General features: G+C 47.3%; 1 protein-coding gene and 1 pseudogene across 1 annotated transcript; both read left to right on the top strand.

Moving 5' to 3' along the window:
* Positions 1–27,897: 27,897 nt before the first annotated feature.
* LOC120836648 lies at positions 27,898–28,632 on the top strand (annotated as a pseudogene).
* Positions 28,633–51,677: 23,045 nt separating this feature from the next.
* LOC120836615 (peptidyl-tRNA hydrolase ICT1, mitochondrial-like) lies at positions 51,678–52,283 on the top strand. The gene has a single exon (XM_040205615.2). The coding sequence runs from the start codon at positions 51,678–51,680 to the stop codon at positions 52,224–52,226; it is 549 nt and encodes a 182-aa protein (XP_040061549.1). The 3' UTR covers positions 52,227–52,283.
* Positions 52,284–72,089: the final 19,806 nt, after the last annotated feature.

The following is a 72,089-nucleotide window of genomic DNA, read 5'->3' as shown; positions in this document are numbered from 1 at the left end:
GAGACGGTCACATAGAGCGTGCCGAAGTGTTCCGTAAGCTGGAATCTCTCTGACCATTTGCTCCGTAGCGGCCTATTCGTTGGTCTATCTCAAATACTAAGGACCTCCGCACTGATTTGCGGAGGCCCGTTTTTAATACACTTCTTACTCGGTGTATTTTGGTGATTATAACTGTTATTGCGACGACATGTTTCAAGCACAACTGTGCTTCAAAAGATCAGGACAATCACTAAAAAAGAGCAGCGATTCCCGATATGCACCACTTGATATAAAACAACTTTTTTTCGGAAGCAGCCTTTATTTATCTTTTTTTTCATACCAACGCGAAAACATTACATAATGCAATTTAGAAGTGCAACACGTACTTGCCGCCAAAAATGTAACAAACGAACCTCATCCATTTTGTGGTGGTCTATTAGACTGGTGTTACTAATCCATTCTACACTAGCACCAGTCGAGACCGCAGAAAAAGCTTCCCCCGTCGGGCGACTGTTAGCGTTCGGATCTTGCGCAAACAAAATAAAACTGAATAGAAACTGTGCACGAAAAATCATCTTCACCCCAAGCTTTCAGGTATCTGGCATGGTTGCTTCTTTTTGATAGATGCCAATTATAACGGCGCGTCAGGCATGGCCTTTTTGTAGATCAGTTCTTTGTGTGCAGGGTTCTCCCGCAGTTCATCTGCACCCTGTCGCACAGGCTGTCAACCAGAATGAAACAACTTTTAGAAAACTATCGCTGACCGAGAAAGTCTATTTAGCTCCTCTTACTTGATGGCTGATTAAACGTTATGCACAAGACTGAGCACCACAGTTTTTCATCACATTTGATGCTGTTCCGTGGTGCTACACCGAGCCGATGGTCCCTGGAATTTTTTTGTTCTAGATGTTCACTTGTTTGCAAGGTAATTCAAGACGTCCAAGGGGTCCGAATGCTCGAGTAGTGGCGCCGTTGTTTCTTTTTGTTTTATTTTTTTCGCGGCCGCAGTGGGATTACCTCGTGAACGGCAGTGGGCTCACGCGTTGACGAAGACGAAGAAGCAGACGACGACGAAGCAGACGACAAAGCGATTCTAAAGCGATAAGACGACTGAAACTGCTTTTCTGCACTTGGTGAGGAAAGTAAGGCATCACAAACAACACAATCTTATGAAATAAAAACATGCAAGAGAATCAAGGTGATACTGGGGCGTGCCAAATGATAATCTCTGATGATGTACGTACGCGCAGCCGTATGTAGCCGGGAAGCCGGGAAGGGATGACTACAAGTAGCATGGCGGCGGCACCACTTCCGGAATGCGCGCGCCTGCGCAGTTCGCTTGGTGACATCGGTCTATTGCATGGTTTTCAATTTATGATGGTGTTTTATAAAGTTCTTACATGCTGACCAACCATGCTGCAGCCGTACCGCCCGTCTTTCACTGTTCACTTCTTTCTCATCGTTTTTAAGACTGCACTTGGTCGTACTCTTTCGAACTTGGAAGGATATTTCAACGAGGCTGTCTTCACTTCAGACAGCCAAACATTTAGAAATTTCCCAAAGGGTTAATTTAGCTTTACTTTACCCAATATCTGTACCAGCAGCCAGTGGCGTAGCTAGACCATCTGGCACCCGGGGCCCTTAGGTCTTTTGTCACCCCCCCCCCCCCCCCCCCCCCCTCCGCTCCTCGAGACCGCAAAGCTAAAAGCCATAACCGCGACGCGAGGTCACGCAGCGATAATGAAATAATAAATACAGGGTTAGCCAGCAAACAGTGTTTTTTTTTATTTAACTATGTGCACATAATGAGGACACATTAAGTTTTTTTTTTATTTTTATATTGAGCATTTGTGTCACGAAAGGTGAACATTCAATTTCTTCATAAGTTCTTTCGCCGACACTTGGCTTCTGCAAAGTTATTGATTACTGTTGTAAAATTTTTTTTTGACACGTTCTTTTTCTATGGACAGTATCGGCAGAATTGAGAGCCTTTCATCGCTCATGGTGGAGCGCAGAGACGTTTTGATTAGCTTTAGCTTGGAAAAGTTCCTTTCGCATGAGGCAACTGAAACACAAATGGTGAGGAACAAGCGAAATATAACAGTCCGGTTTGGAAGGGTCTCGAAAAAGCTCCATTTGGCAATAAATTCTAGAAACTGCTTTGCATTCCAAGTTTTTGTCTCATTAAGATGCTTCCCAGCGGCTTTCAGGTGCCTTCGCAGTCGGATGATCTCCATAACAATTTCGTCATCATGACCCTTCAGTGAGGGTTGGTGTCAATGTCCGAAGCGTTTTCTTGGTCTCAAGTACTATAGAAGCAGGCTCAATGACGCAGAAAACCGACGTCACTTTCTCCATAGCCTTTGAGCGGGTGTCCAGCTCTTCGTGAAAACGGTCGAGACATTCAAACATTCCCCTTTTGGTTTGCTCTGTTAACGTCAGGCCAGCGTCCGCTGCTCTTTCACCAGGCATCTTCCTGCGATATCTGATTCTTGCTAGTGTCTCTATACCCATTTCCTCGCATTTTGCTGTGGCTTGGGCAATTTCCCTTTCTACCACCTTGACGCGCTGCTCTTGCAGGAATATCTTTAAAGATCTGAGCTTCAGGGTGCAGTGCTGAAGGCTGATTCCTGCTGTCTGCAAGTATTTCTGTGTTTGGTTGACTTCTTGCAAGACTTCAGAGTGGTGACCTCATGCGTCTACACATTCTTTGCCAATTACGAACCAGCCAAGCCGGGGGGGATTGCCGCCATAAGTGGCACCCCCCTCGTGACTGAGACTCCTGGTACCCGGGGCCCACGGCCCCCCGCCCCCCCCCCCCCCTCCCCCCCTTCCCCGTTACCATGCCACTGCCAGCAGCAACCTGGTAGCGCTAAAGCCCCTTCACGTTTTAAAACTAGAGCAAGGTGCGTCAATCACGAGGCACGAGCAACATGCAGCCCTTAGGACGATCATGGTGGCGCAGCGCAGCATTGGGTTAGATTTCAGACGCCATGTTCTTCCCAGAAGTGGCGCGCGGCACGCGTTTCGAGCATTCGCACAACAATGGATGGCGCGACTTCTCCCGGGATAAAGGGGCTTTGGGTAGCGATCGTTCTTGGGTCCCCCCTTTCCGGGAACTTTTCTACGAAAGCCACTTATATTCGCTACAACCAGTAGGTGGGACCAGCTACCACCCCCTAATAAAACACGGAGCTATCGCTCATCCAGTCCTCGTCAAACTTGGCTAGGTACTTGTAGGTATTTAGTAGGGAGGGGCGGTTAACTTTGGTACCGCGGTTAAAGCAAACCGGCTTCGAGCTAACGGGCCCAGGGGGTGGGGGATATCAGCAGGATGACCTTTGGGAAATCGACAAAGAAACTACAAACTCCACCCCTTCCGGCAAAAAGCACGAGCTAAAGCGAATGTCGCTGTCGTCGCAGCGACCCAACTCCCGGCTGACGAAGTTTCCGTGGAATGACAAGCTCGAGACCGACCTGCAGCGAACAGGCGTCTGTCACGTTAACCACCGTTGTTGTGATAGCGCCGGGGTCACGGCTGGAGACAGCAGGACACTTGTATGACGTCATCAGGCGGAAATCGGGGGTCCAGTTTTTCGGACGCGATAAACACGCCAGTCGGAGACATGTCTCAGGCATCATGCTATGTCGTTCTCAGCGATTTTCAGAGCCTTTTATACTGAGAGAGTTTGGCCAACGGACGGAGCTTGTTGCCCGCTAGAACCAGCGGAGTTTGGGAGTACACAAAATGGCGTTACTTCTTTGTCCTGTTTATTCCTGAGAAATCGCATAGAGTTCCAATGAGTCAGAGTCACACGCGGACGGGATAAGTCATCCCCCGGTTGGGAAACCACGCTGCTGTGGTTGCCAGGCTTTCAAAATCTTCTTAAGAAAGCCAAACTTTCTCAGTATAAACGGCTCTGAGTGATTTTGCGTTCACCACGCCACATAGGAGAGAGCTTGGAAACCAGCATGTAGACAAAGGGCAAACATGGGGAATGCACGGCCCCCACTTTTGCTCTTTCTTTTTTTAAGTTCGCGAGTTTCGAGTTGAGCTCTTAAAAACAGACAAAACGTTTTACGCAATGACGTTTACGTGCCCGGTTTCAGGTATGAACTTTTGGAATTGGAGTATTCCGATACTCCGTTTCACACCTAGCGTGCAACGCTGTCAAAGCTACTGGCGCGAGCGCGTGGCTTCATCTATGGTTTTGTTTGCGCGAGAGCGCGTGCAAATGATCAACGAGATCAAGCCCCATGCTCGCGCCAAAAGCTTTGACAGCGTTGCACGCTAAGTATGAAACAGAGTATAGGCACGTCATATGTTCTTAAAGATGATGCAAGCACAACGGACCTAAAGGACGCCGCGAGCCATCCGGGAGCCAATCCAATGCCGCGTCAGTGTCACGTGACCTTGGAAAGAACCGCGGCGACGCGCGCGCGCGGAGTGGATGTTCACGTGGTACCTTCGCAGCGCTGGCTGGAATGGCTCGCAGCGTCCACAGCGGTCCATCGTCGGATGAAACCAACTACAGACTGAGAACGTGACTTACTTGAATCTGAGCGCCTCCTTGAGCAGGCTGAACGTGTATCCCGATATCATGGTGAATTTCAGCGATCCGTTGGCGTCCCTCTCGATCGCCGACATGGGAGGCATCTGAGATTTGAGAATTCGTGTCAATGCGTTCATTCGGTAATGTCGGCGCGTTTCGTTTTTTTTTTTTTTTTTTTTCTTTCCCATGAAATTGCGGCATGATTCGGTAAGAAGGCCGGCTCTCAAATCACGAGGCAAAAAGGGCGAACATTACGAGCCTTACGTTTATCAGGCTGTCCCAGGCTGCGTTTACAAGGACGCGACGATACAGCGCATCGAATAGACCGCTCTCACTATACTTTGTTTCACCTAGGGTGCCTTCATGTGCGCTTTGCTTAGGGTGGTGGCATCTCGCCATTTTGTCACACACGTTTATTTTTATTTTTTGTTGAGAACCGCGTGAAAGAGCGTGTCCCTGCACGCGCTTGTGGCGCTGACAGTGCTATGGCGACATGTTGTTTTCGTCGATTTCTTTGTATTTTGCCCGTGAGCGCGTGCTGTCGGCATCTGGTACTACAAAGGGTGGCATCACCCTAAACAGAAGGATATTGAGGCACCCTAGTTTCACCTTATCGCAGACAAGGCTAGAAGCGCGAGCTGATAGCGTTGGGAGCTACTCTTAACGCACGAGAGCTTGTGCCACCGAGATGTGCCCTAGAGCATGGAGCTCGCGCTTGTAGCCTTTCCTGCGGTACATTATAAGGTGAAACAGAGTATAAGCGTTCAGCGCAAAAATATTCGGAGCAAGCGTAACGCCGCTAAAACTTTAGTTCCTAAGATGCAGACGGCCGTGCACGCGAGGGCTCGTGTCCTCACGTGCTCTACACGCGCAGAGCTTCGCGTCGGGGTGGTCGCACGTGCAGGAGGACTAAACTTCCCTCGATGCATTGCGGCAGCGGTGGCGTATAGCCAAACTGGCTGGTGAGATCGGTCTATTGAGAGGGAACTAATCATACGGCGGCCAGTCCCTCTGCTTCTTGCTCTTCTGCCAAACCAATATCGTCGTATCTCGATGCGATGTGCTACGGTCGCGTCCATGTATCTGCGGCGCTACAGACTACATTCAGCGAAAGCTTAAAGGGATGCTGAACCGAAATTCGGATTTCAATAAATAAGCTGGCAGATGTGCTCAAGAGTGCGCCATAAACCACGAAACATCACTCATATAGCCATATCTCGAGCAGATGGCCGTATTTCTGGAAAATAAAGGAGACAATGGAGGAGGAATGTTGACGTCACCTTATCGCAGAAGAGTTCAGAAGGAGGAAAATGGCCTCGCTCCCTTTCCTTTCCGCGCCCTCGCGGAGTCAAGGTGAAAAGAAGGGGAAATGAGAATCGCGCGGTCACGCGTGTTTTCGGCCTTGTGCAGGCGAGCTGCTCTTCTTACAAAACTACGACGATCCGTTGGAGACACCGCTTTATGAGTGACGCTTTGGGATTTCTAGCATCCCCCCTATCGATTCTGCGTTGTTTTGTGAAATTCGATTTTCGGATCAGCATCATATTAAAGCGTTCAGAAATTAGTCGGACAGAATCGATGATACCCGTAAATGATAATCGCACTTTCGTATTTTGAGGCGTTCATTGGTTCCAAAATCAGCCATCGGAGAGCGCGATGCGTCGCGGAATATCTATCGCGCCAGGTTTCGCGCTTGACGTCACTGACTCCATCAGGGGCAAGTCTGCCGTTTTATTAGCATTGCCATCTGGTGGCGCCAACGTGTTACAACCTCGATTTGCCAATGTATCCGAGAATTTACCACAGCATGACCTCACCATCTCCACTGCCCCCACCGCGTTAGCGGAGCGCTCGCGCTACAGGACTTGCGTGCGGTTGTGTCTGTCGAATTATTGACTGAAATACCACGTCAACATGAAGATTAATACTATACGATGGCATCAGTCAGCTGCGCCGGCTCGCTTGCAGCAAGATCGCAGTCAAGCTATGCGTTTATTCGGTGAATCCATACTATTGTTAGGTCCACGTACTATCTTAGTGCCTTTGCGCTCTTTTCGTAGTAAAGTACTTACTACAAAAATGTTCGCCGCATATGTGTGGGGTAGGACGGACGGGCGGGACGGAGAGCTTCGGTAGCTCCTTCTCGCTCACGAACTGGAACGCCAGCGCTTCGGTGTCTATGGTACTGGATATACCAAGCTGCCGCCTGAGCCTTCTGACGCACAATAGCACCGCGTCTGACTGTAAACGCACAGAGTGATCCCGAACATGTCATCCGTCCAACGAAGCAAACAATCTATTCTGAAGGGGACCGCCGCCCGGCCGTCAACTTCGTCAACGCGGGAAATCTATTCTAAACTTGCCCACGCGCGCTCAGCGTGGCCTACTCAGAGGTGGCATCCTACGCCCATTTTTCGAATTCGTGGGCATGCTTTATTCGTATGGACTGCTTTACTAAAAGACGGCACGAGAAAAAGTGGAAAGGGCTGTTGACGCATTCCTCCTTGTTAAGTAGTCGAGCATGATCCGGATGAACATTTGAAACGCCTGTCTTGCTCCAAGTTCGCTTGTTTTCTTCGCGGTTTTATTATTATTTTTTTTAACCGCGATATTACAGCGAGAGTTGTTACTGCGACACTTCGCGGTTTTCGCGACGTCGACCGCGCTTTATATCAATGCGGGTTATTTTCGGCACTCCGCCAAAACATTCCACGGGCAGCTGATAATAAGATAACAAGAGAGCAAGATAACTTGCACGTTCAGTAAAACAGTCCCCGCCGGGAAATCTGGCAATGCACTGAGTCAGGTGCTCATGTGACCCGGAATAGCCTTATTCCAAAAGTCGAACCGCCTCATCGTGGCGTAATGCCACGTGATGCATTGTGGGAATCAGTACGTACGCGCTGCGCTCCTGGCCCCCAGATTCCCAGAATGCAACGCGCCCCGTGACGGATTTACTGAAATAGTCTATTAGCACAAACAATTGTCGAGAGATGCGTATATAAAGCTGCCTTAAAATTTTACGATACATTCTGTATCAGAAAGCAAGAGGAAAGCAAGTGCCTTAGTGCCCCGTCAATGCAACCAACAGATAAAAAGTTTTATTTTCTAAGCGAATAGCCAGAAAGATGCTATTAATAATGTATCTGTTTCAATCAACCTTCATTTGAGAGTGACTTTCGACTTGTCTACTTCCTTGTCCGCGTTTATTCGACGCTTTTCTTTTAGCAAGTGTGACTATTTATACCAAAGTGAGCTCGCGCTGCAGGACCCAGGATCCTGGGTTCAATCCCACCCCTGCCCGTTTCGATCTGGATGAGCATCGTACCGGCGTGCGGTCGTGTATCACTACTGCGTGGTGCACGTTAAAGACCCCAGGCTAGCGGTTGTACTGCACTGGCTAAATTTCTCATCTACAGCTGGGAGACTCGCCGACCGTTGAGGCAGACCAAGTTCTAGGCTGCATAAACGTACACGCAACTCTTGTTTTTTTTTTCAGACTTCAAAGATTTGATTACTGCTTCAGAACTACCATTACCCTTTACGAGTGGTGAAAGTTAAGTAGGACAGACTGATCGGTGTGTCAACGACCACCCTCCGAGAACACTACTACTCCCTTCATGCCACCATAGGAGGTTCTCTTTCACTGCACTGTCAGGCCTGCCGATGCACACTAAAGTTTAAATACGCGACAATTTAAAGAAAATTTCCAGATCGGACCGCCAGAGAAACCCTGGAAGCGTATCACATAGCAAAATGAAGAGAGTGTTGTGTCAGCAAGGCCATCTATAACGCTGAATGAGAAGGAAGTGCTCTTTCTAGCCAGTCCCCTTAACGACTAAGTGTTACCTAAGCTTGTGATCTGTCCTGCATGTGTGCCCCTGTAAATGCTTACTTTTCTTAGTTTCTTAATTTTTCTAAATATTCATGGCGTGAATGTATTGTGCTTCGTCCTTTCCTTTTTTATGTATACGAACGTCGTTTCCTTCTTCCTCTCATAATTATCAGTTGCGAGTCAGCGGTTGTGTGTTCTCTCTGTTTCTCTTCCTTGCCCTGTCCTTTACATGGTGTTTTTCATCATGCCCCTTAACGATTCTTCGCTCTGCCATGAGACGACGTTGTCGTAATGAACAGTGAGCAAGGGAGGCGAAATGTTTTGATGTTCTTATTTGACGAAGTACATCGCAGATAGTCCATTTGAGTGTCTATGACCTATCACCACCTCGCGTTTTATTTTGCCCCTGCGACTTCCTTGTGAAAAGGGAAGGGGAACAGGGAGGATCGGCACGTCAAGCTACTCGATTAAGTTTTTTTCCTCGCCCTATCTTCTATTTTCATAATGAAATGGGAAAAAGAATGAATTTGAGTTTGAATTTGAAATACGAATCACCGGAGGCAAAGCCCATATGCGTAGAAAGCAATGTTCCCGTCAGAACCGCTTTGAGCAATCCCTTTGTGACCGATGAAACGTTCAGCTGAGAGCTCTTTGTGCCGAATTCTTGTTACACTTTCGTTACCGCACTCTGCAATGATTCAGGAAGTATTTCTTTTGCCGAGAATAGACTCACGTGATGCCCGGTGACACGAAGGGTCGTGTTCTCGAACTCGTAGATGCGCCGGCTCATTTTTCCTTGCCGATATGTCCCAGAAGGTTCTTTAACTGCCTAGAAAACCAATGGACGAGTGTAAATCGATAAGTTTGGCCATAACCAGGCAGGGCTGGCAACCGAGTCCGATAATTGGTGGAGAGTAGGTGGGGCTTAGACGGCTGGTGGAAATTACCTAGGAAGAATTGAATGACGTACAACTAACTGACACAGCTGGGAACAAGGGCAAAAGAAACTTAAGACTCCCACTCGGGTGACTCCGGCCCAAAGTCTCCACCCAGTCTCCCAGTGGGCCCGGTGCCGCGGTAACGCCGAATAGGTTTGACCAGAGGAAATTGGCGACTCTCTCGCCCGGATGAAGAGGCGAGGGGGGGGGGGGGGATGGTTTTAGTTCCCCCCCCCCCCCCCCCCCCCCCAATAGGTCATCCTTGTGGTATCCCACACCACCCGGTGATATTTACAAAATTACAGAGGGTAAGAAAATTGGCGAAGGAAAGAAATCATACTTTTAGTTCTTAATTTCTAGGCTAAGTGGAGCAAGCTATTACCTTTATCGAGGGTACAGCCGTTAGCATCCATCTATCCATCCATCCATCCGAGACATTTGCCCTTGAGTGCGACCCACTGCCTTACGACTACTAGTGTTCCACTGCGACATGTTGCAAGGACCTCGGTTGCCATAGCCACCAGCTCATTATGAAAACTCGCAAGCGGTCGCATCGCGGTCGGTAATACTTAACCGAAAATATCTAAAACGGCCTGAAGGAGAGAAACTTCCCAGTCTACAAAGATAACCCTAACAAATTTTCTCTGGCTTTGTTTCCTCTAAACAAGTTGATGAAGCCACAACTGGCATGTCGGGAGGGCGGTGAAACTCGATTTACAATTAATGAGGCTGAGATTCACTCATCTTTAGATTCTAAACTGCGTGCTCACATGGAGCAGAGTGCTAACTGAGCGCTGGATTACTGCTGGAAACGAATCTGACGTAGCGCTCAGGCGGTTTGGATGCAACACGGGTCTTGAAGCACTTTTGATGGAAGAAGGAAAAGGAAATCTTAGCTTAGGGCAAAAAGCAACACCGAGAACAGGAGTCAGAGCGTTCGAAAAACGAACGCGCTCCTGACGTGAATCGAATATTTCAAGCAAAATGTAAACAAAGGTCAATTAAAGCTGAACAGCTCCAAATTAAAAGACCTAAGCGAAGTTGAACTTATACTAGAACTCAAAATAAAGTATAATCTAAACGTTAAACTGAATTTAAAAGCACAGGCGAACTGAACCTCCTAGACAATCAGGTGTTTCAGCCGAATTGATATTCTAGCCGAATCGAGATGGCACAGTGAAAACCCTATCACGTCGTAGAACAACAACGCTTTTTCTTAAGATATTCGGACATCCAAAACCTCATACCAAACGAGTTCTTTTTCTTTTTAAGATCGCACGCACGAGTTTTTTTTAATATTACCTGTATTTTGAATTATATATGTATAATTTATCGCGTCATGAATATTTCAAAGCCCGCTGACAACCGCAGACTTGTTCTTCACTTTCGCCTGAAAAACACAGAATGTCAAGCGAGCGACGATTAACGTCGTTTAAATATCAGTTATTTCATTTGGATGCATGTCATTTGTTTTCACTCGAAACATCGCTTTTGCTTTTGAAATTAGGCGTTCAAAGAAAGGTCGTCTTCCACGCAAAACCCTTCAAGCGCAGTCTGAACGCAAACCATGTATCCCTAGCAGGAGGACAGAGCCAAGGAAGCGTGGATTTCTGAAGATATTCGTAACTATGACCTTGGCCGCCGTCCCACGGCTAATACACCGTACAAAAGGCAGTCTGCAATCACAGTTTGAGGCCTGTTTCTTTCTCGTATGACGGTCCTGTCAGACTGGTCATAGAAAAACTGCCTGCAGACATCTCCGAGACATACAAATCTATGCAGACAGCGTCTGCTTCCTGCGCAGGGGCTGCGGTGACGTCAGAACGACGCCGAGTTCTGATTGGCTGCGATTGGAAGTATAGTGGGTAGACCACAATGCTAGATACCTCGAGGTCAGGGTGTTGAACCGGAACCGAACCGAACCGAAAACCGGAACCGAACCGGTATTTTTTCCGGAACTGAACTCGAACCCGAACCGTTATATTGTTATCGCGATGAACCCGAACCGGAACTCAACGGGAAAAAAAATAACGGTTACCGGCTCATGTCAAAACGGTTCGGCCACGCGCTGTTGACAATGAATGTGCTATCAATGCCATTTGTTTTTTAAGTGCCGTCAACTGACGCACACCTCGCTTACATATTTTTCTTCTCCACTCAGTCTTAGGAATATAAACGCTGCATCCATGAATCTTGACAAACGCTGCATCCATGAATCTTGACATAGGAACCAGTATTGCGCTGGTTGCGGCTTGCACGGAAGAAAGAAAATTAAAAAGCTCTGCAAAAAAAAAATAAAAAAAATCGCGTCACAGGATTTTATTTTCCTACAATCTCGTAAATCCTAAATGCTGCTGTGTGCTCATGTCATAACACGTTTCTAGAACGCGCGAGTTCTTGAAGCTTGCTTCCATCGGAATGAGAAAAGAAAAGGCTGTGGAGTTTGATAATAATGCATCCAGTTTCGTATAGGCACTTAGAAGCTAACATATTTGTGAGACAGCGAACTCTTCTATTTTAATATTTATCTTATTACGTCCTTCTTGCGTTGCGTTCGGTGAAGTGTTTTTTCATATTCCGTATCTTGTTTATTGAAAACTTCTTTAAGGGCCTGATTTGAGTTACCGAAGGCTAGTTCAAATAAAGAAAGCTGTATTTTCTCCCCACTGTTCCTTCAATTGCTTACACGCCGAGGTGGCGGGATAGTTAGCGACTTCTACTTGTAAGTGGGTTTGTAAGGAGGTCGCGGATTTTACAGCTACTGTGTCGGACCCAATTAGATGAAGTCCGAATGCGTAAACCTCGGTGAGGTAACCTTTGAGTGCACATAAAGAAACCATTCCTGGTAGAAATCCCTGAGCCTTACACTACGATGTATCCCGTTTCGTATGTGCTGATTTCAGATGTTTTATTTGTAATTTATTTTGATGTTGCAATTTGTCATTTATAATTTCCGAACCGGTTCGCGAACCGGTTCAGCGCCCCGAACCGGTTCGCGAACCGGTTCGCGGATCGAATTAATCGAACCGGAACTGAACCGGAACAAAATAAATTTACCTGAACCTGAACCGTAACCGAACCCGTATTTTTTTCGGTTCGACACACTGCTCGAGGTGTACCCACCATTTTGTTCAATCAGCCAATAAGAGTTCGGTGTTCTGACATCACGGCAACCCCTGGAAGCAGACCAACTTGCGTGTCTTTTATAGGATGTATGGAAAGTTCGACTGCGGCTGAAGACTACCCCCAAGGTTTACCTGCAAGGCAAAGCCCGGTAGACTGTCGAAACTTTGCTCCGATGAGTTCTTGTCCTGCTGTCCCTTTCTCGGCTTTCTGACCCGTTGTATGCCAAGAAAGCTCTGATGTGCGTTCATACGCTCCCATTAAATGAGAACTTGGAGACACAAAAAAACGATAAAGGAAACCCGGTACACGTATCTGCCCGACCCAGGCTTCGTAAGATCCGCACCGACAAGCCAAGCGCATCTTCAAATAGCTTCATTTGATTTCCTCACTGGTGCCTACCGCGTTGCCATGCCACGCACTAATGGCAGTAGCTCTTGACTGCATCCGTTAGACGCTCCACGACCGCCCTAGTGTGTACCGAACGTATCATTAGAGTTATGAAATCGAAGCTTAAATGTTAATTACACAAAAAAAAATATATATATATATAAAGTATTTATTTTAGGTGCCTAGATGCGTTTCAACCTTTAAGTAAGGATCAGTTTGGGCGTCGTCAGGGGTAAGATACATGGTCTGAGTACACAAAAACCGAAGTGCAAACTCTGGTAGTGCGCGCGCGGGCTCTATTTTGCCTCTTGGAGAGTTGCGGGCTAGCGAATTGTTTACCAACCGCGACACCGTTCAGGTAGATATCTTTCTCGAATGTCTCTTAAGTTCATCCGTAGCATTCATCAATAACCTCATCAGTGTCAGTCGGTATTATATCGTATCGCTCTCAATTTCCTCGCCGGTGGTATACTGTCTTTAATGCTATTTACGAACCATATTTTATTTTTACGTTCCTCGATAAACCGGAATATCGACCAAATGCGATGTTCTAAGTTCGATCGCAACCGGCGCGACAATCTGACGGAGTCCATCGATTAACTTCAAAAGCGCATCGTCATGGCGCCCGTATAGCGTTCGTACGTCTGCTATCACCGATTTGACCAATCACGCACAGTGAAAGCACCGCAATCCTGTGACTCCACAAGGTCGTCGGGCGGGATAGGGCTTAACGTAAAACGCAGTAGAAAGCCTCACGCTCCTCGTAAACAATAGGGAGTCTTCGTAGATCGTTTTCACCGTCCCGCAAGGCTCTCCGCTACCCGCTACAATAGCGGGAACTTCACAGTCAAGGCTATCGGCGCGCAGGCGCAGTAGCAACTTCTTCGTTGCGGATCGCTTAGCGGAGGGGGCAGCGCGGTCTACGAAAACTCCCTATTAACTCAATCCGTTCGCCCCGCAAAAATAAAGAAGTGTACTCTCTTTTTTGCTTCGAACACTTCTGCTTCCGTTTCCAAAATTTGACCAGAGAGGGGATTTCATATTTGCCTGGAATCTGTACGAGTGTATCGTATCTCTTGGCATTTTTAAGTAACACCGGTTTATTTAACGTTTATTTATTATATTCTAGTGTGTTCGGAGACGCGCGCCGGCATGGTGAAAAGTTTCCGAAGATGATGCGCTAAGCTGGGCGCCGGCGCGCTCGACGCTTTCGACGACTGGCGGCTGCAGATTGAACTGGGCGAGCCAGGTCATGACGTCGTCTGCGAATGCCGCAGCAGATAGCCCCAAACAGCGTTTTCTTTTTTTTTTACATCTATAGCTGTTTTGGTGGGACACTTCACGGTTTTGCACCGTAAACCGCGCTCCATATCGGCGCTGGCCGTTTTTGGCACACAGCTAAAAAAAAAAAAATAAATAAAAAAAAAAAAACATTCCACGGGCCGCTGTTAAAAGGGGGGGGGGGTGCAACTATATTTGGACTTCGGTTAAAAATTTGTAGAAGTTGCCCTCTGACAGTTGTGAAGTAAAGAACAGAAAACCGATTTCGGCTGCGTGACCTAATTGCTGTGAAAAAAAAAAAGAAAAAAAAAACGATAACTGTTGGCATTTCTGGCCCCACCCCACCAACCCACTCCCAGTCTTCCGGGCCACACCTGGTCGCACTCCTAGTGACGTAATACGGGGTGCCGCGTAGGTTCCCGTGTGCTCTTTCGGAGGACGCTTCCTCTCCCTCTCTTCGCTGACTTTAGCGGGCGTTATGCTGCAGCTTTTAGAGCCGACCGAGGACACGTAAGCTGCTCGCCGTAGTTCCTTTGGCTGCCACTCGCGGGTGCAGGTGGGGGAAAAAGCTCGACTTTTGCCTTGCGAATATGCAGCGGAATCGCGACATTTTTCTAATGAAGGAGATGTTTTCTTTATCCTCCGGGACGCTATAAACAACGTAAAAATGACGAGATGCAAGTGCTTTTAATTTATAACGGTCAAAAACGAAGTGGAAGCTCCTCCCACCTCTTTTCACTTTGGCAGAGGAAACGCTGTAGAGGCGGTCGCCTCTTCTCCAGCATTCGCTCTGCTAAAGGGGAAAGAGGTAGGAAGGGCTTCCACTTTGTTCTTGTCCTGTCATCGACTATAGATAACAAGCAAGCAAGATAACGTGCATGGTTATGCGTGGTGGCAAGGTAACACGCACTGTCAGTAAAACAGTCCCCACCGGGCAATCTGGCAGTTCGCTGGGATAGGTGCCCATGTGGCCCAGAATTAGCACAAACAACAATTCTCGGGAGATACGCAGATAAAACTGCCTTAAAATTTTACGATCCATTCTTTACCAGAAAGCAAGGGAAAGCGAGTGTGTTAGTGTGTGTCAATGCACCTGACAAAGGCAACACTTTTAAAAGGCCACTAAATTTTTTTTTAACGGTCTGGTTGAGACACGCATGTCACAAAATAAATTTTACGAAAAAATTGTTTAACAATATTTACGGCGCGAGACGCGATTTAGTCGGTAGTGACATAGCCTCCTCTATACGGAGAAAGCCTGGCGCGTCGCGTGAAAAGACGGCCGCCGTAAATGGGAAAGGAGGGGCGGAGAAACGGGAGCGGAGAGAACCTTTGCTGCTAGCGCCAGAAAAGAGCGAGCGGCCAAACGCAGAAACAATCTTTTCTTTTTCTCTCTCTTTTCTTGTCGCTATCGTGGAGAGGAGAAACTCAACGTCCACCCTTTCCCGTTTCTCCCTGCGCCCTTTCGAATCGCCGCGCCCGTTTCTCCCGGAGTACGAAAACGACGGTGACGAAAACACAAAAACAAGCGTGGTTCGGGGAGCGGCCGCTCATGACCCAAGCGCTCGCTGTCTAGGTCTGCCCTTTCTGCTCTGCGCTACCATATTGGTCACCGTTCGGCGCGCTCCTCCTCTCCTTTTTCCTGCGGCCGCGCGCCCTATTGCTCCGTCGTCGATGTGCCAGGCTTTAGTGACCCCCTTCCCACTTGTTTTCTCTTTCGGCATTTCTGGCGCGTGGAGGAAAGGTGGATCGGCTTAGCCATCAGATTAAGGGGGAGAAAGTGTATGACCATCTCGTTGAGGTGGAAAGAGTGCATGACCATTCCGTGACGTCATATACTTTGCGCACGCATAATTTAAAATAAACCTGGTGCCGTAATACTGCTGAATTTTTGTTTTGCGTAAAATTCATTTTTTAACACGCGTGTCCCAACCAGATTGTTGAAACATTTTTCTTTTTAGTGGCCCTTTAAGGCAAAAGCCTTACTTGTCTCAATGAGTGACAAATCGGACTAAATGGCCATAAAAATGCGATTGAGTGGTACGCCCCGCTCAATCGAATGCTCAAAAACGACCGTTGTTTTTTCGGTCGTCCTAGACCTCTAAGACGACCTCGCTTGTCACAGTACGTAAGAAACAAGCGGCGTCCGTCGGGGTTGTGACCGAAATATGGCCATAAAAATACGTCATCACGAGAATGATCCATGACTTATGTATTGTTTTGCATTTCGCTGATGTTAGCAGCTTATAGTAAATACGTGTATGTTGCGCTGAAAAAAACTTTTTTTTTTGTGATTGCGCATTGTATTGTTTGTAGCAGATGTCACCATGCAAGGATATTTTTTGTATTTCCATTTGTGTATTTGTTGTGTTTACGTGTAAGTAACTTCCTACAATAATGACCCCAGGGCGAAATGTAGGTAACGAATAAATAAAATGAAATAAATAAGCGTCATCATGCGTCATCAGCGTGATGTCACCGTCGGAGCTATACTCCGTTCCACCTTCAGTCCGAGCGCAGTGGACGCCACGAGCTATCCCAGCCAATCCAGCGCCAGGAGAAAATTGCGTGACCTGCCGGTTGGGCAGAGCGCCGCAGGGAGCTCAAGGTCACATGACACTCTCTCCACGCTGGATTGGCTGGGATGGCTCCTAGCGTCCGCTGCGCTCGGACTGAAAGTGAAACGGAGTATAGGTGTGCAAAAGGCGAGATTCGGACTTGACCTTTTCTCGTTGCGTGCTTCGTGCGACAAAAAAAAAAAAAAAAAAAAAAAAGAATTGGGTTGTGTGTATGTTTATACAGCCTAGAACTTAGTCTGCCTCACAGGGGCGACGAGTCTCCCAGCTGTAGATGAGAAATTTAGCCAGTGCAGTACAACCGCTAGCCTGGGGTCTTTAACGTGCACCACGCAGTAGTGATACACGACCGCACGCCTGTGCGATGCTCATCCAGATCGAAACGGGCAGGGGCGGGTATTGAACCCAGTATCCTGGATCCTGCAGCGCGAGCTTTCGCTCCACGTGCTCCAAGCTGGTGTGCGCTAGACCACTCGACCACCGATCCTTTTTTTTTTTAAATTTAATACATGGGATTTGGTCAGAAAATACAAGGCACTTGAAATCACAATAAACGAAGGTTGGCGTTAGGTGTCATGTACAGGCGTCGACATACATTTCGTTCATCTAAAGTCACACCATCGTGGGGCTTTAGTTCCCCTCATAGGTTCGCGCGCGGTTTCACAACTCAACAAAGTATTCTGTATTGAATAATAGGTCTAAAAATCCGGAAGATGAATGCATCGATTTAAGAGAGTATACCAGTCTGGGCGTTCACCGAGATGGTCAAATACATTTCGTACATGTGATACAGTTTCTATAAAATTCGACTTTGTTGTCCGGGGAACATCAGCATTTCTGTCAATCATTCTCGTTTTCCAGAGACTATGCAAACCCATCAGTGTCAACAGATCATAAGGAAAGCTGTCATTCGAGTTTAAAGGTAGAAAACGGATTGTGTAGGCACTTATATTTAAATCTTTTTTCACAGTTCTTTGTAACACATCCCAGAAGAGGTAAGCATCAGTGCAGAAAATAAAACAATGTTCTATAGTTTCCGGTTGGATACAAAGGCGGCAGTTCACTGACCACGGAACGAAAATGCCTTTTTCTTGAAGCCAAGGTTTGACAGGTAGCGTGGAAGTGTGAAGTTTAAAAAAAAAAGGTTTTTGCAGAAGGTGACACTCGCATTTTCTTCACACATTTAAAAACATCTTCTTCCGAACCGTTACCAAATACACTTCGATACAAAGGTACAGAAAAAACAACGTCTATCAGATCAGCATAAATTGTTTCTCGGGGAACTTTAAATAAATACTCCAGAGAAAACCGGGTTTTCAAAAACTCAATCGCGCTAACTACCTCTCCAAGGAAACCGAAAGGACGCAATGTGCCTACAGGCACAGATGAGACTACCAAGTATGGTAAAGCTTCTGAAAGTTCTGTCTGCACGTAAGTGCGCAGGAAATGATGGGATACAGTTCGGAAGAACATAAAACGAACAACCACCTGTTTTAAAGAATAGGTGAATCAGCCCAAGACCCCCTGTATCAATGGAGCGAAAAAGGTTGTCTAGTTGCATGGGTTCCCAAGTGGAATCCCAGACAAAAGTCGCGAAAACTCTATGGATTTTTTTTAATTTGGCCTCTCGCACAGCAAATCACCTGGAGCACGTACCAGAGTTTCGCTACAAGGAAAATGTTACAGGCTTTTGCGCGTCCAAAGATTGACCACCGATTTGATTTCATTATATTGGCTTGGCGTGTGATCTTTGCCGCACGCTCAGACCAGTAATGGCCACTGTTTCGAATGCAGTTCAACGGTACTCCTAAATACTGAGGAGCTACACAGCTCCACGAAATACCAGCATACCTCGAAGGTGTTGTGGCCCACTGGCCGCACCAGAAGCCAACGCATTTTGAGTTATTTACCAACGCTCCCGATGCTTCACAAAATGTCTGGGTTAAGGTAAAGACATTATCGACACTTTTCTTATCAGCACAGAAAAACGCAATATCGTCAGCATAGGCCAACACTTTTACTTCCGCGGAGTAAAAGTGATAACCGTCCACTGTAAGGTTGGAAAGTACACTCAAGCAAAGAGGTTCCAAGTAAAGAGCAAACAAAAGAGGGGATAAAGGACACCCTTGTTTAACAGACGATTCTAAATTTATAGGAGTCGAGAGTGAACCATTAACGATGAGACGGGTAGCACAGCTTCGGTAGCATAGTTCAATTCCTTTCAACAACGTTGGTCCCGGGTTTATGTGTCTAAGAATGGCGAAATGGAAGTCATGAGATACGCGGTCGAAGGCTTTCCCCAAGTCTACTTGGACTATGGCGACCTGGTTGTTATGCCGAGTACAGCCCTCTATGACCGAACGTGCGACGTGTATATTGGTCTGTATGCTTCGCCCCTTAATTCCACATGTCTGATGGTCGCCAACAACACTAGAAGCGACGAACTGAAGCCGTTTTGTCAGAATCTTAGCGAATATCTTATAGTCCACATTGCAGAGAGTAATAGGGCGGTATCCTTCTACGCGTATAAGTTTATCTGCATCCTTACTTTTGGGGATTAATACTGTATGGCTGCTATAAAAAGATGGTGGTAAGCGTTCACTATCGTAAGCTTCAAGAAATACTTTGTGTAAGAAAGGGCACAGTAGTTCCTTATACTCCTTGTAAAACTCAGCTGGGAGTCCATCCGGTCCTGGCGTTTTAGAGTTAGGCAACTCATCTATCGCACTCCGAATGTCCTCCAGCGTTACTGGTCCACTAAGTAGTTCGCGTTGAATCTCACTTACTTTAGGCAACATGGAAACTAAAGTGTCTGCCATTTGACTGTTGGAAGATGGCGTTTTCTGGAATAGGTTTTTGTAGCGGGATTCGAATGTGCGCATTATATCAACATCGTTGGTTGAGAGGGTTCCGTTGCAGTCCAAAAGTTTGATTTTTTTTTGGAAAACCCATGGCGTCTTTCATCATCAATGGCACGCCGCGAGGCTGTCTCAGATGACAAGAAACGCCTACACCTAGAACGTACCAGTGCACCATTATAGCGATTTTGCTCATAGCGCTGCAGCTGACTTTTGATAAGAATGATTTCTTCCTGAAACTCACCAGATCTTTCACATTCCAATTCGTGAAGGATATTTAGGTTTTGCAAAAGGGCAGTTTCGTCTTTCTTTGCGTGAAAGGACGCAATGCAAGCAAATTCAACCGCTTCATTTTGGACTTCCTGTTTAAATGAGTCCCATTGGGCGAAAATGCGGAATTTTTCATTCGTTGACATATTGTTAAAACATTCACGAACACGTTTTGAAAATCATCACTGCCAAGAAGCCTTGTGTTCAATTTCCATAATTCCCATTTTGGACGTGACTTATTACGTACGTCTGCCCCAATACGAACCTTTACAAGGCAATGATCAGAAAAGGACATGGGTTTTACTTCATAAGTAGCCACATGTGAAAAAAGTTGGCTTGAAACGTAAACTCGGTCAAGCCTCGCGTTACATGAAGCATCAATGTGAGTGAATCGACTAGCAGTAACCTGAGAAGCACCGACATCAAATAGGTGGAAGTCGTATGTGAGGTTGTTTAGTATGTCAGCACTGCTGTCAGGTCTTGTAGGAGGCACTGATCTATCACTGATATTACAGACACAATTGAAATCACCAAACAGAACAACTTGCCTGTCGGTGTCAAGAAAAGGGGCGAGATTTTCAAGAAACAAACGTCTTTGTCGAACATCATTGTAGGCATAAATGCAAATTAAACGCCAGGAGATATTATTTAAGAAAAAATCACAGCATATGAACCTGCCCTTATCACCCACAGCATGTGAAAATGACGAGTATTCTAGTCTCTTCTTTAAGAATAAAAGGCACCCTCCCGACAAGCCATTCGCGTGGCTCACACATACCTCATAACTTGAGAGGAGGGTCCAATGCACGAGCTGTGTCCTCGTCGGACGATATTTTTGTCTCCTGGACGGCAACAAAGTCAATCTGTTCCTTTGAGAGGACCCTATACAATTGGGACTGACGTGCACGTGAACATAGTCCTCTGACGTTGATGGTAGCGAAGTTGAGGGGAGGAAATGCCAGGAGGTGTTAGCTAAGGAGGTAGTTCATCACCGTCCTTCACTACGTCAGCAGGCCGTGTGGCCTTACTCTAATGGTGCTCACACACCTCAGCTGGCCTGCGTTTTGCGTCGCCTCTCTCGTCGCTGTTGTGGCCGATAGCGACATCCGTGGTAGACGACTGAGACGATTTTTCCGATGTTGGGGCGGGTCGTTTGACAGATGCTCCACTGGACGTGGTCGAGCGCTCACGTCGATTTAATGAATCCTGTGAAGCAACCGTTGACGTCGTACTTAAAGGAGGGAATTCGCTGTCTTGCAAAAACGGTTCAGGCTTTTCAGATTCAGCAGTGATCGTCGCCGACTCAGGGTTGACGTCAGATGGTGGGTGCAGTGGGGCTGTCAGCTGTACCCCTGAAGTGGTGCTGGAAGAGATGACTTCTACTGTTGCATCGACCACTTCGCTTATGTCCATTAGGTGTTCTAAAATGACATCTTCAGCTGGGCTTCTTGCTTGTCGGAGCTTGTCCGCATAGGTGGTTACGCACTCACTTGTTGCATGACCATAACGTCGGCATTCACCGCCATCTTGGGGTCCTACATGCGCGACGAATGTGACCGATTCGGTAGCATCGTAGACACAGTGGAGGGCGGCCAGGCACGAGCACCAAGCTTCGACAGCCGAACACTGTGAGCTGGTGCGGTATCTAGCTCGCGTTCATTCCCTCGTGAAGGGTCAAAGTCACTTCTTTGTTTAGCGTCTCCATCTGCTCCATTCCGGCGCAGCGCCATTTTTCTCTGACAATCGAACGCACCGTGCCAAAAGGCGCCAGTGCTTCTTCGATACGCTGGTTGTCCATGTGAACTGGTAGCCAAAGAAGTTTCAGTTTGACGTCTCTGGTGTCCGGGTCGATGATTAGGCATCGACGCCCCTTTACACGGAGCTCTGCTTTGGTCACAAGCTTGGCCAAAGTCACCATCCAGACGTGACTCATCTGGAATTGGCCGATTCCGATGATATCCTGGCTGTCAACCACGTCCCGCAAAGCGTCTCGGAAGTCTGTTGCTCGGTATGGCCGCGCGGCGAGATCTCCGTGTAGAAAGACAGAATTAAGACTCAAATTACCTGTCGGTAGACGGGGAAGTACAGTCCGGTACTCTTCAGTCGTCATTTCGGTGGTACTGGCCGAAGCCTCAGCAGTTCCCCGGCCTGTGGCCGGTGCGTTTTCACTGGAGAGCATTGAAAACACGACCGTTTCGAACGGCGTCTCCTTCTTTCTCCCCCCGACCACCGATCCCCCCTTCGTGCGATAGACTGTGAGGGGACCGCGTCCACATCTACGGCCTTGACATCGGCAGCAGCGTCTACATCTACGACGGCTTCCGCAGGCAAACGTGACCGCCCACGCAAATACGCCGCAGCCTCTTTATGTGTCCTTCGCCAGGAGTCGTTCTCGACGTCGACCTAGACGTCGAGAGCGACGTCCTCTTTGTCGTCGAGAGCGACGTCGTCCTAGACGCCGTACTTGGCGTCGATCTTTAGGAAACCGTCCCATACGTCGTCCTGAGCTTTAATACCGGTAGAAACCTTACTCAAAAGCATTTCTCCCACGGGACTATAATGCCCTTTCGCCTTCCGACACGTAAACATTCTTAAAGGACAACTCCGCTTCATCTTTAATGTTGAGAAAACTATGCAGCCCTCTTAAGTATCATCTAGGAAAACCACATGTCAGATATTACGATCTGATTCCGTCTATACATTTAATAAACTGGCCAGCAAAGTTTCAAATTAGCCAAGTCGACGAAATCTGCTAACTCTAGCGTGCGACGTGAGGCGCAATCAACAGCGCAGTCAATACTACGGTGCATTACGTCATAAGTTTCTCCTCCCGGTGTGGGCTCAACAGTGTCCACGTGATCACCGCAACCCGGATGCCCTATACTTCGATTCACTCTACGATGGACCAAATCCCAAAGCTAAAGGTCCGCAAGGTCCAATCACGAGCCACTTAGAAACCATCCGCTATTTTATACCGACGCATGTATCAGCTAATCGCGTCTTAAATCACAGATAGGGGCGTGCGAGTGGTGGTACGAATCAGTAAATCAGGGTATCGCGATACAAGTGTATCGCGCTAGTATTTCAAAAATACATTTCGTATCTGTATTTGTGTATCACGATACACTTTTTTCACCGGTGTCTGTGTTCCTGTATCGAAATACATTTGGAATGCTTATTTGTATCGCTATACAATCAAGATGAAATGTATTTCGTTACATTGCTTGAAAAATACCCAGCCCCCTCCTTTTTCCCCCCGAAAAACAAACAAACAAACAAAAAAACAAGTCCGAACGCCTTTTTTTTTCACTTTAGGGGGCTCCAGGGTCAAGGGAATGCTGAGGCATTGTTACTATGCTGACCAAGGTTCCTTCCGATTCTCCAAACGATTTTTTTATCCGTTCTCTTCTCTCTTCTGAGAAGTGTTCCGTGGTCGGGGACTCGAACCAGGTGGCGTGCCAGGAGCGCAGTCAGAGCATCTTCTGGCGCAGGTCCCTAGGTAGGGATTTCATGAGTCATTGCTTGCTGCCATCCAATGTTCGCCGCTAACCTTTAGTGCACCCAGCTGGCAAAGCTGAGTCACAGTCCGTTGCAGCACCAGCCTGGCGGTGGTTGACTTGAAATAGTAGGATAACTCACGCAATGAAGTTCAACCCATATCCGAATGCGTCTGCGGCTGTGCCCGTAATATTGCACGGCTCAAGAACGTCATCAGTCGACGTGAACGTGACCCGCTGCTCTATTGATCCAAAACCCAGGAAGGAGGCCAGACGTGGCCTCGCTGTGCACACCAGACTTCGCAATCTGCGACTCGTCTCGAGTGCGCTGTTTCTCGGAGAGCTCGCACTTCGGCTGGCAATATCAGGTCGCAATATCCTCGAGGTCTCCGTTTGGATGATGCTTGGCAAAACTGGAGGACTGCAATCCATGCGTCAGTGGCAGAGGGTTGGCGGGAAGGACCGTCACAACAGGAATGCCACCGTATCGTTTTTTCAACCGTAACAGAAAATGAGACACGTGTTCCAGGATGCTTCAGGTGGTCCACTATTGTCGAAAATTCCAAATGACACTGCCTGCACGATCTTCAACGAGGTGTATTGCCCTTTCACACAGCAGCGCGCGTAAAGTTTCTTGTTCAACGCCACACCTACAGATAAAGAATACCAATTCATTCCACCGTGACGTCATGTGACCAGTGTTGACAGGGGCGTGGTGACGTCGTCTCGTCAGACAAGATGTCAGGGAAGGGATCGCGGTCAATCCTTGATGGAACGTTTTTTGAGCCCATTAAAGACACCTCTTCGTCCGAAACCACTACCTTTAAGTCAAAGTGCAAGCCTACGGCAAAGTAATGTCGGGATCAAAAACTTCCACTTCAAACTTTGAGCTTCATATCAGTTGGCGTCTAAAACAAATTTGAAAAAAAAATGTATTGCAGTATCAGTATTTCTGCCCTCCTTAAGATCTATTCCTGTATTTGTATTTTCAAAGAGTTTTTGCCTCTACTCAAAATGTATTTCCGATACGTATCGCAATACGTTTTTACAGATATATTTTAGTACCAGTATTTTAGCTACTATTTTTATGTTTCCCAGTATTTGTATTCAAATACATTTTTGAGTATTTCTGTCCAACCCTGGTGCGAATCCGATAGCGCTGCGTCATTCATAGATTACACAGTGTAAAGAAAGACACGATATACCGATTTTCTTTGCAGTGTCGAAGCTATAAATGACAGCTCTACTGGATTCGAAGCATTATTCGCCCATCCGTAATCACTGATACGCACAAAAAAAAAAAGCAAATTGGGTTATGGGGATATTAATACAGCGTGTAGTTGGTCAGCCATTAAAGTTGCGACGAGTCACACGCTGTAGATGAGCAATTTAGCCAGTGCAGTACAACCGCTAGCCTGGGGTCTTTAACGTGCACCATGCGCAGTAGTGATCCAAGACCGCACGCCGGTACGATGCTCATCCAGATCGAAACGGGCAGGGTGGGGCTCGAACCCAGGATCCCTGGGTTCTGCAGCGTGAGCTTTCGATTCAAGCGCGTCGAGCTGGGTGTGCGCTTTAGCCCACTCGGCCACCGATCCTTTTTTTGTTTTTTCCAAGAAAACGTTTTTTTATTAAAAGTATGTCTATTTGCAAAGTTTTAAAATGATCACATTGGTTGCCATACACTTATCATGTCAGTGAGCACTGTTTGCCAGGCGAGGACCGAGATTCACACACAAATTCAAAATGTATCTCGCTCAATCATTTCTCTGTAGCGTCACATGCACCCCATGCAGCCACTCGCCAAGTGGCCCGGGAATTCTTATTTACCGCTGAGCCTTCAGAGCGCGGTTATGCATGCGTGTTCCAAATAGCGACCAACATTCAAGCCCTTGTTGTTCCGTCGCCTCAAGAAGGCTGCTCACGTACAGAAAGCCGTCGCAGAAGTGTTGCCAGGCGGGCTTGGATCCCTCTCGGACCTCCAAGTGATCCGTCCTCGACCGCCAGAGCGCGTATAGACCGAGGAGTGCCAGCAGCTCCCATGCCCTACTCCGTGCACTGTCGCCGAAAAGCAGAAACTTCGCGCTCTTCCACTCTACATAAAGATCTATCTGCAGCACTGCTCGAAGCTCTGCCCAAAAAAGCTCCGCATTCGTACAGTACAAAAACACATGTTCAAGTGTTTCGGGAAACGGACACAACGCACAATTTGTTGACCACGGTTCGAAAAAAAACTTTTTTCACCAGCCACGTCTTGATCGGCAGTACTTCGAAATGGAATCGTAGGAAAACATTCTTGACTGCCGTTCGGACAGGGTATCTACGTAAGCGCCAAAATACATCCGATTTATCCGCACTTTCCGGAAAGCTGCGATAGTGTGGGGGCGGTATGAGCACATCAACTGTGTCCCAGTATAGAGATTTCTTTTTAACTTTCTGCAGGTACTCGTCGGAAAAGCGGGCTCGGAAATATTCCTTCGCCACTGCTATTTCCTGGTAGAACTTCAGAACACGTTTTACACGGGGTGACGCATCCATTGCGACAGACAACGCCGTTCATTTCAATCATCTGGCATGCTTGGTTTTAGAAAAATAGATTCCCGAAGGAGCGAGGAAGGGCGACGGGTTTTTGACAATTGTCATTTGCGCCATATTTAAAGCGCGCTACAGCCGAAGCTATTTATGGTAGAGGTGTTAAACTTTTTAAGAATGATCTATATATTGCCGCGCACCAAGTAGGCAGCGCGGCCGTAGCCTAACGGTTATCGCGCTTACCTCCCACGCGAAGGGCCAGGGTTCGATTCCTGGCCGCTGCTACGCATTTTTGTTTACACTCTAATGTGATGTTCTGGTGAATTCGAGAACCGTCTAGCTGATTCGAGGTTAGAATGTTCTCCGCGTCGAACCTTCTACATCGAATGCTCCAGAAGCCAACGCGTGTACAAAAGTGGCTCCGCCTGGCAAGCAGGATTCAGTTTCGCCCCAGCGTTCGACTCTGCAGCTACGCCGACTTCGACGCCCGCGACGCTCTGTTATTATCTCTTGTACCCCTTTTATTTTTGGCACAAGTTCGCCGCATTAAACGTTTATTTATTCCTGTTTATTTCTTGTTTATTAGTCGCCACCCGTGACAATATAGCCTAAGTGAGTGTCGTCTTAAGATATGATTATTGTTTTTCAAGACGAGTTTCGAATATATATCCAAACATGTACGTACCTACGGACAATTATGCCCTAAACTTGGTAATTTTTTTCGCCAACATTGTTTGGGTATCGCATTTAAATTAACACCAGAGACAGTACATATCATTACCATCTGCAGAATACAAAATAATGTATTTATTGTGTTTTTTTTCACGTTGAGGAATAAATTAACTCATGGGGGAAGATTTCTAAAAATGTTCAAATTCAAGGCGTCATAAAAAATATATATTTTTTTTTCTCATTTCACGCTCTTGGGACGTGTTCCTTTTGGTCTGTACACATTTTTGGTAGGAGAAACTTGTTTCATAGTTCTGGGCCTCTTAATATGCAAGAATACAACACTTCCGGCGGGTTCTTAATAGTTTTTCTCTCTCCAGCTTTTTATTTTTGCATTTATTGTTATGTTTATTTATTGATTATTTTTTACCAATGACACAGTTATTTAGGTCGAAAAGACATAGCTTTGAACTTTCGAGCCACCGAGCATGTGACGAGTAGTGCCTCCTGACAACGAGTTTCTAAAGGCCTGGGCCGGTTTGCTGATCTTGCGGCCGCGGCTGCGGCTGCGGCCAAGAGGAATTTTTCTGTCACGTGACCAGCTCCATGGGGACAAGGAAGTACCTAGCGTCCCTGCCTAATGACGGAGACATCCGTATCGCTTCAAGCACAAAAGCCTAATTTCGCTCGCAGAAACTGACTGCAGGGACTTTCAACTGGAGTCCAATTGACCGCCCCCTTATACTGCAGGAGCGGCAGATAAAGTTACGGCCAGGATGGGTAAAAATGATCCAAAATAAAGGAAAAGCCACTCGAGATGAAAGCGGTGGCAGAATATCTATATATCTCCGCCAGCGCCGGCGTCCTGCGCTTTCTATTGTGGTGAGAAGCGCGTGACGCCGTTCAAAACGGTCGCAAAAAAAAAAAAAAATTTAAAAAAATGAGCTCCCGTGGAGCGTCTGCAACGGCTTTCACCGGCCGTGGTTCATCTGCTGAAATGTCCCAGGATACCTACCGAGTGGTTCTGCCGTCACTGCCTACAGGTACTGAAGTTTTGAACTCTGTATCCGCTCATTGTGACATTACCGGACGCCCATACAAGATTGACGATTTTCGAAGAGAAATGGAACGCCACGCCGTTCTAAACAACCTCATTGGAGCCGGCGCGTACCAGATAAATCATGTTTGGCTCTTCACCTTCAACTCCCTGACAGCGAAGCGAAACATTCTGGAAGCCGAGGAACTTGTGGTGAAGGAAAAAAGGTGCCTGCTCATCGATCCCGATAAGTGTGAGGTACGAATACGGCTGCACTGGATACCTATTCACAAGAGCGACGACACAGTGCGGAGGGCCCTAGAGCCTTATGGAAAAATCAACAAAGTATCCCACGACACATGGAGGGCGAAAGGCTTCCAGAATGTTCAGACGACGACAAGGCTGGTGGTGAGAATCAACCTAAAGGAAGGCGTCACCAAGGAAAACCTTCCGCACCAGCTGCGTCTGTTCGGCAGCAACGTTCTCGTTCTTGTCCCCGGAAGAGCGCCTCTCTGCCTTCGATGTAAGAGAACAGGCCACATCCGCCGAGAATGTCGCGTCCCTCGCTGTGACAAGTGCCATCGCTTTGATCATGAGCAAGAGGATTGCATCCGGACGTACGCCACTGTAATGCGACGGGCTCCCGAGGAAGACAACTCTGAATTTTTCATAGATGAAGAAGAAGCTTCGAAAGTCGAAGACGGAACGGGGCACCCAACCACCACCCATACCCAAACACCTTCAGGGGCTGACAAACGAGACGCATCGCAAGACGAAGACAGCACCGCATCGATTCTCGAAGCTGACAAGACAGCTGCCTGCGTCGGAAACGGCACAGACATCGACAAGGTCGCTCCAGGCTCCTCTAAAAGCCAGCGACAGAAGACAGTCGACGGGAACGACCTCTCCTTAGACGATGCCACCGAAGTTGACTCGGAAATGGGCGACAGCTCGGATCCCTTCAAGCGACCGCTAGATCGCGTCGAAGAGGAAGACCCCGACCTTGAAGGGCCTGACTGGACCAAGCAACAAGGAAGAAAGAAACGCAAGCCCCGAGCTCCACCGTATGGCCAATGAGAGCAAACCTCGCAGTAGGTGGTTGTGTTCACATAGAGAACAGTTACCGACAGTTCTTTACTTTATTTGAATATTTACTCGTGTTTGCCGCCACAGCTATGAATTATGTAAGTTTTGCGTGAATTTGTTGTAAATCGCTCTTTATTACAAACCTCCTCCTCCGCCTCAATAATGTTTGCATCCAAATTTCCCATTTTTTTCTACTATTTGCTTAACGCTGGGTACACTCAATATTAGAGGTTTAAATTCTACTTGTAAACAGTATCAGCTATTACGTTTGCTTCACGAAGAGCAAGTAGACTTTTTAGCCGTATACAAGAAAAAAAAATGTCGGAGGAAGAGCAAGTTACGAAGGCGCTACAACCCTTTCTTACTTCGTACGAAGTATGTGTAACGCATGCAGTTGGCACGGCAGGAGGCTGTTTTTTGTTCCTTAAGAAATCGGTCCCCCTCTCTGATGTAAGTCTCATCACCGATGCTCATGGACGTTTTATAATATGTGACTTTAATTTGTGCACAGTGGCAAATTATTTGTGTCTATGCCCCGTGTAAAGTCAGTGAGCGAACCCTGTTCTTCCACGATATGTCACACTACATCAAATCAAATCGGACCACTGTATTACTGGGTGACTATAATTGTGTATGCGATGCAGGTGATAGATTTCGAATAACGCGTAATAACGATGTTAGTGCAAATCGTCTGAGTGAAATAATAGCAGAAAACAATATGGAAGATGTTTTCCACATATTGAGGGGAACTAAAAAATTTCAATTTACGCACTTTCAAGAGTCTTCGCACGCACGCCTTGATCGTGTTTATGCTTCTGCTGACATTGTACATAACATTAGCTCTTATTGTGTAAAACCGGTGTTTTTTAGTGACCACTGCCTCGTAAAGGTCGCAATTGGAGAAAACAAAATTCCCAAGGCAAAGTTTAATTGGCGGTTGTGGAAGCTGAACACCAGTCTGCTTAAAGACGAAACATTTGTAGCTACAGTAGATGACCTGTTAAGGAAAATAACAGAGCAGAATGAGACATGTCCAATGGGACGATGGGAGCGGTTCAAGGAGCAAGTAAAAATGTCAGCAATCGAGAGATCGAGCACGCTGAAGTGTACGCTCGGGCAGAAGAACGAAAACTGCAGAAGGATTTACGCACTTTGTGCGAAGCTGAATGTGAATGCCCTGGTTGGGGGAGCAAAGGATATCGCGAATGTCAAATCACGTCTCGAGAAATTCCAGAAAGAGCGATACGAAGGCGCTGTGATACGCTCGAGGACACAGCGGTTTCTCTGTGGTGAGCAACCCACCAAACATGCCTTAAACGGGTACGGAAACCAAATTCTAGAGCCCATCTCTTTGCTTGAACATAAAGAGGGTTAAAATAGGACTTCACCGATATCAATATTCCGTAGGATAACGCGAGAAAACGAATTTTAAAATGAATAAAACGATAACCAAAAACCACCTCGTGGATGTCTGTGAAGCTTCGATGGAATGTCGTGACGACAACATGCCCGTAAGAGCAGCGCCACAACGGGAAGTACGGTCACTCATAGGCATTACTTAGGCCTGGACGTAGTACCGAGGAGCGTCGGTGAAGAAAGCAACAGCAGAGTTGGCCACCGTTCGTTTTAGTATCGGGTGGTCTTTCCGGCAACGCTTCTTTGGGGTGGTTTGGAGATTGTGTACGTGCGATGCGATATTCACGCTACGAAATGTCTGTTTAAACGGGCCCGCATGCCCACCTTTCCTGATCACGAGATAGCCGCCTTCGTCGACCGCATCTGATAACGAACTCGATCACAACTACCGTCGTTGCTGAAAGGCGACGGCCCGTATACGGCTCTGCAAAGCGGCGCGCGTAAACAAATCCCTGCGGCGCTTTTCGGGGATGCGGGAGGGAGCCAACGTCCAGGAAGATACGTTTGAAGTAAAAGAGTGTCAGCTAGCAAGATCCACGTAAATACCTGTTCGCGCTGAGCAGAACCGCACTGGCATTGCGTTCTTGGTAACCGCTTCGGGAACGGTCTTTTACAACCGATTTTATGAACCGTTGGGCCTTTAGACAATCGCAACTCGATGCTGACGAGACGCTCGGCTGAGAAAGATTGGACCAGCATTGAGTCGCTCCCAAAAACTGCTCTCACTCGACATGTTTTGGCGTATCATGTCGAAATAAAATGGACATCTAAAAAACGTGTACGTACCCAAGTTGCGAAGGCAATCCATATGGCTTTTATTTGAGCTCTATAACACACACACACAAAAAAAAGGAGATCGAATCGAGGAGAGTGTCCCTTCTCGACGAGATCGTTCGTCACCGCTGCATCTGAAAACAAGCTAGGTACGACGAGGGGAAAGACTGGCCTTCTTACCCCAAATTATAGGTCAGGGTTCAAACTATTCATTCGAGGAGGGTCCACAGAGGTCGCGTGGGCGTATTCAATTCATCAAGCCAGCCGATCGTGTGCAGATGGTCTTGCCCCGGATCGTCGAAGTGTTTTGATAAGCCTAGCGTCTGTGGTGGTCGCTTGGTCGGTGGGTCCTTGTCGTTGTAGCTTTTTCAGGTATCCGTGGTTCTAGCGTTTGTCTCCGCCGCGGCGTTCAGTTTCAATTACTTTTTTTTCTTCTTTTCTCTCGTTGGGACGCGCACAGAGAGCACATAGAAATGCACGTTGGTCGTTGCGACGACGTAAGCGAGCGATGTAGCCGGCGATGTAAATTTGATCATAAAAAGTGCGTAAAGCTTTGTGGCTGTCGTAGGCGTGGTCGTAGGATCTCATCGTGCGAAAAACTTGCGATAATTTTGCTTCGTGAATACGGCACTTTTCTTAGGTTTTGCTGTAAGATCGTTTTGCGAATAAGCTCTGTTACCTGTTGCGGACAACGAAGACAAGAGAGACGGGTCGCACAAATACGACTCTAGGCAGAATCGCTTCTCGGCCATCATGGCCTGGTGATGTAGCGGCGTGGCGGCATCTTCGTCCTTATTAATGTCATCTAACCACCGCTCTCGTCGCGTTGGTCGGCTACCATTTCACTCGAAGCCGCTCCGCCGGCTCCGCAATATGCTACTACAGCCGTCGGGCACTTCGACTATGCGAGATTGTAACACGCTGACGCCACCAAGTGGCAAGACTCGTAACTACGGTACGCTTGGCCCTCCGAGGCATGATGACGTCAAGACCGCGCCGGATCTCCCGAGATGCATCGCGCTCTCCGACGGCTGATTTTGAAGCGCTCGCCGAAATCCAGGTATCTAGAACGAAAAATATAGCCATCCGCTTGAAATATGACTATGCGATTACCAATTACAGGTTAATCTGATTCCATTTGACTTATCTCTAGGTGTTTCCTGTATATTTTAAGTTTCGATTCAGTATCTCTTTATACTACAATAAAATTTCGGCGCTCATTTTTTTGGTCTATATGTGTTCAAAAGAGCAGTATCACATAGAACATACCAATATCTTGTTCAAAAATTCTCGAAAAGGAATTTTAAAACGAATTAAACAATTATCAAAGAGCACTTGGTGGATGTCGCGAACGCCTCGTTTGTAATGCTCGTCTAGGAACCTTGACAGCTAGTGACGGAGGTTGTCTCATCTCCGGCCACGACGAGAGAAGATGGGAAGGAGGAACTCCCCTCTTCCTGAGAATGCCTTTTGTGTGTCGCAGAAGTCGCTATTGTCCCCCTAGAAGGTTATAGAAGATTAACCCGTCACTCAAAATTCGTACAAAAGCAGCCGCTTCGGTGGCTGGAACGACTAGGCCGTCCTCTCGACGTCAGCCTCGCCGTAGCTTTGCTCGTCTTGAGACGACCTACGTCACGATTGCGTTGGATGTCACGTGCTCTAAGCTGGGCCTTCTCCGAGCGCTTGCCAGAGTGGGCCGTTTATAACAAAAAATACAGCCACCAGGCTCAAAATACAAACGTGCGATTGTCATTTACGGATATTGTGGATCATATTCAACCTATTTTTGAACACGACGGGAATATTTCAAATTTCGTTGAAATATGCTTTGTCCAAAGAAATCCTCGAAATAGACAGAAATGGTACCATAGCTACAGACAGAGCAAGCATTGAGGATGCCTTTCTGGAGCATTATCGACGACTTTTCGAGCTCACACCAGAACGACAAGAAGACAGAATTGACGAACTGCTGTCTTTTATGCCGAGAATAGATGACAAAACAAAGGAATGGCTGGAGGGATCCATAAGCCTGGAGGAAGTCGAAAAGGCAATAGGCGACCTGCCCGGTGGTAAAACTCCAGGCCCAGACGGGATTTGTTCAAGTTTTTACAAGAAATTCAGAAAAGTACTCGCTCCCATTCTTCTCGCTGTCATAGAGGAATCTTATAAAAGAAAATCATTACCGCAATCTTTTTCTAGAACGCACACTGTGCTAGTTCCAAAATCAGAGGACGCCGACAAGCTACGACGTGTAGAAGGTTATCGACCAATAAGTCTATTATAAGATATTAGCCAAAATACTCAATGGAAGGCTACAGCACGTAATTTGCGAATTGGTGGGTGACCACCAAACGTGTGGCATAAAGGGCAGGACGATCCAAACGAACGTTCACGTAGCCAGAAGCATTTAAGAATGTTGCACAGAAGAAAAAAAATCAGATTGCCATGCTTCAGATTGATTTAGAAAAAGCATTTGACCGCGTATGCCATAAATTTCTTTGGGCCATTTTGCGGCACATCAACATTGGCGATGTTATTTATGAAGGCGTGCGAATTGCATATAGTGGCTGTTCTACGCGACTAATTGTAAACCGTAGCGTAACTTGCAGCATCCCTGTAATTTCCTCAGTACGTCAGGGTTGCCCACTCTCGCCTTTATTATTTGCGCTTTATCTTGAGCCTCTCTGCTTGAGCGTTGCTAACAACAGAAACGTTCATGGATTTACGCTTAACTCCATAGAAGTCAGGGTATTGGCTTATGCTGATGATGTAGCAGTTTTTTGCAGAGACAAAAAAAGTGTAAGCAGCGTTATTGATTTAGTTAAACACTTTTGCGAAATTACCGGTGCGGCTGTAAATTTAGAAAAAAATGCGCAGGCTTTTGGCACGGTACATGGGCCACAAAGCCCTCAGAGTTTGAAGGTATCAAATGGAGCTCAACACCTACGAAGTACCTCGGTGTACCACTCCAGCACATGCGTAATTCAAGTGTTTACTGGTCCGAAACCACAGCTGAATTGAAAAAGCGGGTATCACGGTGGCCAAACCGCGACTTATCAATTTTTGCTAGAGCAACGGCCTGCAACATATTTCTTCTTGCTAGGCTCATGTATGTGTTTCAGGTGTTGCATTGTGCTCAAAGTGTAATGAGGAAAGTTCATAGGATATGTGCTACATTTATCTGGAAATCAAACTGGGAGCCAATGAAAAGAAATAACCTCTTCCGCCGTAATCCTTTAGAGGGATTAGGTTTATCGCATTTGTTTGTCCGGCAGCTCGTGTCGCGATTCATTTTCCTACGGGATACTGAACAGCCTTTCATGCGCGCGGTGTTTCAGACGAAACTGGCCGGGCACTTGCATTCCTTTTGGTCTCGAGTCATGGCGAGCAGTCAACAAGAATTCTTGGATTTCTAAAGGAGGTCGTTGAAGCATACCGTTTTTTGGCGGTGCGCTATTCCAGAGAATATTTGTCTTGCATAACTAGAAATGTTTGTCCAACGCCCTGTATGACACTCTTTTCCCGGAGCCTTTGTATCGTGCGCTGTACAACCAGGAAACCGGTCAGGATGTTCTTTGTCGAGTCAAGAGAATGGCAATCCAGCCACGTGGCAAAAGTTTTTTTTTTTTTTTTTTTTTTTCAAATTTCATACCTCGACGCTTCCCGTGAAAGTGTGGCTTCACGAGAAAGGTATTTTTGTTCCTTGGACCACTAATTGCTTGCTGTGTAAAGCCCCCGAAACTATAGAGCACGTGTTTATTTTCTGTTGGGATGCCCTGTTGTTTTGGGACGTGTCACAGAGAACCTTATAAAAAGACCTAAAAATAACAGCACATTCGATCCGTTTTCTTCCGATTACTTCACAGGAACTTGTACCGTACGACCTTATAAAGTTAATTGGCCTGTACAGCATCTGGTGTTCACGGATGGCGGTGAGGCATGCGGACCTTAACCCGCGACCGATTGAGGCATACTTTATAGAATTTGTGACTGAAATACGTAGTACCTATGCGCATCAGGATACTGTACCTGAGTGGGTTGGGATGTGTGAGAGACTCCTAAAGAGCCCCCTACGTATTAATTGATATGTGCTAATCAAAAGACTGTACGCTTAGCCTGAACGTGTTTGTGTTGTGTATGCTCTAATAAAGGTAAAAAAAAAACAATTTCTATTGTGGTCGAGAGGTTAGAGCGACGGTACTTGTCTTCACGGCGTGAAAGTCCCGGGTTCAAATCGCGCTAGGAACTTCTTTTTTTTTTTCTATTTTTGTATTTTTTGCGTGGATTACTTTTTAACTGTGATCCTTTTTAGGAATCATCCACTTGCACTACTGCGCCTTACACAGTGTTTACTGTTAGTCCCACCTGTTCAATCGAAACACCGGTAAGTGCAGTGGCTACCGTTTATCTACAAACGTTGGTCGCTGCAACCTGTAGTTTATATTTGCGATGACTTTAAGCAACTTGGCTGTCGTAGTCTGTTGGAATATACAGCAAAACTTTTCGTGGGACTTTCGATTTCGATCGTCATTACAGGTGGATCAGATATTAGCCTTGGTGAGGGAGTCGAGAACGAGAGCTTTCTCGAACAAAATACGACGCGGGGAGTTAGCTGACGTAGGTAAATGTTAAACATGATGATGTTGCCCAAGCCTCGGGTAAAGTCCCTTTGTTTAGCTCTCTCTCATGCTTATTGGGCAGTCGCAGGTTTCTGCTGGGGGAGTTCTATCGACATATGTTCAATATTTCACCCGCACACGGATGGTGCTAAACATCTAAGGGGCCGCTGATGCGTTTGTTCTAAGAATTTTTTTTTTTGCACACTGGTATATTTGAGCGGCTATAAGGCAACAGACGACTTAAAACCTGCAAATAAATCACGGGTTGTCAATTGCTTCCTTCGTGAAATAGCAGATGCTCACAATTCAAGCTCGCGTTTGATTTCGTTGCTTGCGGGACGCGATTTCTATCAGAAAATCTACTTTTTCTTTTCCTTTCGGTTGCTCGACACATCGTAGCAGACGAACCCTCCGTCGTCTGCTCCCGCTCCTCGACGGAGCGAGGCATGACGGGATTGCATTTTGGCGCACTCCCGATTTCCTCAGTGCAGCGAGTGCATGCACGCGTGGGGTGCCAGCGCTGAAACGAACCCGGAGAGTGCAACCATTCGTGGAGTGCCGGCTGAAACGAACCCGCTCCACGCTGCGAGTGGGCATGCGTGGGCACGAGTGCCGTGAAACGAACCCGTTATTAGTATCAACGCTACTAGAACACTCAGTTGGGAAACTCGCCGTCGAAACCTGGGCCACTGGCGTCCACCAAGACCGAGCTAAATGCGACAACAGCGCCACTCATTATCATTTGTCTGTACTGTGGTCACCTTGAGCTTTTAGAAAGCATGTTTTTGTGTAAAAACAAACGGAAAAGACTTTTTTTGTATGAATTTTTTTGGAGTTTAGTACAAAATGAAGGGCGCGTGATGTTTTTATAATCTTTAGTTTGCAAGGTTTTGCGGAACAATTACTATTGTTTTTATACAACCATGCCTCAGCGGTGCTTTCAGGTAGCGCGTCCCGACCTAGGTGCATTGTACCTTCCGTAGTAATTCGCGGCGCGTCCGCTGCGGAGGCGGGGGTGGCACCCATGTAGCCTCTTCCGCTGTATCTGTTTCGGCGCCAAAATTTCCGATTAAAGCCAAAATAGAAGTAATGTGCAGTTCCTCGAGTGGCCGCTGCGGGAGAAATGGCGGCGTTGTGTTCGCCATTAGCTCGGTTCTGGAGGACAGATCGGGGCCACTTTTTCAGAGCCGTCTCTATGGCTGTTTCTATACAAAACCGAAGTGGTGCAGTTAAGTGTGAGGAAGATTACCGTAAAAGCACTGGACAGGAGGCGTAAGCCGCCACCCGATTTAAAGTGTTCAGCCGTATCCACCGATTCGGATAGGGAAAAGTGGGAAAAGGCACAAAGCGTTTGCGAGTGAAATGAGTATGGTGTGACCCTAGTGTGGTGCCTAGAACGCGTCTCCGACTTCTGTGTCCTAAAAAGTAATCCCGTGATACCCTCCCGATGACGTAATTGAAGCGTCTTGTCGCCTGCCGCGATCCTGGCGATGTCACAGCAGGTTGTGGTGCATGTGGCAGACGCCTGTTCAGCTGCAGGTCTACACGGAAGCTTCGGCAGCTATAAGATTTCGGACGCAGCGACGACGGCAACACCCGCACGCTGTGGAAAAAAACATGTGAACTGTTTTGTTCGATGTCGGGTTTGTGTGGTGTATTGCATTCCTCTATCCTGTGGCAAAATGTACGTGGGCCAAACTGGTCGCTGTGTTAATGAAAGGCTTAGGGAGCACCGTGTCTCTCTTCGAGCGACTCCGTCGGGCCACCTGGCTGTCCACTGTGACAGGTGCGGCTCCTCTCCAGCGGTCGGTGACACAAATATTTTGGGCACGTATAAAGAACAGAGGGCGAGAGAGATCTTGGAGGCCTTTCAGATAGCTTCTCGGGGAGAGGGATGCATAAGCCAACCCTCTTTTACATTGACTGAGGCCGAGTTGGCGTTTCTAAAGACAACGACACGTGTCAGCACGTAAACAACGTGATTTTACAGTTTTTAAGATGTGTAGTTTGACAACAAGGAGCTGCGGTGCGCATGAGCGATCTGGGGGGGGGGGGGGGGGGGGGCCGGGGGGGGCCGGATGCTTTTTGTGTTTTCTGAGGTTCCAATAAAACCTATCAGTTGCAAGTGAGCGCTCGTCCGTCGTTTGTGTTTCTTACTCTGCCCTCGTCTTTTGTGCGCTTTTAAAACCAAGAGGAATAACTACCAACTAGCCCAACTTTCCACTCTACTCCAAGTGTAGCCCGACGTTCTTCCATCCATTAGAACAGACTGGCATCGTGGTGTTGGGTTTTCAATTGCTTTCTATAAAAGGAGGCGAACTACGCAAAGAGATAGGTGCTGACAATGTTGCTGGACGATGTCCTACGAAAATGGCAACCGCAGGAAGCAAGGGTCACGGGAGAGGGTCTACGCATGCGCAGGAGGGCGGCGCGCAGTAGCAGCGCCCACTGACGTTGGCAGAGCTTAGGGCGTGCGCTGAGTTCCACGCATTGTTAAAGGCTATTCCCGCTATCTCAACGATTGGGCACGAACCACTATCAGAATGGCATTGATTGTCACGAGTCACAAATCGAATGCCTTCTTCGTGTCCAATGTATGATCAGCATTTAAATATCAACACAAAAGGGATCACAAAGCTTGATGGCGCACTCCCGAATCCAGGGGATATCGCATTGTGCTCTCAGCTCCGTCATCTAGTTTTGCGAAGGAGAAACTGAGAGAAAAAGTCCGCTTTTATCCTTGGAATTCCGCCGCCAAAGAAGACGCTTCTATGGTCTGTGGCGTTGCGGTCGAGTATTCTTGGACCCCACTGGTGCAGGCAAGCGGGTGTCAAGTGAGAGATGCAGATTCACGGAGGCGTGTGAGTTAGCAAGAATGATGACCTGCGTGTCTCTCCTTAGGAAGATTAACGTAAGAGCAATTGATACCTTAGCACCCTTTGTTGATTCGCTAGAGTGCCTCGATACCCTGTCCGTCTCATATCAGCCCTTCTTGCAGCCAAGGGCAGGCCCGCAAGTCATCATTGTCGAGAATGTCGAATTTCGGAGATCGGCCAATCACAGCTGCGCCGGGCTTCAAGCTTGAGTCGGCTCGAATGTTTTATGTCATATATTCTTAACGTGATTTTAAGTAGCCACTAAACTCTATTTTGTTTACTTTTAGGAATAATATATAAGTATGCCCGATTTGTTTGAGTTACGAAGCATTTCGGGTCACAACGCAGCATTTGTGTATGTTCGTCATTAACGCGTAATTAGTGCTCTAATTTCGGTCGCCATTATCTTTAAAGCATATGAACCTTTATTGTTTATACAAGCAGGTAGATCGTAATCGTTACCAGGGATGGGCAATATTTCAAATACAAGTATTTGAAATACGTATTTTAAATACTTTGTGTATTTTGCGTGTGTATTTAATTACAAATTGGTTAATGTATTTGACTTGTGTATTTAAATACTAAAACCTGGGTATTTCAAATACAATTGTAATTAAATACAATTTTGTGGGCGAAAATACATTCCTCAAATTTATTGTCACTGTCCAGAGCAGGAAGACGTTCTGCACCGAATGCAGTGTCTCTCGATCAAGCACAAGCGTTTAGTGACTTTGTGATTACGGTGTTAGTCCAGGGCAAGGATAGGGACGAAATCGACGTTCACAGGCAGACTGGCTAAATAAGTGCCTGTGACAACCTGTGATGCTTTCCAGCCTGATTTTCATTCATATTTTTGCCTGGAACATTCTGAATGCGCGGGGCGTCCATGTTTTCGTAACTGGAGCGGGTTGCAACAATCAAAAATTCTCCAGCTAGTGCTGCGCGTCTTGGTCGTCTCGGTTTTTTGTTGGTCTATACCAAAACGTAATCGACAAAAAAGCAGCTTGAAGCTCTGTATTTGTTTTCACCTATTACGTCCAACCTGATTATATTTTTTTGTAATTATTTTTCGACTACGTTACTAGAGCCTCGCACACTAACTCCCGAGTGTGCGGTGCAAAATTAAAAAAAGAGATACCCTGCAGAAACCTGTTGCAGGTGCCCTGAAGTCGCTGACCCGAATTTTGAGGAATGTATTTGGAAAAGTATTTGAAGGAGACCAAATACATTTGGTTGTATTCGTATCTTGTACTTAAATGCTTTTTTTGGAAATGTAATTAGATTTGTAATTAAATACATTTTGACGAAGTATTTTGTATTTGTATTTCGATACATATCTGCATGTGTTTTGCCCATTCCTGATCTTTATAATACGGATGTTCTTGAGAAAAACCGCTTTACGGCCTCACCAAACCACCAGACCGAACGAAAGATGGCTGCAGCATGCACAAAAGTAATAATTGCTAACGCATAAAAAAAATAATAATAAAAAATTTTTTAATCCCACGCAAATAAATTACGCATCGCAGGAAACTCGAACTCAATGACAATGTGATGCTAGTGGTCGGGATAGAACGCGAGAGTTTGAGAATTTGTGTGTGCGTGTGTGTTGTTTTTTTGAGCCCATGTTTGCTAAAGCCTAATATCGTCAAAACAAGAACTGAAATTGTGGACGCATGTGACATGTATGTAATCAAAAAGCACTTGGCAGCAAGAAGACGAATATTGTTTTCTTTCTTGCTGTTTTTTTTTTCGTTTGTTTTCTACTGCAACAATTATTAAAGGCACTCACAATGTCATTTTTTGTTTTTTTGTTTTCACGATCGATATTAGGCTTAGGTGGACGTTATATGTAAAAAAAAGGGGGTCATATTTTTTTATCCAGGTGACGAAATGTTCTCAAACTTTTGTGTTCTACCGCAACCGCTAGCGTCACCTTCTCACGAAGTTTCAGCTTCCCTGCGATGCTTTGTTTATTTACACAAACAAAAACAAACGCGGACTTTTTTTTTTTTTTTTTTACCGGGGACACTAGGTTTACTGAAGTTGGAAAGTGGTTGCCTCCGCACGGCATCGCGGGAAACAATTAGGGTCGTCGTTGGAATCCCATTTCACACAATACCCTAACAACTGAAGAGCAGACGATCGCTGCTTTCGCGACGACCGAGGAAAGCAGACGACCCATTCGTTCGCGCCACGAGAGACCGTTATTTTTGGCACGGCGTCCGCTCTTGTATTACTTGAACGACTTAAACCCAGGCGAGACTTTCGCGAAAACCGAGACACTTAACGCCCGCTCAAAGAAAACAAACGAGCGAAAAAAAAAACGCAAAAAAAAAATATGACGTCACGTTGTCGTGGTTATGGGAAGAAGGGGGTTGGGTTTGGGCGGAGTTCGTAGATTAAGGAGTTCTAACATACGAAAGCTAAATTAAAAAGAAAAAAAAGCGAAAAGTGGGTAAACTGGAAAACCTAAAATTGTAACTAAAAAAAGAAAAAAATCTTGAAAGAGCTCATCATGGTTGAGAGCACTCAATAGTGGCTTACGAAAAAAGCAATGTTCTTCCTTTTTGTTTTTTCTTAAGAGTGCGTAGGCGTGCATTGTCTGCGCACATTAGTTGGTGGACCTAGCGTTCCTTAACCTTACCTGTATATTTTACCCGGGCTAAATTACTGCCGCAGTGCATCATTAGACGTTCGCTAAGAGCGACATTGAATTACGACTGCAGTAAGACGCCGCGGCCTCATTCAGCAATGCAATGCGTGGTTCTAAGTTAAAGACGCTTAATAAATAGGATGTTCTCGGTTAATACGTGCCCGCACAAATAATAATTAAAAAAGATCAAAGCTTGTTAGTCGAAATTGCAGAAAACCTAAAAACGCAATTTTAGAAACGCGCTTAAATAATAATAATAATAAAAAATGCCTGCAGGTTTCGTCCGATGCTGAACATGGACACCTAAAAATACCGAACATGTGGGGGAAAATAAACCCCGAGAAAACACCCCGAATGAAGAAAAAAAAAACAATTCGGAAAAATCAGAACCTTAATAATGAACCACTAGCTACAGTTGATACCAGCCATTTAATTGGTCAATGACGTCCCAGCGTTTCACCGCATTCGTGTATTGTTTTGCGTAGACTATTAGCCCCGAGAGCGAACACAAGCGTCGCTGCGGTCGCCGCGCCCTGATAGGGTGAGGTGTACCGTGACGTCAGGGGGAGGACTCCGCTCCGCGATCTTGCATCGGCTCGCTTCCCAGCACCGGTTTCCTGGTTTGGAGTTGTGTGCCGCAAGCTCTCCGAAGAGCTGGACTTCGTTTACCTGGTGTGCAAGACGTTGAGTTAAGCCGATATTGACGTGCTTCCGTACATTTTATAAGCCTGCTTGTCTCTTTTAACTTTAAAATTGGGTTAAAGATCCCGAAAGCTATCGGCGGAGGCAATTCCGCCGATGTCCCTCCCCGTTCGTCCACACGACACAAGGCAATCTTGCGAGGGGTCGGTGAAACGGTGGCGCGAGTGTTTCAGACGCTGGAATTCTGTTCCTTTGCACGTTTATGATTTAAGACGATATTACATTCCGCTTTCAAGGCATTTGAAGTGGCATTTATATCATGGGCCTTTGGGTGGTCGGCAAATTAGCTCGCGACCCTGACTCTGCGCTGCCACTCTGCATGCGCTGGTTCGCAGATGTTTTAAAGTCCCTGCGTCTGATGATCTTGAAAGTGCTCGTGAAACAGGGTTGTTTTCAATAAATGTAGCTTCTTCGTGAATTAATTATATAGTTTACACACGCATGCAGGCATATTTCTTAGAAGCTGCACAATTACTGGAAATTAGTTTGTATGGTAGCAGCAAAAACGGCCGAATTGCCCCCAGTTGTCCGTACGATATGTATTGAACTGCCAAACTATACACGGCAATAGTGCCGTAATATGCAATGTTTATACTTTTTCCTGACATTCTTTATTCCAGCCTTGGGTATTCCGAAAATACACCGTTTAGTCTGAATTGTCATTTCCAATTAAAAGAAACACTGCTGCAGGTACCCAAAAGCTTCCTCAGCCTCCAAACTCCCTAGAGCTGGACCCTCTGACATCAGAGGAAAACAGGAGTAAAAGCAAGCATTCGAACGTCTGTCCAGTGGTAGATGCAGCACTAGCAGCAGAAAATGTGGAACCTGTGAAGGGCGACAGTCTGCGTGAGAAAAGCTTCTGGTATTTTAGCTTCAGGACAATTCGATTTAAGTAAAATTTCAATTTTAGGGCTTAAGGGGCTAATAACGAGCTAGACACCTTCGCTTACGTTTGTTATACATTACTTGAGAGTTGATAGAAACAAGTCCACAGATACCACCCGTGTAGTCCATTGAAATACTATCCGAATCCAGCAAAGGTCAAATGCGAGCAATGTATATAACAAATGTTCCTTGTTCTTTTTTTTTTTTTTTTTTTTTACTTTGCCCCTGCATTTGGCAGTCTTACTTGTAATTCTCTCTTCATGGCCCAGACTGTATTTAGCATGTTCCTCGAGCAGCATGCACCTTTTCTGCTTCGGCGATCTTGTTTAAAAACAGAGATAAAAAAATGCATATCCTGCCAATTCATTCAGACCATCAGCAGCATTTATTGTGCGAAATGTAAATCTATAGTGATGCTCCTGCAATTGTGGCCATATTTCTTTATTTTCATATACCAGCTGTGATTCATGCGTTGCCTGCCCTGTCAACCGTGCTTAAAATGTTGGTTGAAGTTTCGCCTGTAGCTACAGGCCATACCTCAATAAAGCCTCATATAAAAATTTACACTTCCTACGAAAAACACGCCAAAAAAAATTACATAGAAACGAGCGCGCCGTCAGCTAGCGTCGTCACAGCCTCCACAGGGCGAGCGGGCCGAGTCGGGGAAAAATTCTCTCCTCGCCGTGACGTCACCCCGGTTCGCCGTAAGGGGGCGCCACGCGAACTTCTCGGGGCTAATACTCCGTGTCACCAGTTGCGTGCAGTACAGGCGAAGGAAACGCCAGGCGAGGGGAGAAAGGGCAAGCAATGAAAAGGCTGGGGAGGAGGAAAGAAACCTCCTCGCCCCTCTAACGTTCCTAGTAATCTCTTTCCTCGCCCTCCATTACCCCCCTCTCCCCTTCCGCCTTCCTAGTGCTCGCCCTTTGTCTTCATAAAGATATTCACTTGGTCTAGTTGATGATACATTGTGTCGATTAAAAGCGCTAAAAAGACGAGGACCAGTTAATTAAGAAAGGCTCTTGGCATGTGTGTGCGTGTCTTCTTTAATTGGTCCTCGTTTTTTTAGCGCCTTTAATCGTCACCACTTTCTATCTTCGCCTGGCCGTTGCCTTCGCCTGCACTGCACGCAACTAATGACACGGGGTATAGGGTATATTCACTAGACGCCATATTTGTGGGTGCTGTCTAGAGCGCATGCTCAGAACGAGCCCACATTAATAGGCTACTAAGACCGGTACTCTTGATGGTGCGGAATGCACGTTGCAAAAGAACTGTGGAAGCTCGCCATCAGCACGCACTCAGCATTCGCGCACACAGCTATGGCCGCCAGTGAATACTCCCTATAGTCAACACCATGCGAGATACTCGCTACCTCATTTGGTCTGGAGAGCCACGATGGAGTCCGCGTTGCACAGGGGAGCCATACGAGTAAAGCTTCTTTTTCGTACGTGGATCAGTCAACTACGCGTATAGCAGGCTATGTTGCCTAATATTAGTAGATTATTAACAGTCGCGCATAGCGTATTTCTGTATAACACATAACAGGGTGTGTTTTTTTATGCTTTACAGATTTATTTAAAATGTCCGTGAAACTTGCAATAATGCGGTTTGTTGAGGCGAGTTATACGGCCGAGGGGACATAATATAGGCACGGTAAGTCGGCTAATTGAGTAGAACTTATTCTTTTCTATTAGTGAAAATAAACCTATGGTTTCAATTAGAAACTGCCTGAGCGTCGTCGGAAGCAACTAAATCAATCAATTTCAGAAAGACTTGGAGCACGATGGAGCGCCAAGGTTACCATTCGTGCATCAGGAGACAGGCTATACGGAGAGCAAGTCATCTGCTTCTTGCGTTGCGGTGACGTCAGAACGACGGCGAGCTCTGATTGGCTTTGATTGAAAGGATAATGGGTAGGCTTCAATGCTAGATGCCTCGAGGTCTAGCCACTTTTTCCTTTTTCCAATCAGCCAATAAGAGCTCGGCGTTCTGACACAGTCACCATCGCAGTCCCCCGTGCAAGAAGCAGACAGACTTGCGCTTCGCATAGGCAACCTGCAATGCTGTTTGGTTTGGCGCCATCTAGCGACTGAAGCAAGAAATATTGGGTACCCCTGGGAGTGGCGGCTGCATTGTTCAAACGTGAGCTTTTACTCTGGTGGCGCCGCTGAGCCTAGCGTCCGAAGCAAGAAATACTGGGTATCCCAGGAAGCCGTGATCGCGTAACGTGCCAGTAGAGAGGAAGCTACGGCCCTGGCGGGCCAATCGGAACGTGACTGCGTATCACCGGAGCGCGCCTAAACTCCGAAGAAGTATCAGGCTTTTCACCGCGTCATGCTCCAATATGTGTGCGTTGCGCTCTTATACGTCGCGCATTTCGAAGCCTTCGGCACGCAATGTGGGGCTTATCGTTCGCCGTGTGCCAAGTTACAACGAGACAGGGTATAACCGTGCGCTCTCACCCTGCTGGCGCCGCCTGGCCGTTGCCGGCTGCCTATAGGTTTTTCCGTCTCTCATCATCCGCGTTTTCTCGCCGCCAGCCTTCAGCGCGCCACCACACTTCCTACGCGCTTAAAGTCTTCTTAAAAATTACTGTGGTTTCTGGTGACGATCAGCAAATTTCTAACGGGAACCGCGTGTTTATTATCGCAGCTTAAAAAGCTGATCAACAAATTTGAGTTAATTATTCGACTCATCATGACAATTAGATCTCCCTACATTATGTCTTCCTGGGCGTGTAACTCACCTGCGCAAACCGCATGAATATATAGTTTTTACGTTTTTTTTAAGTAATTTTAGAACGTAAGAAAAATCACCCCGTATTTTTATAGCTGCCATGTAGTTAATACTAGGCGCTTTTCGTTGATCGTTTCCCACGTCCGGCAACACTCTCCGCTACCAGTTACGAAACCAGGGTGTAAGATAGACAGGTGGGGAAACGGTCCATTGAAGCCTACCGCAGTGCCGTGACCGGATTGTGTACTCGTCTGCTTGCGGGTACCCCCGATTGGCAACAGATGGCGCTGCGGCGAGAAGAAAAAAAATTGGAATCGGATTTGCATGGAACTCTATGGGACAGTGCGCAAAATCAACCGAGAGCACCCGGAGTGAGAGTTCGCGGTGCTCCCACATAGATGGCGCCACAGAAAAAGAGAAAACCGAGGGGGACACAATCTGGTCGCTCATTTAGCTCTCGTTTCCCCACCTGTCTATCTTACACCCCGCCCGGGACTCTGCGGACGAGGCTATAGAGACGCGCAAACGCACTGGCCGCGCCTTCGCCGCGGAAAGCGTAGTGGCACAGCGGAAACTATCTACGAAACGACGTTACTGTCTCTTAGATGACGCGGCGCAATACGCAGGACTTAACATGAGGCATAAAAAAAAGAAGACTATATATACGAGGTAGAGTAGCCAGAACCGGCGCCATTTTTTATAGTACAGCGCAGGCACGTAAACGAATTTAGTGATATGGCCGTTAAAATAACAATACCCCAGCCAAGAAAGCCACGACGCGAGGCATTCTTATATTAAACAAAAATCTATCTTCCACGGAGCCAACATAAAACGCGCCGTTCCATTTTCCGCTGACTGAGAGCTGTGCAAAACCACGTAAAGAGCTTTAGAGAGGGAGAGAAAGAAAGAGAGAGAGAGAGAGAGATTGAGTCCACTGTAGGCACAGAAAAAATTCACCACCAGAAGTTCTTTTTTTTAATTTTTACTTAAAGAAAAGATTTTTTTTTTTTTACTACCGCTTATTGTACTAGTCTCAGCTATAGACGCTCTACACACGCGCCAAATTACAGCCGCCATTGCTGACCTTCTCTTGTCTTACCGAGATGCCGAGCAACTGAAACGGTCGTTGACGATCCTCTACAAAAGCCGATGCTTTAGAAAAGAACACAGTTGAATCTGATATGGCAATAACCTGGCCTGCTATGGTAATGATGAAGTGAAATAAACGAAATAAGAGGAAGCAAAAACTGAAGGTCAGTTATGGCGGCGTCCATGCACACCTGCTGCAAAGCGTCTATACTGACACCTTGCCCTAGCACCATCGCCATCAATGAAACCGGAGTGGACTTTAAGGGCTAGCACAAGACGTCACGCCATTAGCCCATTGAGACGCGTATTGAGTAACAGGTTCGACTAATTACTAGCTCGCATGTCTGAAGGCCTGGGCAAAATTAATAGAGAATTTTTGTTTTGTTTTTAATAGTTCGTTTCTCATTGGTTTCCTCGAAGAGCTAGGCGCGTCCCACTGCTCAAGCTCAGAACGTCTATGCCAGGGCAGCACGACACTCCAAGCTCCTTCACGGGGCCCAATTCTAAAAGCCTCTTAGTAACATCTACTTGGAAGAAAACTGTGCAGTCGTCGAGCGCGATAGAACGAATTCTTATTATTACCATTAACCGCTAAATCAGGTAAGCGTGGGCACCTTGCACAGAGCGGGATAGCTATCTGCTCTGGCTAAAGCAAGTTACTTCGTTATTGTAACCTGAGTAAAGCAATGCGAAAGCAGTAAAAAAAGGGTATCGCATCGAGAATCGGAGTGTCTTTCCCACAATATCGGGCTTTGTGCGGCAGAGTACGCTCTACAGGAGCCACTTTTCCCCCTCATATTCCACGGTTGGCGGCCGGCGAGCGAAAACCGACGGACGTTTTCCACAAAAAAAAAAACAAAAAAAAAAACACTTTTTTTGATTTTATCCTGAAAAACGAAAATAACGACAGCTTATATATTAAAAAAAAAATGGACTTCTTCCAAAACCGACGCGCCCCATCGCGGCGAAATACCACGCAGTGCACTCTGGGAACTAGTTTGCCACACAGTTTCGGTTTCGACTGAGCAGCATCATCTCATGCTATCACGCCGCCACAGAACGCGCTGCTTGCGTTTTCGATTATCTGACTTTTCACGAACGTACAATACACTCATTATCGAGCGATACAAAACGAAGACCGGGGCACTTTCCTTGGTTCCCGAAACACCGGATATTGTGCGTGCGTATACAAACGTAGTAAGTCGTGGCTTAGTCACCTCACCCCACGAGTGCATGTTTGAGCTTAATTTCAATAATCCCGTCTAGTACCAGTGAACTAGAGCTGAAATTTGTTCATCTGGAGCCTTACACGTATTTTGTTTGCCAAACGTCCGCTTCTTGGTACTTCATTGGGCGAAAAGCAAGCCGCATCCTCACAGGGTATCAAAGTTAAGGCCAGCGTTTATGCATGAACTTTTAAGAAACGCAATAAGTTCGACCTCACTACTGCACAAAAGTTGCTATGATGTCTTCCTCGTGTCATCATATATCTCCCACTCAAATTTTATGCTGATAGAAGATTAACTTTTCGCAAACGCTGCGATCGGCTAGCTGCGACGGAGGCCCTAACAAGCGTCCCCTACTCCTCGCTAAGCCTTTTTGGACGAGCTTTTACTGACGCCAAAGATATGTGCCTGAACGGTGTGTCTGAAATTATCTCGGCATACTCAGGCAGCAAGAAAGCAAACACATAGCAAATATTATGGCCATTAGCAACCGTCAAACGCGATTTGAATTCGTTCGTTTGGCGCACCGCATAGGGGTTCATGCCCGTCCGGCGCACTTCCGGCGAACGGTGCGACATTCTTCACACAAGTGCTCGACTTTTGCTTTCTGAAAACGGTCTGTATGTGCGAATTTGCCTGTATGATTGCAGGATAACTTTATGCGCTTATGCGATGTTGAATATTAGTGGAATGCAAGCGCGTGGGGACTTCACTTCGTGCAGTGCTGCGGGTCAGTACAGATAAGAGATAAGAAGTGTGTTAAAATGGAGCTTTTCAAAGGCGCCTCCGAGTTTTACCTCGCATACTCAGGCATATTCAGAAAAACAGTAATTGCAAAAAGTAATATTTCGTCTATGGACGCACGAAACAAACAGACTTCCTGATCAACAGAACTAATGTAAAGGCGCGAGCTCGATTGAATCGTACACAAGCAAGATCCCCGAGCGTGGCAGCGTCGAGATTCCCAGCACTGGCTCGTCCACATACCTCGATTGGAACGCTAACAGGAAGGCTCAAGTACAAAAATACAACAAGCATGTGTTAAGACAAGCTATACGTCTCAGGCTTGTGCTAAAGCTTCGAGGTCTGGCCATTTAGGTTAGTTTAGAGACCACAAATGACGCTCTTGGGGCCAGAAAACATGAGATAACGGCCGTTAATAGTCCACGCTCTGTGTATGATCTCTTGTCGACGTGTCGATCGAAACCGAAACCATGCCACCCTCCTCCCTGGCCAACTAGTTCCCAGAGTGCAACGCGCGCCGTGTTGCATGCAGGGCTTTATGGAAGTAGTCATTATCAGTGGTGAAACCACTGATCTCTATGACAATTGTCATAGAGATCAGTGGGTGAAACCTAGCGAAACCGCTCTTCATGAGTTGAAAGAGCTCTTGGTGTGTTAAAAACCTTTCAAGAGTGTAAAAGGATGTCAGGAAACAAACAAAAGAAGACGAAAGGAGATTAAAATGAAAAGTCAGATTATTTAATAAACACAGGGTAATGAGCAGTAGTATTTTTTTGGCAAATAAGAGGTGTTTAAAAGTATAAGAAATTAAAAATTGTACAAGGCTCCACCTTTAAAAACTCAGCTCTAATCAGGTTTTTTTACATAGTCGCTAGGTGGGGTAAGCTACCACACATTTTTTTAAGGTGCAGTTGGTGGTGCTCCAGTGGCTCCAGCCGCTACGCGCTGACGGCCTGACGCGCCCTCCATTCATCGATTGCAAAAATGGCGACGCGCATGTGGTTTGTGTGCCGTGCAGCTCAGGGGGGTAAAGGTGGGTGAGGAGGAGTGGCAAATCCCGTGCGCCGACATCCTGGGTCCCGAGTGAACGATCGCAAAAGAGAGCGACAGAACACGAGAGAAAGAAAGCAACGTTTCCATCACTGATCTCTATGACAATTGCTGGATTGCGCTTCCCCGCTTGTTCGCTGCAGTGCAAGTGAAGCCACCGGGCTTCACTCGCTTGGGATACGATTTGCCGTTTTTGCTAGCCTTTGCTGCGGTTTTCCAGCGTGCTGACGACACGTTTTCTACTCGTTCGTCGTCATTCGCCGAACAAGTTTTTTGAAGACTCTCTGTATTGTTGAGACTTGCCGTTGTGAACACGTGGAAAACTTTACGAAAGTGCAGTGTCGCAGGAAAAAGGCACAACGCGTCGAAAGGAAGGGCTGGCGGCGTGTTCAAAGCTTCCTTGGCACGCCGAAGTGCCGTGTCTCTGTGCCTTCGCACGCTTGGATACCGACCAAGAACCGACGCCGTGTGTATGTGTTCAGCGAGTGCAATGTGCGTGAAGCTGTTCGTGCCTCTGGATCAGCGTCTTTTCCCCTCGCGGTTTAGGAACGAGCTTAATCCAGCGTCCACTAGCGACGGAAGATGGGGAGAAGGTACGTCTTTTTTTCGTCCTAAGACGATTTACACAATACCGTGCACAACAGCTCATCACTGATCAGTGCTGGCTTATTATCAACCTACGCGACTCGCCTAATTGTAATTGGTCAACAGATTGTACACGACCATATCGGCCGCGCTTCAAAGATTTTCATTCTCGCCGTCTTGTACTTTTGCTTTCGAAAACCCCCCTGGCTCCACGTACAACGTTGCCCTATTCGTGCTCCCACGGAATCTATTAGAGTAGATTTGGGACATAGCCATGGTTAATATAGTACATAAGAATACGTACAGATCTCCCCCTTTTATTGATAGCAACTCACCGGAACAGCTGGACGATCCAGAACTCCGCGGCCGATATATATAAATGATCTAAAGGCATCTACGCGCGACACACGTTCAGAACTTTGGCGCGGCGTCAATTCTTGACCGGTATCCAAGCGTGCGAAGGCACGAAGATGCATCACTCGGCGTGCCAAGGAAGCTTTGATCACGCCGCGACACCGGCGACACGTTTTCGACGAGTTGTACCTTTTGATACGGCTTCACGCACATTGCACTCGCTAAACACATTCACACGGCGTCGGTTCTTGGTCGGTATCCAAGCGCGCGAAGGCACAGAGACATGGCACTTCGGCGTGCCAAGGATGCTTTGAACACGCCGCCAGCCCTTCCTTTCGACGCGTTGTGCCTTTTTCCTGCGACACTGCACTTTCGTAAAATTTTCCACGTGTTCACAACGTAAAGTCTCAACAATACACAGAGTCTTCAAAAAACTTCTTCGGCGAATGACGACGAACGAGTAGAAAACGTGTCGTCAGCACGCTGGAAAACCGCAGCAAAGGCTAGCAAAAACGGCAAATCGTATCCCAAGCGAGTGACGCCCGGTGGCTTCACTTGCGGGAGCGGCAAGCGCGATCCAGCAATTGTCATTGAGATCAGTGGTTGCCATGGTAAACACGAAGAGTGAAAACTCTCAGCAATATAAACAGTGATAATTTAACGTTGTAAACTAAATTCTGAGCTATTCTAACGCTTATAAAAAGCAATAAAGTCATTACGCTGCATTAACTTCCCTTCTGTCGAAATCTCGGAAATCTGGTGGTTGCGCAGTTTCGTATTCCTCAACCGCGCCCAGCCGCGCCCCACCGGCGAAGCCGGGTATATGGTTTAGTTTAGTGTTAACGCGAGGCCCGGTACATCTGCGCGCTATGCAAAAAGAAAGCTTCGAAAGGAACGCGAATATCTTTCCACCGGTAAGTTCGTGGATTGTTGAAGTTCACGAAACTGCTCTGATAATGTAACCGTGTTTGGGACGGGAGGCACTCATTTGATCGAATGACGTTTTAGCGAACGCCCACGTTTCATCGAATGACACTTTAGCGAATAGTCGGACGCCGCGAAGCGGCGTTTTCGGGTGGGCCAAGTGAGTTCATATTTTACTAATGAGTTGCCGCAGACTGTCGCCGCGAAGCGGCGTAAAGCGCAGCGCGACGGATGGGTTAACGCGCGCCCCCGTTATTCGCTAAAACGACCATTCGCTCAAATGTCACCGTTCGCTAAAATGTCATTCGCTCTTGTGATATGGACCCGTTTGGGACCCCGAGGGTCTGCCTGCATGATCCGCCGCTTGCGGCAGCCAGAATGTATGGGAAAATGGCGGACCTTTTCCTCTAGAGTTAGTATGTATGATCTCTATGGTGCAGCTAGAGCGGCGGCGTTTTTCCCGAATTTCGTCGCAAATACCTTCTCACTGTTTGTCCGAAGTTACAAGAGCGCAGTGAGCTTGGACAAAATCTACCCGGACAGCGATCTAAATCACGTCAAGCCCATCGAGGCCCCGCAGAGCACCAACGAAGTCTTCAGTGGCTACATACCCATGAACCGTGTGGACGTGCGCGAGAAGAACCCCGATAATCCTTTCAGGGTGGAACTTCGGGTGCATCTGGATTCTGCCGACTGGATTCCTCAGTCGGGAAGGGAAAGGCTGAAGAAACTCGCCAAGGTCTACATCGACGCCGACGGCAAGTTGGTCGTGTCTTTGGATAAGACAAAAAAGAAACTCGTGCACGTCGCCGACTGCGTGGACAAGTTGAGGATTATGGTTCGCGAAGCCTGCAAGCCTCCCCCGGAGAACATTCCAGAGACGAGGTTCACGCTGAGGGCGAAAGCAGAACGGACGGCCGCCAAGAGGTTACTCGTCCGAAAAGACGCCGTCAAGCTCACTTCGTGATACATGGTCCAAACTTTCGTATTGTCGTAAATTAGGTGTAGACGGACGATGTGCTTCGCAGATACCTCGTCTCTTTGCCTTGCGCTCTAAATAAACTCAGAGTTATCGCTGCATCACTCGCGTACCTGCTCTGATCGACGAGCTTCTTTCCGGTTCCAATCTTTAGGTGTTTTTCGACCACCATTTCAGGTGGAAGTGGGCTGTCCCTATTCGCACTCCGAGCGCGGATAGTGGTGGGTTCTTTTAAGCGCGAGACACATGGACGGCAAAATCGTCCGATCCGACGTCCGATCCGACAGTCCGAACGCCGCTCCGAATCGCCGCACGCGACAGTTCGAGACACACGCTTCCGACCTTGCATGCGACACGACGATCCGTTCAGCTCCGCCCAGGACATCGAAGCACTCCAGCGGAGGTCCGCGTTTACAGATCTCTGGTCCCAGATTGACGGTTTAGCTCACACGAGCGAAGTTAGAAGCTTGTTCTTGTTAGTTAGCGCGTGCATTCTTTTGCCGGGGCCATCTTTCTCGAACGGGTCAGCCGCCAGCGAGATCCTCGCGTCCGGCTTCCCGCGCCCGCCCCGTTTTCTTATTCGTCCCGCCATACCCACTACGTCATCATGACGTTCGCGCTAGCTGTGCTGTCATTGGCTGGACGCATCCGACAATCCGTCCGCCGTGCGAAACTATCTGGCGCGTTGGACCAACACCTAGGAGGTGTTGGTTGGACGCGTGTCGGATCGCCGATCCGACGTCTGAAGCGACCAAATCTTTCGGATCAGGCAGTCGTATTGCCGGATCGGACGTCGGATCGGATGGTTTTTTCGCGCATGTGTAGTGCGAATAATTTTGGATTCTTATCCGCACTCCGAGTGCGGATTATGTTGGCTTCTTATCCGCACTCCGAGCCTCCGAGTGCGTGAGTTCGGATTGCGTGCGGAGGCGCGGACGCTGTACCGGGGGCACCGGGCAGGGGGGCCGCAGCACCGGGGGTACGAAGACGTTGGCACGAAGCCGTTGGATTTTCTTTAGCTGCACTCCGCGTGTGGCGCGATTTTGTCGCCGGAAAATATGAACACAGTGGTTTAGAAGTTCTCAACTTTGTGTTGATTCACTGGCGTGTTGGCAGCCTCGACGAGTCTATGGAAATATTGGTGGTTCTGGTTTCAGAATTAAAATAATTTCAAGCAAATGTTTTTTTGTTTCATAAAAAAAAAAGAAAAAAAAATTTACATTGGGTGGTGTGTTTCAGATTAAACGGTACTCACGCCTCGGGGATCGGATAGAGGCGATCAATGTGTGTGTGTGTGTGAGTGTGTGTGTGCGTGTTCCCAAACACAACAGCCTTACAATCCCCCCCCCCCCCAAAAAAAAAAAAAAAGAAAAAAGTTCTGGCGATATTTTTTTTGTAGGGTTAAATATTTTTATTGACGAAAGAAAAAAGAAAGAAACTAGAGCAGTGTACAATTTGTGACGTGTATTGTTTTGTGCTTAGATGATGGGGGCAGTGGCTTAGGAAAAGGTGGGGGGCAGTGTACAATTTGTGACGTGTATTGTTTTGTGCTTAGATGATGGGGGCAGTGGCTTAGGAAAAGGTGGGGGGGGGGGGGGGGAGGAAACTCAGTCATTCTCAGTAAACAATATTATTAAAAAGGACGCCCCCTCCCCCCCCCCCCCCCCCCCCCGGCTCAATCTTCTGAACACTTTCAACACTACTAGATGAGGGAATGCCTGATAAGTCCCCGGCCCTTTGTTACTGTAATTTTTTTTATGGAATGACAAGTAGAAGAAGGGACGCAAACACAGCGCTTACTCCCGTCTTATTATGTTGATGTGTTTTAAGAAGACGAAAAAGAGAGTAAATCGTGAGTCAGCGCTGTGTCCCTTTTTCTGCTTGTCCTTGTGTTCGTTCGCGCTGTTTTAATTATATGTTTACGATTATGCATTTGTTTGAAATTCAATTAATTCCGAAACACAGGTCTCCTCCCAATAGGGTGTTTTCACTGACGTAATTTCGTCCACCATTTTGTTGTTGCGATCTGTCTGGCGTGTGCCAAACTTGAGGATTTAAAGGATTTGCATGCCTTCTCAAATGCGTAAGCACCGCTGACATCATTTCAACCGGTTACGATGTAATCCTTCAATGTAGTAAATTTGTTTGGAAAAACAAACTAACAACAAAATGGCGGATTGACGTCATGTGCAAACAACCTATTAAACACCGCAAAACCACTAATATTTCTATGGAATCGGTGCTGCCAACATGCCAATGTCACACCACAAACATCGTAAGTCACTAAGTTCAAAGTTTCCCGCGTCCAAGTCGCGCCACGCTACACGCCAAATTCTAGTACACTCTACACTGTAGTTCTTCGCCGCACGCACTTGGAGTGCGGATAAGAATCCAACGCAATCCGTACTCGGAGTGCGGATATGGTGTGTTTAGCGTCCTATCCCGCCCATACATCAAAAGTAGGGGTGTCGCGAACCGGCCGAGGTTCGAGTTCGACCAGGTTCGACTTTTTCGAAGTTTTAGTGAAAAATTCGACGACCTTGTATTGAGGTTCGACTCGTGTGCGCATGCGCGACAGGCTGGCCAGTTGGCTTCGGATTGGATGGTGATGGCTAAGGGATAAACTAAGGGCAGCGCTGATCGGTTATTTCACTTAATACAGTACAAAAAAATTAAGTTATTAACTTCTTCAATGATTAAAATTAGTTTCTTTTAATTGCAACTGTTTATAAAATAAAATAACCCTTTTCTTAAAAAAAAAATTCTCCAAACCTAGACATGCTTGTATCAAGGTCTGGCCACATTGTCCACAAAGTCGAACCGGTCGAATCTGGTGAAAAGTTCGAAGGTTCGTCGACCGGTTCGACCCAGTCGAACCCCGAAAGTTCGACCTAAAAATCTGGTTCGACAAAAGTTCGCGACACCCCTAATCAAAAGTGGTCCCGATGTGGCAACAAAAGACGCGAGTGTCATGCTGTTGCCTGTCGCGATCCTGGCGGTTGGCCGTAGAAATGCTGGCGAAAAGCAGAAGCGAACGTTAGTGTCGCTGTCGTCACGGCGTCCCGTTAGGCGTCCCAACTTCCGGCTGCACTACCTTCCGTGAACTGTCACAGTGGAAAGCGACCTGCAGCAGAGCAGGCATCTGCTACATACACCACAACTGTTGGGACGCCACCAAGGTCGCGACCGGCGACAGCATGACACTTTTATGACGTCATCAGGCGGAAATCGAGGGACCACTTTTTTGCCGCGGTAAACACACCAGTCAAAGACGCGATCCAGGCACCATAGTGCGGATAAGAATCCAAAATTATCCGCACTCGGAGTACAGAGGCTAGAAAGGGTTTCCTAGTGTCCCGAGCGTACGCTCTTTCAAGCGGCCACGGAGAAACCGGTTTGGATGACGCGCGCAGGTGGCGCTGCGTCCAGCAGGCGCGCTATTCTCCCCGTTGGCGGCCCGGGCGAAAATGGCGGAAGCACATTTTTCCGTGTGACAGAACCGAGCCGTCCGAGGGTCCTCCTTTGTTGTTTGTGCGGATCTGTGGATTACATCGCGGTGCACAGCGAAAGACCAACGGTGTGTCATGCGTCAGTGTGTTGGATGCATCTGATCATGCCGGCGAAGAAAGGTAGGACCTGCTTCGTGCCGTTGTGCAAAGGCGGCTACAAATCGGCTGCAGAAAAAGTATCGTTGTTCCGGGCTCCAGTCGACCCCCTTCGTCGGCAAGAATGGGCGAGGAACATCAAGCGAGAAGACAAAGTTCTCGACGAAACCTGTGTCGTGTGTTCCCGTCACTTTGATGAACGCTACATAGAAAAAACTTTCAAGCACGTCATCAATGGAGAGCTCGTCGAGCTGGACCGCGAACGTCCAGTGCTCACCGACGACGCCGTCCCTACGATATTCCCCGACGCCCCCTCGTATCTGACAAAGCCTGTCCCCAAAAAGAGGAAAGAAAGGAACCTCGCTGACCGTGGTACCCCACCAGTGAAACGCAGGGCTGCAAGCGGATCCACGCATGACTGTGATCCTGGAAATGCCTGTACAGAACCAGCGCCGGAGACGCACCCGTTCAGCGACATTCTGCCACCCTCGATGTATTGCAGCAGAATCATTTTATCGAACGATCCAACGGCATTGTGCTTTGGATGGCACGCCAGGATGGAATCAGACGATGTGCGTGTCATAAAGCACGTTACGTTCTCGGCATGCGCCGAAGCCACCGCTGCACAGGGGAGCGCATACCTTTGCGCCATATATTGCCGAGGCATCAAAGTCGAAGAAATTTGTGTAAGTAGACGAGATGACGCCCTTGGGGCATTGAAAAAGGCCGAGCAATTGCTTCTTTGCCCAGGCTGTGAAATTGAGCCAGTGGCAGCTGGTCAGTGTGTCCAGTTTGGTTCCATGCACTTCGCAAAAAACTGCTGTGTGACAACACCTGACGGGAGAGCTTGTTTACGATGCAAATACACAAAAAAGCTCATCCAAAACCAGACGTACAGGCTCAAGAAGAAACGTCGAACGACATTTCAGCAACGGATTGCCAGGAAGTCCCTTCAGCTGTTCCGGGCGAAAAAAAGGCTAGAAAAAGCCCACGAAAGTGTTGCAAAGCTTCGAACAGTCACGGAAACAATTTCCAGCTCAGTTTTGGAGGAGAAAATCAGGAGCCTCCCACCAAAGCAGCGTCTTGCTGTAAGAACCTGTTTTGAGGCGGCATCCAGAAAATCAAGCCGAGGCATGGCGTACGACATGCAGTGGGTCCTGGAGTGCATTTTGATGCGCATGAGAAGCCCCCAACTCTACGAGTATGTTAGAAGACACAAGATTCTTGCCTTGCCGAGCAAATCATGCCTGGACAGACACATGCAGGGATTTAAAAGCACGTTTGGTTTCAACACTAGTGTGTTTTCAGCTTTGGAAAAGAAAACACGAGACATGGACGAGTTCAGCCGCCATGGTGGTCTTGTGTATGACGAGATTAAGCTCTCCGAGAACATCAATGTGACGGCATCTGGCGAACTGAGTGGCTTCGTTGACCTCGGTCCTTTCATGGAGGATAGCAACGAGACAGCACTGAGTGACCACGGCCTCGTTGTAGTATTTCAACCCTTTAAAGGCAAGTTAATTTAAAATAGTATGTCGTGACGGCAATACAATTGTACGCCTTTTTTGGTTGTTGTACATCCTAGAGCCTAGTCCACCTAGTGAAGTTTGTGATGTCATTTACAACATATATTTACTTCAGTGATGCCTAAGCCGTGATTTACATTTTTATATTTCTCACAGTGAAACATCTTATTTTTGCAGGAAAGTGGACACAAATCCTCGGAGTCTTTGCTTCCAGAGGCAATGTAAAGGCGCCTGTCCTCTCGAAGATTCTCCTGGAGGCTACGATACTGGCTGAAAATTCCGGCCTCTTCGTCGATTTCTGGACAAGTGATGGTGCTCCCTGGAATCGCTGTCTCTGGAAGCTGCTCGGCATCAAAGGTGGATAATTTCCGTCCCAGAATCACAGTGAAAGGCTTTTCTTGCTTATCTCCTGTTATTCACAGATATTCCTTACTTGTGCAGCTTCGTCTAAGGAAATCACCTGCAAGGTTCCCCATCCTGTCGACACAGCAAGGAGCCTACACTTCATCTCTGATTTTCCTCATCTGATCAAATGCGTGCGGAATACTTTTGTCTCAAAAGGCGTACAGATTCCATGTGGTCATGCTCATGTTGATGTCATCAAAGAGGCATGGAAAAGGGACAAGGAAGCATTGACACTGAAAGTGATGCCACACATAACACAGGCACATGTGCAACCGAACGCGTTTGAAAAAATGCGTGTGAATTTGGCTTTTCAACTGTTCAGTCAAGAGGTGTTGAAAGGGCTTTTCTTTTATAAAGGTGACTTGGAAAGAAGGTTCAGATCAACGGAGCCAACAGAGCAGTTTGTGAAGCTGATGGAGATGTTGATTTTCGTGATGTCATCCAGGGTCCCGTCTAAGGGCCTTCGAGCCCAGTCAGGAAGTGCCCGGTTTTTGAAAAAGTTCATTGCCTTCTTAAGTGAATGGGAAGAGTACGCTGCCCAACACGGTGGTGGATTCCTAAGCGCAGGGACTGCCCTTGGACTCCGTGTGACTCTACAGAGCACACTGTCACTTCTGGACTATCTGATTACCTCAGTGCACTACAAGTACTTGTTGACTGCAAACCTTAGTCAAGATAAACTAGAAAACATCTTTGGGATTGTGCGACAATCCTTTGGATGTAATGACCACCCCTCCCCTGAGCAGTTTTTGGTCATTATTAACAACCTAACTTTCTACAGCCTTGCAAGACCACCAAAGAATGGAAACTCGCCAGCTGAGCTTGTAACTGCACTTTTGCAGCCATCTGATGCTGGAAAAGAAAAGGCTGCTCGTGTAGCAGCACTCGTTGATGAACTGTTGGACGAGGGAAGTCTGGCTCATGCCGCAGTTGTGCTAAAAGAGCACAGTAGCCTGATTGACCACCACGTCTGTGTCGAGAAAAGAAGTGACAGTCGGCTGATATATTACGTAGCGGGTTACGTTGTCCGCAAGTCCCTCAAAAAATTCCCGTGCCCAGAATGTGCATCTTGCTTGAGTGTCCTGCCCCTGCAGGCTGAGTGCAATGGCAACGCCTCATTGACGAGAGAATTCGATCATGGGGGTTTGCTGTACCCTTCGAAACCACTGGAGGCACTGGTAACCAGACTGGAAAACGCCTTCACTGTTTTCTTTACCAGAAACAAGCTCCATGCTAAGAGCATGATCTGTTTCCTGCGCTTCCTTCAGGGGCATGCACTGCAGGAGGTTGGCTGCAGTGAGCATGGGCGCGTGGTCACAGCAAATGTCATCAAATTCTATGCTCTGACCAGGATGCATTTCTTTGCTAAGGCTGTTAACAAGGATCGAGATTCCCAAAGGGAGAAGCAAAAATTGCTCAAAATGAGGCGATGCCGGTGAGGACCGGACTGCGGTACTGGAGAGGCAGAGCACACCAAATAAATTTTTCGCGAACAAAGACCTGGAATAGACGTTTAGCTTTGCGATGTTTTTTGTGGATAATTCGCAAGTTTGTATGCTCTTTTCCTTTGCTTGCGCGAACCTTTAATTCGTTTCCCGAGCAATGAGGAGATGAAGGGGTTGTTTGTTACACGCGCTGCGCTTGCTGGCGTCTGCAACGGTCGATCAGTAAAATAAAAATAAATGTCATGTTGCACACACTCTCGTCATCATCTCATTTTAGCGATTTACTTCCAACCTTTCTTACATAAAAGGCGCGTGCAGCAGATGAAACTACACTCAAGCGCTTCTCTTTTGACCGCACCGCTCCGCGCGGTCTGTCTTAAGCGCGCTGCGGAGAACGCCCGCCGAAGCGGAGGGGTTTTGCAAGACTCGTAGAGAAGTGGTCTTTATATATATATATGCGTGCGTGAAGATTAAACGATAGCGAGCGCTACAACAGCCACACATTTACATCCGGAGACGCGTCTCCCGTTGAAAACCGCGCGCCTACCGCCAAGCGACAGCGCGCCTGCCGGCAGCAGCGCCACCTGCCCGCGTCATCGCAAAATATTGCCGCTCCTCGGCCGCGTTGACGACACTAGGAAACCCTTTCTAGCCTTTCTAGCCTCTGTACTCGGAGTGCGGATAAGAATCCACCACTATCCGCACTCGGAGTGCGACAGCCGTGGAAGTGCGCATTTATTGAGCATCAGAAAACCCCGGGTATGTAGAGGACACACTAGAGGAGCCTCGGATCCAAAATTTTAAGGCTAATTATTGAAAGTAATCATAAATATTGGTATTAAATGACGCAACTAATAGTTCAACTTTTACTTTATACCAATTTTTTGGGGGGTAGTACAAAGTACTCAGTAGAGAGCGCTAGTTACCGCCACATTTGCTGGATGCAAGCGTATTTAGCAGAGGTATTTAGTACTGTTAGTACTCTGAATTGTATCCAGCGCAACCCCCGGTCACAGTCCCAGTTTCGCGGCGCTGACATTAGCGTCGCCACCATCAGCGGCGCTGTGCATAGCGTCGCCACCGGCAGCAGCGCTTAGGTGGTGGGGGGCTCTCATTAATACAAAAATACAAATATAAAACTTTGTCCGCTAACAGTAATTTCAACAAAACGTCTTCACCGCACCATGAAAATAAAATGCAATTTATTTTATATATTTCTTTCTGTTCGTTCTGTTTTCGGTCTAAAACCAAAACTCTAAACCGACCCGCTGGCCTCGCCGGTGCCCTGGAAGGCGCCGCTGCCCCCCCCCCCCCCCCCCCCCCCCCCCCCCCCCCCTTCTCTCTACCCTCGCCCAAATTTGAAACTTCGTAACGGCGGACGGCGGCGTCGCGTGGTTTTGTTTACCCAAGGGTCGTGCGAGCGTAGTTTCGCGCTCCGGCGTTCCGCGCGCCTGTCGAACTCGATGGATATTTTGGTGCGAACTTTCAGAGACTGTTGAGAGGTGCATTTTACGTGGCCATATCCCGATGGTGCACGAACAGCGCAAATGCCAAGACCACAAGTTTTTGTTTGTTCATTTTTTTTTTCAAGATAAGGCAGGTGAGTATGTATCTCCCGTACTCAGTTTTAATTGCTCAGCGAACTTAGCATTAAACTTCTGCTGCCCATAGCTGTTAGTTTGCAGGCTCGTTCTCGCAGTAAAAACATATGCTTTCCCCCGAACAAGTACGGTTTTAATGAAGTTAATGGTATACACCTAGCTCCACTTCGATTTGTGCACAACTGCTTATTTAAAGTGTAACAATTGGGTTTAATCTTGAAAATGGTCTTTGGCGGTCCTGGAACAGACGGAGGATAATAAAACAAAAGAATGAGGCTTCCTATATATTAATTTGAAGTTTCATTTATTTCTGCATGGTTCCGGGTGCGACAACGGCATTATGTCATTAGTTTGTTCGCTGTAGATGGACATTTGTTTTGTTTTAAATCAGTTTAAAATTTTAAACATCATGACCACATTGTCATTACAGATGCTGGGACATATAGAACGAGCATTTGAACGTCGTCTCAAGGAGGAAGAAAGCTTCGGACACTTCGTGGTTCCCAACAAGTTATCCAGCCTGTTGAGTGCCAACATTTTTCGAAGCTTTATTTCACATTTTCATCTTGCTTGCGTGAGAAGCTTTGTATATGTAAAAATGAAGGTAATGATTGCTGGGGGCCACCTAAGTAGCTTATATTTCTTAAATCAGTGAACAATTCTTTACTTTCAGTGAACAGCTGATCCAACTTGGCATGTTGAATGCGTAATTATGTGGGTCAATGTGTACACTTGTAAAGATATATGTTAGTGACCATTCCCAAGAAGTGATAGTGATAAAGTTAGTGATAAAGCCCATTCCCAAGAAGGTGTGCGGCCAAGCATGTAATAATGAAGTGATGAGATCGTGCACAGATGACAGAGAGGTGCTGGCGATGTGCAACTGCAGCTGTGGGCGAGGTTGACGAAATGATTTTGCCAATGTTTTATTTTTGCGCGTATGCAGGTGCAGTGCTGTACTTAATTCCGTTTTAGCATCTGTGCAATAAATGTGCCTCGAAATATTTCGGTCGCAACTGTGGATTCCTTACTGGACGGCGGGACGCCTCGAAACAGAAGAACAACGAACACACATGACTACGCACCTTATACAGCTGAAAGCGAAATCGCACATCGTATATTACGTTAGGGACTTTTAGCGAACTGTTACCGTGTTCCGCGTACTGCACTATCGGAGCCTTTGAAACATGCTTTATAGGCGCGCACCCGGAGTGATACCGTGACAGCGGGGCGCGCACTTAAAAGCATGCTTCAAAGGCTGCGATAGTGCGATACGCGGAACACGGTTTGTTAAAAGTCCCTATTATTACACTACCGGGACCGGGCGTGATGCTCAGGAGCCTGGATCCAGGCTCCAGCACGACCCCGAAGCGATCCGTACGAGACGAGCGTTTCGCCGCAGTAAGGTTGCAACGCCTATTGGCTGAGAGAAAAAGCAAAAACAAGCAAAACAGCACAAACAGGAAGTGACGAAAATTTTTGTTTCGTTTGTTTTTGCTTCTTCCAATTTTACTTTTTGTTTTTACTTTTCGTTCCTCCAAGTGTTTGTTGGGCGCTTTTCGGAGCGGTCGCGTTGGTTCCATATCAGTGGTTCCAGCGGTCTTTCTTGTATTATACATTGTCGTGTTATGTGCCGCGGTATTGCCGAGTGGAGTTGGTCGTGATATTCAATGCTTGGGAACGAGCGTCGGCAGTGAAGTCCACAGCGCATTCAGCGCATTCATGCAAGCCAGCAACAGGCCCCGTCTCGCCACATGGAGGCCCGTGGGACGCTTGTTCGGAAAGTAAAAGGTGAGTGGAATTTACCTACTGGTGGCGTTCGATCGTCGATTCAACACCGCTGTGGTGGAATTTGATAGCGCTTGGCTACCTCACGTAGCGTCGGGGACAAAGAAGAAGATAATAGAGATAATCAACGGACCGGCATGTGGCTCCCAAGTGCCGCCTGCGCCGCATTTGCATGTTGGGAATGTCAGCTTTTGACGAGCTCGTGCAGTCACAAAAGCGTTCTGTCGAAAGACGGGATTTACAAACAGATCAGGCTTCGCGAATGGCCCTCACGGCGCGTTGAATTTGTGGCGGGTAAATATGTTGCTGTTCGTCCTGGTAGGCCTGCGATGGTGTTTTCTGCACAAATACTGTATTCTGCCTCGTGGTACATTCACACCTGCAGCAGAACTGCTAAGCGATTCTGCTACAGGTTAATGGCGAAGAGTTGTGCTCTTCCATAGTGTGCATGTTAAAGTGACAACAAATAAGTGCCTCTGTGTTCTACTTCTCCTTTGGTATTCAACTGGTTGTATTTTCTACTACATTTTGTTCAGAAAGCCACTGCGAGACAGGCATTATTGATGTATACTAGCCAAAATAATGCTTGAGCATGAGACGAGGTAACAGAAATACTTCTATATGTGCCTGCTTTTTGTGTTTTTGCAAGACAAGGTAACAGAAATACTTCTTTATGTGCCTGCTTTTTATGTTTTTGCAATTCACCGGCTAGACCACTCTTCTCATGGTTATTGTTTTGTTGGGTGGGAAATTTTCCACCCCAGGTGTCCGATGCTTGCGGCTGATGGCTTCTACCTACGTGCATCAAACAGCGGGCCTGCACCTTCGCCGAGACAGCAGTAAAACAGTTCTGGGTAACTGCAGCGACTGGGTCACCGATGCCGTTCCACTTCCTGCACTGCACTCCGCATGGGTCAAGGGGCCAGCGCATGCCTTTTATGCGTTGTCGCCAGCCATAGTGAGTATGGCTTGGAGTCACGTCATGCGAGTGAAATGCTTGTCACCTGAGTGACGTCAGTTGGGGGGGGGGGGGGGGGGCGCCGCCGCCGCCGCCGTTGGTGCGGCTATGACCGGTGGTCTGCGATCATAGACCACCAAGCACCATTGCACTGTTCCTGGATGAACTAGCCGCTCTTGAGGAAGAACAGGGTGCTTTGGGAAGAGCTATGGTGTCCGCTTTTTCACTAGCTCCAGCTGTCGCCACAGAAATTTTGTCGAAAGGAGCAACATCTATGAATGAGTAGACGGCGCTGAATGGCCGCAAGGGGCCTCGCTTCTGACCGAGGGGGTCAAAATAGTCCCGTTTTAACAGAGGTACCTCTTGGGGTATTGTACAACACAGGAAATAAAGGGCCCGAAAGTTTTCTACCTCGACAAGGTGTGGGTTATGGCAGGACCAATGCGGCTTTGTTCCGTGGACACCTTCATGTGTGGTGGCACAAGGCAGTTATTGCTTAACCTTGCTTAAAGGGGTTATGACATGCCAAAAAAAAAAATATTACATAGCTATACTGCTAGGACCCATTGTATGTTCCTATAATCCTGCTAAATTTGTTTTGAAAAAGGCGCGATAATTTCGTGGATAAATCGATTTATATGCGGGCCCCTCAGATCCGGGCGGACCTGGAGGCTAATGACGTAGCCAGCCTCCAGCGTGGTGTCTACTTGCACGCACTCAAAGACTCGGCTCTCTTGGCGTATCGAGCCTCAGCTTCCTCGTTTACCTTCCACGTTTTTAGCATGCGGTCTGTGACGCTTACGTCTACGGCATCGATCGCCTTGTCGACGTGTTCACCATTGATCGAAGCAGCGATGGGAGTGATTGCTATCAAGAGATGTTGGAAGCTGTTCATTTTGACTGCGACCCGCTGGCAACGAGTTCCAGCGACGACGAGTTCGCCGTGGTCACCGTCGTCCGGGAATGTCTCGTAGGCGCATGCAGGGTGGAAGGTCAACCGGCCGGGGGGCGAGAGCGAGAATAGCTTTCAGTTTACCGATCTGTTTGAGCGTCGTACCGCGACGAGAAGAGCTTGGGCGATCATGGGGGTGCCTAGAATGAGAGAGTGTTCATGGTCACGTGGTTTATGGACACCATGGTGTGACTAAGTTGAGCAGTGTTGCCTGGTCGCCAGATGAAAATTATAAAAATTCGTAAATTGAATATTGCAATTATCAGAGCTCTAAAAATTGCGTAACTTGGTGTATATACTAAGTAGCCTATGAGCATTCCATTTCAAGAATAGTCTATCCGTTTAATTTTCGTGTCATAACCCCTTTAAAGATCAACGACTGGACTGGTCATGGGTGGCGTGCCTAAGAGTGGGACAGTAGACGGCTGTTATATACCGACTTTAGACTTCATTCACCCCTTAACTGACAGGGCACTGGAGGCTACATGCTCGGTGAACCAGCCGATTGTCAGTCTTGCATCACTTATCATGCCCCTTTCTCATACAGATGTGCAGGTCGGACATGAGGCAATAAAAGCTTGGCCCACCAACCACATGGCTCCTACCACCCTGTCAACGTAGGGGTGAACGGAGCGTAGGGGCGGCAGAGTTGGTGGCGTCTGCTGAGTGCTCCTGGCATAGCAGCTCAGCAGTGGCGAGTTACTAAAGCACAAAATGCAAGACCGCACTTTACTCTGAATGCTGCGAGCCATCGGAGCCAATCCAGTGCCGAAGGTGTGTCACGTAGCCTGTCCGTTGGGTGCAACGGCACGTGGAGCACAGTGTCATCTGGCAGCGACAAAGAGTTGGATTGGCTGCGGTGGCTCGTATCGTCGGCTGCGGTAAAACACAAGGTGAAACAAAGTAGAATGTGATGGCGTGTCGCATCACCGGTGCCCCAGGGCGGGCGAGAAGAAATCTCTTCGCCCATCGATATATTGACGGGGGGACGGGCCTCTGGAAACTGGGCGGTGCCGAGAACAGGCAAGTGTGTGCGACCGGATCTCGGGTAATCGTGGGAGACGAGGCCTGGGGACCCTCCTAGTGTTCAGCTTTGGCTTTACGTGCGAATATCGGTGTAATGTCGCATGTCTTTGCAGTTTAGATTGAGTGTTTTTGAGCGTTGTGTTTTAGGAACAAATAAAAGGGAGCGGAATACCTGCTCCCGTGAAAGAACCAGGCTGGACTCTGGTTGTTTGACGGACCACATGGGATCTGGCATATCGGCGGCAGTATGCAATTTCCTACGATGTGTCCTTTAAGTTTCATATATTTTGGTCTTGCATTTTAACCACTATTGTATAACTTGCTCACACCATTGTTTAACATGTTTGTTTCCTACGGTTGCATTTACAATTGCACTGTGTAAAGCCCCTGGCTCCGAGGGTAAAATAAAGGAATAGAAACAAACCTATTCTGTAAGCTGCCAAGTTCAATTACGATCTCTTCCTGGATACGTACTGTATGCCGAGGGCAAGTTCGTCTGCTTCTTGCGCAGGGGGTAGCGGTGACGTCAGAACGCCGAGCCCTGATTGGCTGATCGCGACCCCCTATCTGAGCGTCGTCTGCTCGCAACGTCGTCTGCGTCTGTCTTACCTTTCCTGCGACTTTTGGAAGTGCAGAGGCCAGGTTCACATAACGATCTTACGCCAAAAATGTGCGCAAGACAAAACTTAAGAACAAATTCGTGTTCACGAAACGAAATTTTCGTAAGTTTTGCGCAGGTTACGACGAAATGCTACGGCAGCTCCGAAGCTGTCTTACGCACTTCTTACGATCAAATCAGCATGGCCGACAGCGTCGCGGTCGCGACGGCCCACGGACGTTTATTTTTCTATGTGCGCTTCTCACGCGTCCCGACTTATCTCCTTGTTTCCCGGGGCAACGGTGACTCGCCGGTAAAAAAGCGGCGAATCTCCGACAGATGCAGGAAAGGTAAAGCAGCCATCGCTTGGACTAACCCACCGATGCCGTTAAAGAGTGAGGGGACTCGCCGCACACGAAAGGAGGGAACTTGCGGACACTGACACGCTTACCCTCTCGGTTCTTAGCAAACAAACCTCGGCGCCTCGGGACACCTCGCCAGTGAGTCCTTCGACTTCCCTCCTTGATGCGCGTCCGCTAGTTGTTAGACAAAAACAACGTACCGCTCGAGTTATTTCGCCTGCCCTCTCTTATAGGCGAAGTCGAGTTCGCTCCGAAAGTCGCAGAAAAGGTAAGACAGACGTAGACGATGTTGCGAGCAGACGACATTGCAAAGGAGCAGACGCTCAGATAGGGGGTCGCGATCAGCCAATCGGGGCTCGGCGTTCTGATATCACCGCTACTTCCTTTCTCATGCGCAGAAGACGAAAGTGAGCCCACCTGTGAGGCGTATACACTGAGCACCGGCCCTGGACAAGCGTAAGTCCATTGCCAAGACTCAATGCCAGCAGAGCTGCCGAGCCTCGCTTGTGTTTGGTCCCATGGTGGTGCACATTAGAGCACTGAGTGGGTTTACTTTTCAAGGCCAGTCCCGGGCCTCCTGGCAACCCGTTCTGCTCGTCCTGACGACAAAGTGCGCTTAGTCAGCATACAAAGACCACTGTTACACTTGTTTGAACAAGATTGCAGCTTTAGCGGGCTGCTCGACTGCCCTGTTGTGGCAGCATTTTCTGAAAACGAGTTTCTTACATAGGCTGCACTCAATTAGAAGGCTGGGAGGCATATTGAATCACATATGTCCAATCTGTCTGCCAGAATGTGTGAAAGTAGAACAGATAGCACATCGCTCTTGGTAGAGCAGCTCAACCTTGACCAAGGTTTACGGTAGGCCTGCGCAGTGCTTTAGATAGAACACATCTAATTTCACTCTCCTTTATCACAGTGTGGAGCTAGAAACTAGTGTGCCCTACCAGCTGGTGGTGGTGTGGTGACCATAGCTGGATGCCGGTGCTTTGCTTGGCAGGACTTAACTGAGAAAAAGTTTCCGCCTTTTGCCAAGTTTCACTGAGGCAGAGTATAGTTTGCTGCCTGATGCGATCCTAGAGCATGTCTCCACCACTTGGAGCTACATGAGACTGGTTCGATCAAAATGAGAATTATATATTGTCCTTTCAGAAATACAAAGTAGTAAATTTTATAACTTGCCATAGAATTCTTTTCTTCTTTTAAGCTTTCTTTTTGTGCAGACAACACTAACAGCTGGCATTGAATTAAAGTATGCCTAAAGTTGGCAAGCCTTTGAATAACTCTATCGCATTGCCGCAAAGCAAAAAGAAAAAAAAAATAGCATATCGTCTGCTTTATTTCTCTGCTCTCTCTTCGGATCACTGGTATGCCGATAGAGCAAATAGTCGTAACCTGTTATAAAATAAGGTGCGTAAGTTGTGCGCATAATGATGGCATGCAGTTAGGTAGTAAAAATAAGTGTGAGACACTTCACAAAGCAGAACAATTGCAATAAAATGCAGCAAAAACAAAAAACAATATGCCTTTGCCTAGGAGCGGAGGGGAGAGAGGAGCGACAATTGCAAGCCACTTTATGGCGGCTGTGTCATGTGATTCCAAGATGGCAGCACCTATGCAACGGAGGGCGAAAAGATCTAGAATTTCAGAACTAAATAAAAAGGATGGCATGAAACCATTGGCAGGGGTCTGCTCTGCTAGCTCGGATGCGACGGGGGTTCACCATCACTCTGATGCAATGACTGTACCAAAGTGCTTGCCCTATTGTGCTGCACTCTACTTCAAAATAAAGAATTTGCACCACCAATGTGCTGAAAAATATATTTTCTCAATGCTCAAACTATATGCCAAGGCTTCGTTATATGCCACTGTCTTATAGCAGATAGTTTTCAACTTTTGATTATTGCTTGATTTACTGTAGGTATGAAAACTTTTGGGTAACTGCAGCAGCTGACCACATGGTCACCCCCTTGCCAAAGCGAGGGATGACCTGCAGCCTGTTTGGAAGCCTGGCTTGTAGCCCAATCTACTGTTGCATTAGTAACAGACTGCATTTGGAAGACAGTGTGGCTGTAGCTAGCTTCAGTTGCTGCATTGGAATGTGCATCTATTGACATTAGGTGACCATAGCAGACAGAACTTATTGTGCAGGGGGAGACTGGTGTGGTGAGATCAGGTGAGTATGTGGGCTCTTTTGCAGTGCTTTTCAATTCGGTCGCAGAACATAGGATTCTTAATAAAGACTGAAAGTAGATGGCAGATATTTTCTGGCACCTAATATTTTGACAAGCCTCGCATGAAAAACTTTTCTTTTTCTTACCTGGAACATGGGGCTGAAGTATCAAACTGCCCGTGATGTCGCAAACGAAAAAGGATATCACCAGAACATCTCTTTACTAATAGTCGCTGACAATATGAGAAATGCAGGGCATCTCTTAATGCCCAACCTCCAGCGAGCACTTGTCGCCTTTTCTCATGCTTTCGCTCTGCGTGGATTGTCGAGGCTTGCAAGATGCCAAAGCATTGCCAAATGTAGGAAGCTCCTCCCTGCCATTCTCGTCTTACATTTGGTCCTCGAGGCACACTCCAAGTTGGTACAAGAACATGTGATGGTCTACTGAACACCCAGACACGATTCGGGCGATATGTTAGATATCGTCATTAACGGAATGCGAATGGCTGGGAATGTCTTACAAATGTCCAGCCTCTATGCATTGCCGAAGGTAGGAAGCTCATGCTGGAGGCAGGGAACTGAGGTTTCTCCCAATGTCCTCACCTCGTGAGCGACTTTTAAAAGCGGCAATGCTACACCATGCAATAAAGGTTTTTACGAAACCAATTTGTGGTTGATCTTATCAAAAGCATGTTATAAATCAAAATAAATTATATGAACTTGCTTCCGTCAAAAACAAATGGTGCTGTGTGTTCAAATTTACATAAAATAGTTTTTCCTGAGCAACCTTCGAAAAAACATTGCAATGAATAGTGCCGCTTTTTAACTGGAGTAAAAAGACCCATGTCTGTGTATAACTATCTAGACACTTTCAAACGAGCATACAGTAAGGAAATGAGGCAATGACTGTCTACCCTATACATGTCACCAGCGTCCTATACTTGTACTAAGAGACCTCTTCCAGCACAATGGAAGATCATGATTTCTCTGAGATGAAATGCATGCTTGAATAAAGGGACAAACAAATCGGTGCCGCCCTTAAGAATAAAACAAGATATAAAAATCTGCACTCGCAGAACAGCCTGGTTTTAATTTCTTTATTGCTTATAACATTTCGGTGTCAACTGGATTGATTGCTACAATGTTGTTAGTCAATATTAGTGAAAAAAAAGATGTGCTTGCATTGACCAAAGTGCAAACATTGTAAAAACATTTTTCAGGAAACACAGATCTCCAACAATATTCGGTCCCGCTGGGCAATGGTAGCAATACATGTACAAACATTCTCACATCTAGGTCAGTTGACAAGCTTCTGAAAACGCCAGACGCCTTTTTGCAGTGCGTCCGCTCAGTGGCGCCTGCCACACTTATCAGCCCACCCTATGGACAGATTGGACAGATCCGGTGGAATGTTCGATGCACATTACCTGCAGTGGAAAGTGATTTTATTGTGGTTCTTATAGCTTTTAGGCACCTGTTTCCACATTTAGCGGTGTCGCCGTCTATGTAACTACCTCGCTAAATTTAGCGGGAAATTGAATTGGTGTTGAAGGCACGTGACGCCAATTTTCCTGCTAAGTCTAGCGGAGAAACTGAATTTGTTCATGGGTGTTAGTCATCCGACGTCATTTTCCCCCGCTAAATATGTGTTGGGTCACCCGACGTCAATTTCCCCGCCAAATTTAGCGGGGGAACTTAACCCACTAAATTGGGCAGGAAATTTAGCTAACATTTTCTGCTAAATTGGAGGGAAGGTAGAGGTAAACCCTCCCCTCCTCGTCAAGTGCTGCATTCTACTTTCGCATTACAGAGAATTGTAAACGTCTCATTTTTTTAACGCTGCTCTTCCGTGGAGCTTGTCAACCGATAGATCCGAGAACATTGGTGTATACCGCCTGAGCGGAGGCATCTGTTTTCCCAAGCACCGGTTTTGAAACCCTCCTTTTCTTGAATCCTTTCAAGAAGACACCCAGTTAAAGGGCAACTCCGGTCCATACTTTCGAGTTTGGGATTATGACTGTTTTTAATGCAGTCAGCGTCCCTGAATTGCAAGGTGTAATTTTTCTCTCGTTATTGTGTGTAGTTTAAAAGATATCGACGCCCCATAGTTTTGTTTGGGGCACGGCCAACAAAACCGAAACTAGCCGCTCGAGGCCCGGACAACACTGGAAATCAGCCGCTATGTGAATGCGACGTTGGGATCGTTCTCGTTCAACGAGTATGCAGGCCGAGCGGCACCTACCTCAGTTGCTCTAGCCGTCTAAAGATAGGAAGTAAGCTGATTTTGTTTTAATTCTGTGTACGTGGTAGTTATCTAGCATATGTAGCAAAAATTAGTGCGTATACCCAGAAGCTAGCGCCTGGAAAACCCGTGAGCTCGTACGGTGCCGTACTCGGCGGCCGCCGCCGTGTGTGCGCTATGCCGTACCCGTCGCTTGTATACCCAAAAGCTAGCGACTGCAAAACAAGTGAACTCGTTCGGTGCCGTACTCGGCGGCTATCGCCGTGTGTGCGGTCTTCCGTACTCGTCGCTAGGCCTAAATTGTCATCGGGGCTCCGTGGATGGAGCGGCGTTAATCTATGCCGCGCTGCTAGTGACGTACAGTACTGGGGGCCCTCTCACTTTCGCGCGGCGGGTCAGTCCGAGACACAAAGTTTTTTCATTCTTTTTTTTTTTTTCCTCGGGCACATAAAAGCCGAAGTCCAAAGTCCACTTGCCGAACAGCGTTCACCCACACCTTCTCCGATTTCCGGTCCGTTGGAAACGTGTGAAAAAGCACCTCCGTGCTGCGCAGCGGGTTGTTTGAGCATCCCACAGCGCTACAAGTTGCACTCGGCATCTTTCGAGGAACAGCTGGGCAGTCTTGGGCGCACCGATGCTTGCTAAAACGAGTCTTGGAGTCCTCGCAAGCAAATAAACAAAAGGGTATACCGAAGCTACATGGGCTACAGATAAAAGCAACGGCTAAACACGCCAATCACAAGCCGAAGTAGCGGTGGTAGCGGCTCAGAGAAGTGCACTCCGCGCAACGCCTGGACCGGAGAAAAAAAAAAAAAGAACGATACTGACGTCACGGCCCAATGTTGCTTTAGCGATCGGCAACCCGCTAAGGAGCAGCGGCTTGCGGCGGGTCGCATTTTTATTATCGGCATTAGTTGAGAATGCGGCGTCCCACGGACGTAATATTTTGGCTGGGGTCGTATTTTGTGTCACTACAGCGATACCAGTAATTTATTTCATTTTGAGTTTTGGCCGGAGTTGCCCTTTAAGAGAAAATGGCGACAAACAACCTTTTAGCAAATTTGTTTTTAGAAATACGCAATAGACCCTTTCCGAAATTCAGTCTGGCCACTTTGATCACTATCATCATCGGTGGAACGGCATTTGTGCCCTACGAATGGCGGCCTTCTT

The sequence above is a fragment of the Ixodes scapularis genome, unplaced genomic scaffold (assembly GCF_016920785.2).
Source record: "Ixodes scapularis isolate PalLabHiFi unplaced genomic scaffold, ASM1692078v2 PGA_scaffold10__122_contigs__length_95168666, whole genome shotgun sequence".
Taxonomy (NCBI): domain Eukaryota; kingdom Metazoa; phylum Arthropoda; class Arachnida; order Ixodida; family Ixodidae; genus Ixodes; species Ixodes scapularis.
The sequence above is the reverse complement of the archived record's forward strand: the minus strand, read 5'-3'. Positions and strand labels throughout refer to the sequence as shown.

Bases quoted from the DNA above. Each gene is read 5' to 3' on its own strand.
- LOC120836615 (XM_040205615.2), top strand. From the start codon at position 51,678: ATGTATGATCTCTATGGTGCAGCTAGAGCGGCGGCGTTTTTCCCGAAT.